Consider the following 50,573-nt stretch of genomic DNA (forward strand, 5'->3'; position numbering starts at 1 on the left):
GGAGGGAAAGAGAGAGAGGCAGGAAAAAAAAAGAACAATTTCAGATGCAGCTCGTGGATGATAACCATAATTTGACTTCCTCCTGTGGCCCGACCATACAGAGCATTGAGCACCACCCATCTACTTGAAGGTGACCTTCATCCATTCTCTGAGTGACCTTCACAGCGACCATCACCCATTCTCAAGATGAACATTTGAAGATGTGGAATTTATGATCCCCTCCATCTTAATCTCCACCTCTTCGCTACTCACTTTAAGATGCTGCATGGCAGAGATGACTGGAAACATCCGGCTACTTTTCACGTTGGGATTTACAGCTTTAAGTCATCTGTAACACAAGAGTGAAAATAGAAATTGGATATTCATTAAAGGTACGTAAAAAGAAATTAGTTGCAACAAACAATTATTTCATGAGAAAGTCTTTTTAAGTCAAGGTAAATTGTCACCATATTACAGAGCTCCCAACCTGAACAAGGATATTCCAGTATTTTAAAAGCTGAAAATCAGTATTTTGGTGAGGAAATCAGTATTTTCAAAGAAATCCCATAGGACAACACATAAATCAGTATTTTGCATGGAACCATCAGTTTTCTTCTCATTTTTCAGTACTAAATACCGAAAATCAGTACTACTTGGCAGCTCTGATATTATCATATATCTAGATCTGGTACATTCATGTATAAAGTTATCTTTGTGAAATCATGAAATATTAGCTCAAATCCGCTAATTCCTATGATCACTATTTAGTAGAAAAGGGTATGTGGGACCGTGTACTAAGTTGCTAGGAAAAATACCTGACAATTGATGGAATTCCATGCTTATTTTGCTAATTTCTCAGCAATTATGCATTTTCTTCCAGAGCCAATATACACTGTATATACAAACACTTCGATGGTAAGTTTAACTTAGTGTTTTTTTTAATACAGAGAGAACCTTAATAAAGGAGTACCAATATAGGGATTGGCAAGACGATTTCTTGGATAGCAGACTGTATCGCCATTATAACTAGTATCGTTTGTCTTCGTGTAGTGTATCGTATTATTGCCTTGTAGGTGTGCTGGTGGAATGCAATATCGATATCACATTCGTAAATTGTTGACGCCCTCTCCGTTCGATTGTAAATATTTCATAGTTTGGCTGCCATTTGGATCAATTTGGCTGTGCTTTTCCCAACTAAACATCGGTAAAGTATAATTTTCATGCATTTTCATCTATATCGTTTAAACTACTCTTATTTTCAATAGTTCTAGGCCTATATTTTTAATTTGTAGTTTATATATCCTTAGAGTGTAACCTCGATGTGTTATATAGCCCCAAACTTTGGACTCTGGATTGACAAAAGTGCTGGTGTTATAACAAATGGGAGCCCACACGGACACTTTACCGTCGGTGAATGGGGATTACAGTAAAATGTCAGAAATTGTTGAATAAATCCCCAGAAACGACGGTTATTCCTGATCCTGTCTAGTTGACCGGTTGCCAAGCCCAACCCAAGTTCCATCTTCATCTTGCACACAGAATCAGCTAGTCTCTCAACATGCTCAACTAAACTCAAGATTTCAATCTCAACTCATCTCACTTCATTTAACACAGACTGTCAACTTGTTATTAGTGAATCTGGCGTACTTAAACAATTACAGAACATTAATCCTAACAAGGCATCTGGACCAGATGACCTTCCTCCGTGGCTCTTTAAAATGGTAGCAAATGAAATAACCCCAATTTTAACTGATATATATCAGACCTCAATAAATGAGGGTTATGTACCTTTACAGTGGAAAAGGGCCAATATTTGTCCTATCTTTAAAAAGGGGGATAAGTCAGATCCAAATAATTATAGAGGAGTATCATTGACTTGTATTGCTTGTAAGATCCTCGAAAACATTGTACACTCTCACATTATGAAGCATTTGGAAATGCATGAAATCTTGGTTGACAACCAACATGGTTTTAGAGCAAAACGTTCTACTACCACCCAGTTAGTACTTACTATCCATGACATAACAAATGCTCTCGAGAAAGGAAAGTCTGTACATGTAGCTTTCCTAGATTTTGCCAAAGCGTTCGATAAGGTACCACACGAACGACTACTGAGAAAACTACAATCATATGGCATTACTGGATCGCTCCTAAAGTGGGAAAGACAATTCCTCACAGGACGCTCCCAAACAGTCTTGGTCAATGGATCTCCCTCCGAGGAGTTGCCAGTGCTCTCAGGAGTGCCCCAGGGCACAGTAACCGGCCCACTAGATTTTCTTATGTACATCAATGATCTACCTGATGGCCTCCTGTCAACGACAAGGCTGTTCGCCGATGATTGTGTCATTTACACTTCTGGCACAAATTCTAATGACTTTCAAATCCTCCAAGACGATCTGTCAAAACTAGAGGAGTGGCAGAATAAATGGGCCATGTCCTTCAATCCAGCCAAATGTGTCATCATGAAAATACCATCCAAGGCAGTACAGATTCCTACAGAAAGAGATTACACCTTCTGTGGCCAAAAACTACAAGAAGTGTCTACATGCTCTTACCTTGGTGTTGAAGTGGATAACAGTATGCGCTGGGACGCCCAGATCAACAAAGTCTGCTCCAAAGCTTCCAGAGTACTCGGTTTCCTGAGAAGGAACTTTTGGTCTGCTCCCAAGGAAATAAAACAACTTTCCTACCAAAAGTTGGTGAGACCAATCCTGGAATACGCCTCCCCTGCATGGGATCCCCATTACAAGTTACCCAGAAGATAGAAGCCATCCAGAGAAAGGCAGCTCGTTTCTGCACGGGGAACTACAGTCAGAATCTAGTCTTGAGGACGCAATGATGATGATTTTTTTTAGATATGTCTTACATTCTTTCATCATTGACGTCTTGACACTCTCTCCATAACGCCTTCAGCGAACGACCAAAACAAAGATGGATTTCCCCCCAAAATCCATCTTTTTAAACCGAACTAACTACAAATTTGTTAATTTTATTAATTCTTACACCTTCCTACGCCTAATGCGTAGGAAGGTTTTAAATACTACTTTAAAAAATGTAAAAAAATGAAGATTTCTTACCTAACTGATGCCGCGTAGACCTCTCGTTCCACATGTAAACAACGGAAATACAATAGCGTCGACCCTTGAACCGCTTATGTATGACGTACTTCCGGAAAGCAATGCCGTCTTAACGAACAATTTAGAGATAAAAAATCTTATTTAACAAATATTAAAATTATTTTGTGATCATAAATAATTTATATATATTGATATGAAATATTTATGATCACAAAATAAATTTTAATATTTGTTAAATAAGATTTTTTATCTCTAAATTGTTCGTTAAGACGGCATTGCTTTCCGGAAGTACGTCATGCATAAGCGGTTCAAGGGTCGACGCTATTGTATTTCCGTTGTTTACATGTGGAACGAGAGGTCTACGCGGCATCAGTTAGGTAAGAAATCTTCATTTTTTTACATTTTTTAAAGTAGTATTTAAAACCTTCCTACGCATTAGGCGTAGGAAGGTGTAAGAATTAATAAAATTAACAAATTTGTAGTTAGTTCGGTTTAAAAAGATGGATTTTGGGGGGAAATCCATCTTTGTTTTGGTCGTTCGCTGAAGGCGTTATGGAGAGAGTGTCAAGACGTCAATGATGAAAGAATGTAAGACATATCTAAAAAAATCATCATCATTGCGTCCTCAAGACTAAGACGAACCAGTAGTGTCACTACCATGTTACGGGCCTTAGAATGGGACTCATTGGAAGACAGACGGAAATACAGTAGACTGAGCCTAATGTTCCAAATAATTCAAAGGTCTTGTCACATAGAACTTTCCCCATAGACACACAGTAGACGGAATCCCTGCACGCTGATTGGCTGATCGCGCGACCCTCTTCCCTTCCTCGCCCAGCGCTGTGTGTGAGAATCTTTACACCACGCGATCTGCTCACTCACGGAGCACAACACTCTGTCGGGTAAAGATGCCAGCGTGTAGATTTCGGGCGCATTTTCGGATGATATCGGCACTTCGGCAGGCAGTTTCCGAAGTCTAAAGATAAACATGTGGTTTTCATCGGGTTACGCAATGCTGAAGGCCGCTTGCATAAATTGTATTTGCGTTGAGTACAGTGCACAGCGTATCTATAATGTACATGTATACTTGTCTGTACTGAATTCTGCGTTGCCCCAGCGATAAGTGAATTTCCTGGTAGACTGCCTTATGATTAGATGCTCGGCGCAGACTTCATACATGTATATTAATGTCATATAAATTAACTTTGTTTTTTTAATAGAATAATTAGATGTTCAAAAAGAGTGTACATGTATATTTGAACCTTGAAAGGCAGTACATTTTAACTGTTGGAGCATATAATTTATATTTTCTGTGTGCAAACGAGAGTTCATGTACTTGTGACATATTGTCTGGAGTGTGGGAGTGCGTCTAGACTAGCATGAGCTGAATCTACCCAGTTGTATGTCTGGACAGGTTGTGTGTCCGGACGATCAATTTTAGAAAGTCATTTGGAGAAATAATACAAGCAAAGTTTCATCAATTTTTACTTCAAGATATTAGGAAATACTATCGAGAACTAGATGATTACAACCATTGAATTCATACTTTTAGTGTAATGCAAAGACAAAAAAGAATGCTTCAAAAATATAGTGTCCGGACGCCTGACCCCCCCCCCATCCTGCAACTACGAGAGTGAGAACGAATGTGACGTGATTGTATTCTGTGTTATAATTTTCATATTCCCTTTGACTCGATTGTTTGTTTATAATTCAATTATTTTTCATTAACTATTTGACATTTTTTTTTGGTGGACAATATCATTATAAGAGTTTGAGTATATTCATTTATCTTTGTATTATGCACTTCTACTCGTGCTAGAGTATTCCATCAATTTTTAGACATGATCTTAGAAATCAATTTTAACAGAAAATCTAAAATTTATTTTACAGGAGATTTCAAAGTGATTGTTTTCAGAAAGGTGTTTTAATATACATGTACGATCTAAAATGGGATTATTTCAAATTCACAATAGTCATATAAAATATATTTTCTATATTAAAAAATCATATCTATTGTCAATATATTGACATTGATGAAACACATGTAATAACAATGATAACTGAAATGTTTTTAACATTGTTAAAGCTAGTATTGTTCTATTGAACAATGCAATATAAATATTGTGCATTTAACATTTTGTTTATTTCGTTCGTGTTCATGAAAATATTGTACTTTTGCACTTTATTGGAAAATGAAATACTCTCCCTCCCCATACCCTCTCCCCCAATTCCCTCAGTCCTAAACGTGATTATCATTTAATACCAATATAGGGTTTTGGTATTGTTTTTTCCTCACTTCGATGTGCTGAAAAAAAAGAAATTCCCCCCCAAAAAAAAAAAAGAAGAAAGGGGTAGACTCCGATGATCCTGGTCTAATCATGGACTCATTATCTGGATACCGATGGTAATGTAATTTTCTTACCCATTTTGAAACATGTTGCACAATGGAATGTTTATATTAGATGACAAGAATATCTGACCTCTATATCAAAGTGCAAAAACTGTTTTATGTCAAAGCTTTCAGGCTTGTCATAGCCACGGCAATGGTGACATTTCATGGAATAATTGTGAATATATTTATGAAGATGTCGTCGATACCTAACAATGTAACACGATATCATTAATACATGGGTATGTGACCGTATGTTATGTATGGTGATTGGGAAATCTACCTGGATCGGGAGGGGTACGTGATTCAATAAATTCCAATAGAAGTTCACATTCAACAGTCTGAAAAGACTTCATGAAGAATATTTCTGATGGAATTGAACAATTAATCGAAAGTTACATTTAATTGGTTTGTCTGTTTCATCCCTAGAGATCTACACGAGTTGATACTATTTTTATTTGAATATCGTCTCGATTAATTGTTCAATTTCAATTGTCTTTATATATTTTATATCTGAATAACACTTAAAAAATAGTCATCTTAATCACAACGACATCGGCCTAATTTGTAAGAGTGCCTATTTATGAAATGATAGTTGGAATATGAACGAGAACACTCGGCCCTTAAGCCGATGGCACGTGATCGAATTGTATTGCTTGAAAATGGTGTTTCCCGAATTCCCGTCATTGGGTGAAATCCTCTTCTGTAACTTTAAAACTGCACTTCTATGGAAATTTAATGAATCAGTCACCTCTCCCCACCCATGATACAAGAAAACCGAAATCCCCTTAATTTTGGTTGAAACCCTTTTCCATTTTTTGTTTGTCAAAATTCCCAAATCGCCCAAATTAAGATGTAAAGATTAATCAACCATCGTCGTAATCAGCAGTGACAACATTCGCTTCGAATACCCCCCCCCCTCCCAACACTGATCTCAATTCTCAACATCCCCTCTTCATAACCCCTTCGTCTAATGCTCGATCGCTCTTTGCGACCATCCCCCCCCCCTCCCCTTTCTCTCTCGTGCATTACACGCTGATGCAGACTGCAGAGTATATAGCAACAGTAACTCCATATGAGTGTGGTATATTAAAAAAGAATTAGGCCTTTCGAACTACTTCCTAACATTAAGAATCGTCTTTAAAAAATCGTGAGGTAAATGTAAGCATTTTGAAAACCTTCCAGATCATGGGTGAACAAACAATAAAAATCACTGGCGGATCCGGGGCGGGGTCACAGCCGGCCCGTGCGCCCCCCCCCCCTCCACCATTGAGAGGCACAATTAAAATTTGTAATGTAAAATGTTGTTGAAACAGAAGCGTGCCCCCCTAGAAAATGAAGACTAAAATCCTCTCAATTATTTTGGGTTGAATTTTTTACTTTTTTTGCTTGTAAAATTTTCCACGGGTAAACGTGCCCCCTCCTTTAAAAAAAATCCTGGATCCGCCCCTGATACAAATGAAAATACTGATAATTCATGTTGAAAATGAAATAATTGGATACGAATTATAAACTTTAACAGACAGCTTTTAATTATGAAAGTTATAATTTATCCGAAAATTAAAAATATTCAATTTATACGGAGAGGTTTGGGACCCCGTCTAATGAATGCAGATGTCCATTAATTATTTGGAAGCCTCAGAACAATTAATCTTAGGATTTCACGGACGGGACCAAGGGGCTATGGTCCTAAAATATCGGTCACATTTGCTCTAAGGCGGCCGTACGGCGAGTCGAAAACAGTCGGTTTAATATTGTTTTTGTACCAGCTACATTTGTGGTTTGTACATGTATAAAAATGAATAATAATGTTGTTTTCGACTCGACGTGCGGCAAAAATATGACCGAGGTACAAGTCTGTCAAAGACGTGAAAAACAATGGTTGACAGAACCAAAACACGCATTCGGAAAATTAAATCACAATATCAAAAGATGTAGAAAGTATGTGGTAAATTTATTGATCAATATGTGAATAAATCTGGCTTTAAGTAACTTTGTTGGACTTCATATCGATCTTTTCCAGTTTTCCATTAAAAGATGTTCTACAAATTTTGATGCACGGGCTTAATTAGTGTAGTATTCACATTTGCTCTACGCCGGTTGTACGGTGAGTTGAAAACAGCCGTTGCCGTTTTATTCATTTTTATTCAAACCATGTATAAACAGATAAAAAAAGTATTTCTAAACTGCTGTTTTCGACTTGCCGTAAGGCCGCGGTAGGGGAAATGTGACTGGGGTATTATAATGACATAAAATAATATAGTTGTTGCAGTTGCAAATTAAATCTTTATTAAAAGAAATCATGATATAGGGGTTGGCTTACACTTTACAGTTTGGCTTTAATTTATTATGATGATCTTCATTTTACTTACCATGATAGTTTTTAGTTATAACAGTGTTTTGCATGTATTCCGTGAAAGTGAATGTCCTTCAAGAATTCCATGTTTTTTATAATTCATACTGAACTGGAAACTCTTAGTAAAGGCAAATTTAATGCATAATAATTTATTGAATATATATACATATATATATATATATATATATATATATATATATATATATATATATATATATATGTTCAAATAATTTAAATAATGCTGTATACTAAAACATTTAAAACAAGTGTTTAAAATCTGAAACAACCATGCTTTATTTATTGATAATTAAATATTAGAGTTTAAATTTTGTTGTTTATAAAGTTCTTAAACACTTGTTTAAAATGTTTAAACTAATATTCAATTCACATATTAAACAACGCTGTTTGAATTATTTACAACAGTGAAACAACATATTAATTACAAATAAATCACAAGAATATTATGACTATACATAATAGTATTTTTACAGTGCATCATTGTTGACAGAAAATGGTTTTACTCTTCTCAGCATCATATCCATATTTTTTAAAGATTTTTTCTCTTCTACAATAGTAAGTAAAAATAAAGTTGAAAGATTATGTCATAAAATAAAATTGTTTCTATATCCGACGGTCTTGTTTTAGTGATCCCCAAATCCTTCACCTTCTTGAGTAGAATGTGATATGAACTTGTAGCTCTCAACCTTTGTCCTTTGGGTCTTGTGAACAACAGTGTTTCAACCAGTGTCAGTCAGTCATCTTCGGATTTATGCTGTAGATTATACAATGAAAATAGACCATAGTTTGAACTTTTGAGTTTGATTTATTGCTAATGACATAATTGGTCATTCAAAGATTTAAAAAAATAGATAAGAAAAAGAACAGAGCAGGAAAATATTTATGATTTTTGTAAAAAAAATACTGAAGGTAACAAAATCAAAACCAATCTCCATCCATATCAATTTGGTACACTTCCACACTTCAGTGATTGTAAATTGCATTATTTTTTCAATTTAATTTCCACTATTTCTAATAGGGTCTGTAATTGTTAAATGTCAATTCCATTGATTTTCCCTGGCCTTACCGAAAAAAAACTAAAATCATTGTCCAGTTTAGAAGTTAGATCAGTATCACATCAGTATCAAAGTTCCAACAAATAAAATGCCCAAACTTATATTCCTAAAACATAAACACTACATTCGCCCTGAACAAAGAGAGAGCTTCCATTTCAGAGGCATACAAAACAACAGCTGCAGCTGCCACTCATATTACATTCACGCCCCAAGGCCGCATGGCCGAGCTCCACACACACACATTCCACGGCCGTTCACGAACACCCGAGCGAAGCCCGATCGCAACGCACCGCTCCCATGCTTTATATACACCAAATGCGGACTAGCACTAACACCACCGCAAAGCAGTCCACAAAATCAACATCGGTGGAGACAGTTTTCACTATGTCGCTCTGTACATACACATGTCGCTCACATATACTTTGCACACATTGATACACAGTAAACAACGAACACAGTCATGCGATTTTCACTTCTCGACGGTAAATATCTTCAAAAATATGACTTACCAAATGACGAGAAGTCCGCAAAATATCATCAGATTTTCCGAGGTAATGTAGCTACACCGTACGAAGAAAATGAGATTTTCAACTCGAAATCTTGAAGGAAATATGTCGTGTTTAGTATGAGGTTGATCGGTGGTTCGCAGAGAATCTTCTCGCACTACATAGGTTTTGTATTATGGGAAAATATGCAAATGAGAGCCAAAACACCCAATGAGATCACAGCTCAAGATTTGTGAATGAAACATGACGTCACGCACTACGCTGGCGATCGAACGATCGTACTGCGCATGCGCGGGTTTCCTGTACAATTCTTCTTTGTGCCCGTTGCCATCAACCCCAAAAACTTCATCCAGCAAACCACCCGGCAGACCAGAGGAAATAGTATCAAGTTCCAGCGTCTGCTAATCAAAAGGGATGCTCATAAATACAGCTTCTTTCCTTGAACTACGAAGGATTGGAATGAGTTAAACATCGACACAACATTGATGAGCTCATTGGACTCTTTTAAATCCAAACTCTCTCAAAAACCCAGCAAGTGACCTGCTTACTTGGTGGTCTCACACATCAATAAAGTTGGCGGAGTACAGCAAGTCTGCATATGCCGACTTAAGGCCAAGTAAAAAAAGATAGTAGTTGATCGTCCGGGTTTTTTGAGAGTGGTGATGAGGGAGGTCCTTGCTATTTGCTATCTTACTATTTTTTTTAAGAACACGGAGGCATTTTCTCGGTCCGATTTTTTACATCAGTGATGAGGGAGGTCCTTACTATTTACTATTTTTTTTGCTATTTTTTATTCAAATGATTGTCAGGCCATGTCAAGCTCGAATTATGTGATTGATGTATGCTCAATAGTAATAATAAATGATTAGAAATATATATACATATTATTATATATGTATAAATATCTACGATTGATTGGAAATCTATGGAAAATGTATTGTGCGATAAAAATCTATTGATGTATTATTACTGATGTAAACTGGTACTGTATTGTTGTCAAACAGAATGTTCATGTCAAGTGAATAATTTAAACATTATAATTTATGTAAGGGTAAAAAAAATGCATGGGGGGGGGCTTTCTTGTCATGGAGTGTTGTTAAATTTTCCAGAGCCAATCTCATTTTTAGCTCTGGCCTGGGCATGGTTTCGCATCGCAGTTTTCGGGTGCTTGTTCGTTTACATAATGTTTAATACTACTGCTCAATTTTTATTCATTTTTAAAATTGATATTGAATATTAAATCCCTCATTGAATATTCGATGCATTGCCTCCTGACATTAGAAAACTCGCCAGAAAATTCAATGCATTTCACAAATTCACATGTCACGCCAGCAGTCAATCACATCATCCTAGCACACATGCAGTTCACCCAACAGAGTCACAAGCACACAATCACCGTAACACACATCTAAGTACAGGTGCTATCACTCACCAAAAAACCCGCTGAAATACAAATTACGTCATTAGAATTGATTTATCTGCGCCATATTTCCAGAGCATGCGACGGATTAGTTCAGATTCAGTAAGCGGGGTCCCCGAAAATGCACTAAAAATGAAGAAATCCGCGATCTTTTCCGAGTTTGCAAACTTTATTTCCTTGCTAATTTATGATGGTATCTTCAAAATTCCAATACAAAAACAAATCAGAATTTTTTTCTTTCTTGCAATTACGGCGATATTGGACTTTGCAATTACGGCGATATCGGACTTTGCAATTGTTTTTGAAGTTGCGAGAGAGATCCCAGAGTAATCTTGTGAATTTTTTCGTTATTCAGCAGCCATAAAAATAGTTAATAACAAGAAAATTGATGCTGCAATTAAAAAGGGAAGATGGCGAGGACGAGAAACAACACAATTTTTTTTTTTTTTTTTTTTTAGAAAATAGTAAATAGCAAAAATTTTCATGCGGCGGCCAAAAGTGATGCGCGCGAGGACGATCAACTACTTTCTTATTTTACTTGGCCTAATCCAAGACAAGAAAAGAGTCTGACCCTCTCTAAAAACTCAAATTCACTGTATTTTATGATTCATTCACGTCACCGACCCTCTTTCTTCTCTCCCTTTCGCAGCACGCGCACTCGCCATGACTCACGCCACTCAGAGTCAGACTCTCGACAATGTCACTTTTATGATTTTTATCAGTTTGTTTCAGTGAATTTATTATTAATCTTGAACATCAAAATATGCTTAGATATCTTACCTCTAAAATGGATATGTTGTAGCGCCATTGTGGATGAATTCAATGCTGTTTTTGGCTGCTTTCAAACGGGAACTCTTGTGCAGTGGCCTACGTCGAATTGACGTAGACAAATAATACACTTTAAAAGTCGTCCCAGGCCGGCGCCCAGGTCCGAGAGTCGAGTCCAAAATTATCTTCGCCTTCACAGTTTCGCTCGTGATCGTTTATAGCGGATAACGCTTTAAAATTCCGTTTCTATTTCATTTTTATTTATTTATTTTTTTTTTGCTCTTGTGAATTTAACTTCAGATTTAGTCATTAAAATTTTAATTGGAAATTTTGCTATTCTTTATGTACATGATGTAGTTTATGTTTTACAAACAATTTTTTTTTATAAACCCCGTCACCTGATGCAGACCTCCGCTCATTTGCAGAAATTTTGAACTTTAAATATTCCTCTATTTTGTTTCCTCTTGGTAAACATTATGATGCTGAAAAAAGGCACATTCTTCTGAAATTTGGGGCTGTTATATATGTAAGAAATCTCTGGGCTCCTTGATTCTTCATTAAACTAAGAATTATTCATTTATTTCTATTTTCTATTAAAACGTGCTCGTGTCAAAGAAGAATATTATTACAAAAACGGTTTTTCATAAGAACTTTTTGATGAAATAGTTATGCTTTAAATTATCCAATGACTTATATCTAATTCTGTATTTCCTATCTCTCATTTTATTGTTGATATTGTTGCTTTCGTCGCACTGTCTTTTTTTGCTGAACTAGAAATCAATTAATAAAAATGCTAAAATATGTTCAATAAAATTATATTCATCTTGTGAATAAGCTAAAGGCGTTAGCAAGTTTCCATTACATTATCTTAATTGCATTTTTAGAAATGGTTTGTTGATTATGTGTGAATCTTGAATCAGTATTTCCCTTGTATCTCGGGCTTTAACCCTTCTCTTTCTCCATATTTCCCATCAACAAATTACAACCACCAAGTTTCCCATCCCATCCTTTATTCCTCCCTCTGCTCCCCCCCCCCTCTCTCCCCGGCCCCTCCCTTTACTCTCTCACACTCTCTGTGTGCATCTCTCCCTCTCCATTTCAAACTATTAACTTAAAGGTCAAGTCCACCTAAGAAAATGTTGATTTGAATAAAGAAATATTAAAATAGCATAATGCCGAAAATTTCATCAAAATTGGAACTAAAATAAGAAAGTTATGACATTTTAAACTTTCGCTTATATTCTTCACAAAGCAGTGATATGCACAATTCAGGGATATGCAAATTAGACAGTCGATGATGTCATTCACTCACTATTTCTTTTGTATTTTATTGTTTGAATTATAAAATTTTTCATTTTTTTACATATTTGACAATAAGGACCAACTTGACTGAACCATATAGTCAGTAGCGTACCTAGCCTTTTCCAGGGGGGGGGGGGGGCAAAATCGTCCGCCAAAAAATTTGACAAGCAAAAAAAGGTCTTCAACCACAAATAAAGGATTCCGTACCAGAAAAAAAATTGACAAGAAAATAAAAGGTTCCCAACAGGAAAAAAATTGACAAGAAAAAAAAGGTCTCCTGTGACTCGTCAGGGGGGGGGGGCAAGGATACGTCCTTTGCATGGGTTGTGACTCGTCAGGGGGCCAGTCTGCCCCCCCCTTAGGTACGCTAGTGCATATAGTATTATTATATAATAAAATACAAAAGAAATAGAGTGGATGACGTCATCAGTCTCCTCCTTTGCATACCAACCAGGATGTGCATATAACTGTTTTTTCTAACCAAGCAAAACTTTAAATATCACAACTTTTTATTTTACATCTGATTTTGATGAAATGTTCAGCACTATGCCATTAGATTTTCTCTTTTTTATTCAAATCATCTTTTTGTTGGGGTGGACTCGTCATATCACTTGAAAAATGCACTAAAGATTTCAGCAAATATACCATTAAATATATATTCTTTATTTTTCACATCTCAAAAAATTTGACAGCAGTGCAAATGTATGTTTAATATATACAGGGAACAGAATGCATGTGAAACATCAAGTGTTAGCGTACAATGAGAATCATATACCTTAAACCAATTATTGCAAGAAGACCATATATCCAAAGACCATTCCTATCAAAACAGTGTAATATATTAAAAGAAAATATATAATCGCTTGCTTTAGTCATATAAAACACCTATAGTAAATGATTAATCAACCATTCTTCCTTATTTAGACTTTGCTGCTATGTCAGGCTAGGCCTGTGACAATGCTCACTATGAAACGAATAAAGGATTTTCTTATACATGTGACAAGACAAGATATGTTTCCTGGCCAGTGGCCAGTATATATATATATATAATTCTGTTGTGATGTCAGCATTACTTCAGACAGAGTACATGAACGGCATGAGTTTTTATTTGATATATTGCATAATGCGAAGGATTTGGGACATTACATTTCTTCTTTTTGCAATATGATACAGCACTGTGCACGCAACTAACTTTGACTTCTTATACTAGTAGTCAACTTTCGAGAAAAACAAAAAACATTTTATCCAACCCTCTACTGGGGACCAATACACAAAGCTTCAGCAATGATCGTACAACATATTTCAAACAATCGATTGCATTAACTACAATGTACAATCAATCGTGAAAATCAAGCGTACGATCAATCGCTGACCTTTTTGTTACGGGACCCAGATTTGCAGCAGAACAAAACATACCACCATAATAATCATGGAGGAATACATTTCCTTTCTTTACCACCATAAACATTTGAATAATATATCACTTATCTTAAAGAGAATATACACCCCTTTTCATTCATATTTTCACTCATAAGCATTTATTTCATCAAACTACCTTTTTAAAAATCATCCATGTTTATCCACATTTTCAGCCTTTTCCACAAGCCTAACACAACCACAAAAGGGAGATATATCTTACAAATGTAATGCAGACACATGCAAACATATCTTTTAAAACGAAGGAAACGGTAATGTCAGAACAAATTCCCTTAAAACATAAAATGCACAAAAATATGAAATGAAATTTCTAAGCTTACGAATGATGCTCCACTTAAAAAACAAATTTAAGATAGTAAGGTATATCATTCATTAAAAATGTTTTAAAAAATTATTAATTTAGATGACAGAATTACACATAAACCCTTACCCAATTACAGATCAGAGGGGTTTCGTTAATAATGAATTGTAAAATCCACAAGACTTTAATATTTACCCATACAGTCAAACTCGCACGGGTCTACATGTATTCTCTGAAGTTTCAAGTGTCATGTCAAAGATATTATGGATCACGGTTATTAATCATCTTATTTTCAAATTTCCTTCTAAATTAAAAAACAAACACAATTCAACATAAATCTTACACTGATGCAAATAACTTACATAAAATCTCCCCCTTTTCACATAGAAGTGCTTAAGCTGCTATAAAATGAAATACACACATAAAAATATCTTGAACACAATTTCAAGCTGCCTGCAAAATAACATACATGTACATGTATTTACACTAAAAGCACTTATCAGCTGTATTTTTTCTTTCTTTCTCGCACAAAAGTGTCACTGTGTCATGCAGTCATCAGCACTTATCAAATCCTAAGTTCTGATAATTTCAGTAAAGTACTTGATTTTTTTTATTGACTAGGAAGCATCGTTTTCTATGGCAATAGTCAGAAAATTAAAACTCTTTGTTGATCCTGAAAAGCTTCATAATACAGTGGCCCAGGAGGGGTGATTTCAGAATGACAAAAAAAAAATCACACAATTCCCAGTTTCATGTGGTTTATAACACAATATCGCATTGGTCAAATCACCAAAGGGCTGTGAAGACAAGCAAAACTCCATAATCTTTAAATTAAATCATGCGTTGAATATCTTGTGCACATTGTGATTGAGCATGGCTTTAAGTCGGACTCAAATATTTGTGAATCCCCCCACAGATTTGAAAATATTTTGCCAATGCCATAATAAATCATATAAATGAAATTTCTCAGAGAAGTGGAGGGGCGGGGGAGAACAAAAACATTGGCCCGTATTCTGAAGTCAGGTTTAGCTTAGACCATGGTCTCACTTTGTGCTAAAATTATGGGAAGCCAAATGTGTCAAAATTCTAATTAAGTTGTATGTTTCTTGTGTTCACTGTGCTCTTTCCTGATTCATCGATGGTGCAGACAATCATCTATTCATACTTCCTAGACAATTATTAATGATTTGAGAGCCAAATGAGCTGAAGTATGACATCTTTACTGTTAGTGATTTATGTAACAATTGGCTATCCATACTTAAGCCACAACTTTAAACCTGAGTTTAAGTTAAACCTGACTTCAGAATCGGGGCCATAGAGTTTTAAAAACATATATAAAATCACAATAGAGAAAACAGCATTGATTATAATCTCACTGTCACATAAAAACGAGATTGTATTTATATTTAGCCGATTGTTCTTTTTGAGCCCAAGATGGTAGGAAGTACATCTCTGAATTTCAAATTTGTTCTTGAATGATTACAACATGAGCTTCACGGACATTTGTGGCATGAAAAAAATGTTTCTATCTGCCTTTAACAACAAAAACAAAATAAAATCAGCACACAAAAAGAAAATGTTGGAATACACTGTGCAATAAGTTTAGCAACAAATATTTCATAAATAGCTGGAATAGTACTAACAAAGAATATCATCTTGAATACTAAGGTTTGACAAATATAGCCTCTTATGTTAACACAAGCAAATTCATCATATTATCAAAGAAAATATATTTATGCACTAGACATCTTAAATTTTGTAAAGCTGACTTTTAAGATGAATAAATAAGACATTACTTCCATGTATCGAATTTGAAGAGTCAATCTCCTCTCGATAATTCAATTCCCAGATTGTTATAAAAATGTCATAAGTTACAGGTATATATTACAGTACATATAATCATACATGTATATACTGGTACCCTTACAACTTGTGTATCTATATATAAGCAGATCCATGCTGCTTTGATATTGTGAATTCAATGAATATGGTCCTTTCAAAATTAATGTCACCAAACTTATTCCAGGGAATAATTTTCCTGGTATCGCATCGCAATTTCCTCCACATTTTTTAAAGACTGCTATGCATAAAGTCTTTTGTATAGCAATTTTTTACGTAGGACTGTACATTACTTAGTTGAGAGCTTTTCTTTTATGACCAAAACTGCCATTCAAATTTGTAAAGCAAAATTATTCCCTGTATTCATTTTTTTCAAGATGATGTTCCTTTCATTAATTTTTGCCAAGTCTATTTACGATTCATAACAGAAAATAAGCATTGATACACTTTTCATGAACCTCAGGCCCTTGCATTGCATACTTTCACAGCACAGGCATAGCACACAAGAAAAATGATTTCACGCAATCCAAGGATTGATCATGCATCTTAAATATAGACATGCGACTAATCTCAGAGATGTGACTGATTCCTTTCATCTGATCAGGCCCAGTGCATTTGGGATGTAAATATCATCCTATAAGTTCCATTCCATTGCAAAACTTCATGCAATTGGCCTAATGTAGAATATTACAATTAAATGCAACTGTAAGAGTCACATGCACCTCGATTTTTAAACTATTACAAGAATGCATTCAGTCCTTGCAATTAATGTCTCAATTTACGAGCGACTTGAAGTTATGGCTTTTTGATTCGCATTACACCAATCATATGCTTCCCAATAACAAATTACAATTGAGACTTCAAATTTGAAAGCTCGATTCTGATTGGCCAATGGGGAACATGTGACTGTAATAAGAATCAACCATGCATGGCATGGCAGTCATAAGCCATTGGGTGATCTGAACAACATCATTTCCCTTGTTGTTATGTGATGGACATGACTTCCGGTAGAAGCTAGACCAAGGGGGTAACTTTCACAAAATGGTGATCAATGACAAAGTCATTCACTGACAATACCAGTGATGTCCTCAGTTATAACTGGCTCAAGAGCGCTGCACTATGGCATTGAACAAAAACTTGTCAGTGATGACAAATTTATGAAAAAGTGCCTAGTTTCCAATGCATCAATGCATTACCTTGTTGTTATAGTAAAATTGTGAGGGGTGCGAGTGAAAACAGGTCCATCAAATGACAGGTTCTTAACATAACGTGGATATTTCATACTTTTGATCATCAATGCTATATTAAGTCAATTTGTTCAATTCACATACCAAGGCAATCAGATCTTATCTGCCTTAACAACAAAAACAGCACACAAAATAATATCATATGAGAACAATGTCACAAAAATAGAAAAATAATCCTTTCTGACTTTTTCTGAGAGAATATTATTCATATCGTTTATCAAGAGACAATAAATATTGTTTTACAAAAATGAAATAAATATGTCTAGCTGATTTCAGTGTTGAAAACGAACCATTCAGATACACAGGGTGGCAAACTTCAAACTTGGATTTCTCAATGTAAAATCATGCAAGGCCAAGCCATATGTGCAAACAAATACTCACATGTCATACACATTCTATGTAGACATACCTTTCCTTTGAAAAACTGAAAATAAAATATGCCTGAAGGCCGCCGCACACCTTATGACTGTTCGCGATCCCATTTTGGAACAAATCACATTTTGCTCATTTTCTGAAAATGTTAATGGAACATATCATTTCATTCGAGGTTAAAATCAATTGAAAGAATACTAATTTAACCATTTTGTGAGATTGTAAGCCTCTATTTTGGAGTTAAGGCCAAATTAGTTTCAAATCGTAGCCAATCGTACGACTGTTAATATGACTAGATATCAAATTTGCTTTTATATTAAGAAGGATGATAGCATTGTCACAGATATGAACATAGGTACATGTATTTATACAATGATTTCGAACATAACAGTAAAATATTCCAAGTCTCAATATTAGCATCACATTTTACTCCGTATAATTCCAAATTGAGTCGCAGACCAATCGCAAGGTGTGCGGTCGCCTTTAGTTCGTCAATCTCAGACTGTATTTCAGAATGCAAGTAGTGATATATAAAATAAATTCACCTATATATATAGTATTTCATTTTCACAATAAAATCAACTTGCTCTTCCAAACTTCTATGTATAACTCCTGTTTACACATCCACATAAAAAACAACAGACTTTAGAGGAGACAGGAGACTAAATGACATTTAGACTAAGTGATGGTTAGACCAAGTAGAAATAAGACCAAATGGATTTAGCCCATGATGGTGTTAAACAATCTCAGAATTAGACCATCTGCTAGTAGACCAAGTAGGTTTAGCCATGATGGTGTTAGATGATTTGACTGAGAATTAGACCATATATGTGTAGACCAAGTAGGTTTAGCCATGAAGGTGCTAGACAATCTGAGAATTAGACCATCTGATAGTAGACCAAGTGGGTTTAGCCATGATGGTGTTAGACCATCTGAGAATTAGACCATCTGCTAGTAGACCAAGTAGGTTTAGCCATGAAGGTGCTAGACAATCTGAGAATAAGACCATCTGCAAGTAGACCAAGTGAATTCAAGCGCCTTCAAAGACACTTAGAATTTATACAGTTTTCATTGTCTTTCGTAAAATAAAGTTATTCCTAATCTCTGAAACATAATCATGAAAATATGTAAAACATGAATAAATTGAAGACTAGAAGTGAAAATAAAAAAATTCAGGTAAATAAAAATAGTTTTGAAACATAAGATGGCAAGAACACCATTGTTTTGATTTTTTCAGAATATTTATAATTCATGCAGCTTTCTTCTATGCTAAAAATAAAGTAAAAACAACCCCCCCAAAAAAACACAACAGCATGCATAATAAATCCTTTGTGCAACGACTTAACAGTGAACTCAATGGAGAATAAAATGTACAACATAAATGTATAATACAACTTGCAAATAACAGATTAAAATGATGATGAGGTTTAAAGGGACAGTCCATCTGAAAATAAAATGCTTCAATAGAAGAGGCAAATCGGATCTCCAGGTCAGTAAAATTCGAAGGAAATGGTGAAAAGAAAGTAGTCATGCCTTTCTTTCTTAAATTGGGATTATTTTAACATCAACAGGCAATGATGTCAAGTATTTTCTAAGCTTCTCTCCAATTTCATCTTGTATCTGAATCGATAGAGTTGTATATTTTTTCTATGTAGAGATCTTTAAAATATGTATAAATGTGCTATTCAGATAGAATATACAACCAAAATTGAGATGAAAAAAATCAACTCTCTAGCTTGAGCAAATGAAACAGAATCTTAATTGAAAATGACACAAGAGTTTGTAGAAGACAAATTTATTGCTTTTAAAGGTCAAGTCCACCTCAGAAAAATGCTGATTTGAATCAATAGAGAAAAATCAGACAAGCACAATGCTGAAGATTTCATCAAAATCGGATGTAAAATAAGAAAGTTAGGACATTTCAAAGTTTCGCTTATTTTTAACAAAATAGTTATATGAACGAGCCAGTTACATCCAAATGAGAGAGTTGATGATGTCACTCACTCACTATTTCTTTTTTTTTATTGTTTGAATTATACATTATTTCAATTTTTACGAATTTGATGATTAGGACCTCCTTGCCTGAAGCACAAAATGTTAAAATAATGGAATTCCACGTGTTCAGGGAGGAATGAAAGTTCATTTCACATGACAATGATGAGAAAATCAAAATATTTCATATTTCAAACAATAAAAAACAAAAGAAATAGTGAGTGAATGACATCATCGACTCTCTCATTTGGATGTAGCTGGCTCGTTCATATAACTGTTTTTGTGAAATGAAGCGAAGCTTTGAAATGTCATAAATTTCTTATTTTACATCCGATTTTGATGAAATTTTCAGTGTTATGCTTGTTGAATTTTTCTCTTTTTATTCAAATCAATTTTTTTTTGGGGGGTGGACTTGCCCTTTAACTTTAACAAGTTATCACTTGATGTTTAAAAATTGTATAATTCGCACAGAACTTCATTTGTCACTCTTCTTCTTTCAAGACCATCTTCAGAACCAAGGGAGCATTCCACAAAATTTTCACTGACAAGTCTCTCTCTGCCAATCAGATGCACCGATTTGAGTAGCTTGTAACAGAGGTCAATTTTGTGAAACACTTCCAAGAGTGGATTTACCGTCCCTTTAAAGCCTACGGAAAAGATGAATGAAAACTCATAATGAAAATAGAAGAAACAGGAAGAATGGAAATTGACAAAGAGAACATCGGGCTCCATCTTACAAAGAGTTACGATTGATCTGATCAATCTCAAAGATATGAAAATCCATCAATGTCATACTTTTTGCTTCATGAAATTTGCTCAATGTCCTTTGAAAACAAAGAGAAGCATACTGAGTTTTTCAAGAAAACAGAGAATGTATGAATATACGTCATTTCTAGAAAATATTTTGAATATGTATTTTAGATGTTGATGCTGCTGGCCTTCCATAGTTGTGATTGATCGCATCAATTGCAACTCTTTCTAAGATGGGGCCCAGGGCTCGGTAACATAAAGCTTAGCGTTTGATCATAAGGCCGATTTATACACTTGATTGCATTCACAATTGTGTATGATCAATCAGAAACTTCAGCCCTACAATCAATCGTTATGCTTCATGATACAGGGCACGGATGGGTATTTCATGAAACTGTTCTTAAGTTAAGAGTGACTGAACAACGATTGGGGATCCCTTCTTATGGTAAATGGTATACACCAAAATGTTCATTGGTGATGGTTTAGCACGAAAGAAATATTCATTGGTGATGGTTCATTGGTGAAAGGTTCAACAGTCATTCTTAAAGTTGCTCTTAACTTACCAGCAGCTTTATGAAACGGCCCCGGGTGTCTTTACGTAATACATTATTGCTATTTCAGGTTTTATGTACAAAATACTATTTCCAAAATACGATTTCCCCGACACTAATACAACCTCTTTCGCACTGCAGAAATGCAGACAAGTTTGCAATGCTTCAGTCAACCTTCTGGGGATCCAACCATCTCACCTTCTTTCTGCCGACATTCAGTTACCGGTAACCATAATTTTCCCCCAATACGAAGTGATATGAAGCCAATTAAAAGCGTGAACCACAAGAAAAAAAAGTAGTCTAAAAATAATGGTAATTATACGATACACCACCCATGCAGTATATGCTAGCTGCCCTGCCACACTAACACTATCTGGAAACAAATTAATAAGTTCAGTGCGAAATGGTCATCCATATGACCATTTCAATCCAACCCCCCTTTCACACCCAAATTTAATATTTGTACACTTTACTTGAATTCGAATAATGCATACAGACTAAGCGGAAGATAACCAGAGTACTCATAAAAAGGTTAGTGTGAACAGGGACAAACAGATATTTTATATTACTGCTTCATTGCTCTGACAGCACAAAATGAATCATTATTACCAATTTCAACCGACAAACAGATGATTCATAAATTACATAATATGAATAACAGAAATATTACAGAACCACTATGCAAAGTAAGATATGACTTAAAAATGAAATCAGCTGGTTTGAGTAGCCCGGCTAAAAAGCTGGACGAGTCGACCATGTTACCAATAAAAACAAATAAGAGTCATGAATACAAAGAGGGAAGATAAAAATAAATATATTATGAGATTGCACAACCAAGCCACTATTATGATACATTAGGCAATCTTCGAAGGGGCGTTCATACGTAGTATAAATACAGCTGGAGTTCACTGCTGGAGGCATTTCATGCTTCAGCAGTTTTCTGTACATGTGAACACACTTTGACTGAACATGAAGCACTTTAGATAACAAGGTGTTGGAGGAGGGGTGAAATCGGTTAATATACAAACGTTCATCTCTGGCAAGGGCATGACCTCCTCTTGATGACATATGACCTTTGACCTTGCAGGTCAATGAACTCTGTGGGTGAAGACGGGTAATGTTCAGTTGGCCGAGCTGCTAATCGTCTCCTCGTCGCTGAGCTCGAGGTCGATGAGTTCGTCGATCTCCACGGCCCACGGGTGACTGACCCTTCCGTACTGAAAGGAAGAAGGCAGAAATGTTAGTAATGATGACAATAATGATTTTTTGGGGGGGCATTGAACATTGGAAAGGGCTCCTTATGGTTGAAGAAAGAAAATTAGACAAAGAGAACGAGACCAAAACAAATGAGAAAGAGAGCAAGATCGAGACAGAGACGGGAAAAGAGAAGAGAACAAGAACGCGACAGAAATAAAAAATAAAGAGTATGAGAAAGAAAACAAGAACAAGACAGAATAAAACAAGAGAATGAAAAAGAGAGAAAGAACGAACGAGAACAAGAATGAGACAGAAACAGAAAAAGAGAACAAGAACGAGACAGACATGGAAGAAGAAAAGACAACAAAAGACAGAGAGATAGATAAAGAGAAATTAAGAGAAAGATCTATAGAATAAAGATAAGAAAGACAGAGTCAGAAAAGGAGAAAAAGAAAAAAATATGAGTGAAACAGAAAGAAAAAGAGAAAGAAAATGAAGATGAGAAAGAGATAAAGCTTCATAAAATGAAAGAGAGATATAAAAAGAAAGACAGATAAAGAGAAGAAAAAAGAATACGAAGACAGAAGAGAGAGAGAATGGCAAGGATCAGAAAGAAAGACAATATTTAAAAGAATGAAAGAAAAAAAGAAAGACAGATAAATAAAAACGTGAGAAAGAAATAGAGGATAAAAATGAGAAGAAAGAAAAGAGAAAAAAACAGAGAGAGGAAAAACAAAATAAAGAAATACGGTGAGAAAGGGCATACCTGAATATCCATAAGTGTATTGTAGAATCTCTTGCAAAGCTCCGCCCCATTATCCATGGTTGGGATGTCCATCATATCCCCCTTGAATAAGATCTTCCCGATCGGACAAACTACGCAAGCTGTACCAGCACCAAAGAACTCAATTATCTGGGAGAAAAAAAGGGAAGAAATTATAAAGGTAATAATTTAATGGAGCATTGTGGCTAAGTGGATTTGTCTCCAGACTTTGAAACGGTAAATTGCCAATTTGTCTACTGCCAACTCTTCCACTCACCACATGGTCTACTTTCATTTAGTCGAATGCCATTCCATCCATCAACATTTCGTCTAACAACCATTTGGTCCATTAACCATTGGTCCAATCATCATTTCATCAAATCACTATTTTGTCTATGATCATTTCATCTCATAACCAGTTGGTCTAATATCCATTCCATTCATTTCGCACAATTTAACACTTAGTCCAATCAGACCAAATGGTATATAGACGAAATGGCTACTGGACCAACTGGTTATTAGACAGAATGCCATTAGACTAAATGAAAGTACATGTAGACCATGTCGTGAGTGGACGAACTGATGTTAGATCAAATGATAGTAGTCAAGTTAGCAATTGAACGAATTGGCATTAGACCAATCAGAAATAAACCCTTTGAAACAAGAGGGTCATGGGTTCAGATCCAAGCCATGGCATAGTTTCCTTCAGCAAGAAATTGATCATCATTGTGCTGCACTCAACCCAGGTGAGGTAAATGGGTACCTGGCACAAATTTCTTCTTTAAAATGAGTGCGATGTAAATAATTTCTGCCGCCAAGCTGAAGCCGAAGTAATAATAATATCCAAGGTCCTTTACAAAGCATAGAGACATTATTATTACTATTTACACATACATGTAAGTATATTATATTGGATGGCTCAAAATGGAATACAAAAAATATTCCTTGAGTGATACATTTTCATTGAGTATTCAATAAAATTATATCATCCAATGTAAATATCAATATGTACACACTCAGGAAAGTTATTGAGAAAACAATGCCACTTATCACATATTTGATGAAATTTTCAATGTTTTGTTTGTCTGCTTTAGTTTATTTGTTGAAATCATATTACTTTCAACCTGGGAAGCATTTCATGAAAGGACTTGTTGGACGTTTTATCCGACAAGTCCTGTTTTATCCGACAGTTACTATAGTAACAGTGCTTCTCAACCAATCAGAATCCAGGAAAGTTGTCAGATCTGACAACTTGTCGGACGAAAATATTGATGAAACGCCCCCCTGGAGTACCCCTTTTATAAGTTTCAAGTGTAAAAAAAAACAATGCATGATGGGTAAACAAAACTTACCCTTTTCTCAGAGAGTGCCTTCTGAAATTCATCCATAGCAACCCTGCGCTCGGTCACCTTGAATTCATTCTGGTGGAAAAAATGAGATAACAAAAGCAAGATGTATTTCATAACAAGTGGAATGCCTCTGGCAGTCTCACTTGCATCACGCGATTCAACATAGCAGCAGTGCTGACTTTGAAAGTGACTATAAAATAATCATTCAGAAAAACACCAATCATATGATGACAAAATATTATGTTCATTGACCCTAAATGACATTCGACCTTGATCGTGTGACCGAAGACATGTGCAAGACTTATAATAGTAATACAGTAATACTTGATTAACCTTTTATCCACATTTCATGAACTAGATCCATAAACTTTCAAAGTTATGACGGGAATTCAACAAATACCCCAACATGGCCAAAGATCATTGACCTGCATCATGTGACCTGAAACTCATGCAGGATGTTCACTGATGCTTGATCACTCTTATGTCTAAGTATCACAAACAAGATCCATATACTTTCGGAGTTATGACATTTAAAAAACTTAACCTTGGTTAAGTTTTGTTTTGATTCTCCCAACATTAATACAAGTTCATTGAACCTAAATGACCATGGTCATAACCTAACCTTTACATAGATTCAATGTTTAAACATTGATAGTCCCGCAGTGTCTTTATACTTCTTTTTCCTGAAGTCCCCCCCCCCCTTATCTCTTTGGTGGATTACATAATCACAAGAAGAAATGTATAGTGGTAAAAAAAAGACATCTAATGGGCTGCACCTGAAGTTTCCCCCCCCCCCTTATCTCTTTGGTGGATTTTGTAATCACACACAAAAAATTACATGATGGTAAAACAAGACAATCTACTGGGCTGAATAGCTAAATGTCACTAAATCATTTTCATTTATTTCTCAAGAATTAATTAAATGCTCATTTACAGATGAAATCAGAATTCAGCTGTAAATCTACATAAAGTCCCTCAACTGCTAAAAATTCTTTTCAGTCTCTGATTAAATTTACATTTAAAAAGACAATTTCAAAGTGAAGCCTTCATAATCAGAATCACAATTATCATTATTATTCTTATTATAAGTATTATTATTATCATTATTACTACTACTTTTATTATTATCATTATTTTAACGTGATTTTATTGAATAGTTGAAAATACATAATTTATTGAATTATTATTATTGTCAATTTCATTATCATCATCATCATCATCATCATCAGTGATTATTATTACTATCGCACTCACCCATTCCCTGGCAAGATCCAGCAAGCTACGCCTGGTGACCCCCGGTAGGATGGTACCATCGAGGGGAGGGGTGATCAGCTCCTTCTCTCCGGCGTCGTTGTACCAGTAGAGGAAGATGTTCATGGTGCCCACCTCGGTGAGGTAGTGTTCGTCGCCGTAGAGCCAGAGGATCTGCTGACAGCCCTTGGCCTCGGCGTCGTGTTGGGGTTTGATGGTTGGAGCATAGTTGCTGTACATAATAATAGTAATATATAAATTCATACAGCGCAGAAACTATTCACTAAAGAATATATTCTACTGCGCTCTTTAGGACTCCTAAAATGCTTGTTATTGATTAAATAGATGTGTTTTGAGTTTAGATTTAATGTTCGTTATAGATGGTGCTTTTATAACTTCCAGGGGCAAGCTATTCCAGAGCTTGGAGGCTACACAAGCAAATGCTTGGTCACCTAGCGTTACTTTTTTTTTAAGGATGGGAGCTGTAAGAGCAGAGGATCCGTTGAACTGCGCAAATTACAACTGTGATTACTGGTTTTATACCCTAATAATTCTTCTTGACCAAGAAGTGCTTTGTATACAATTAGTAAGAATTTGAATGCTATTCTCTGCCGTTTTGTTACCTATTGTAGGTTTCTTAAAATTGAGGTGATGCATATATATATATGTGCAAAACTTCAAAGTAAAAAGTCAGCGAGTGGCGCAGTAAAAACAATCACGCAGCAGAATGGTCATGGAAAATGTCAGGGGGTTGATTCAACCCCTCCCCCGGCAGTTTTAGGGTTAAAGGTTTTCCTTAAATAGAACCATTCATATGATTTCATCACAATGGACATTGAAGAGAAAATAAATTTAATAATTATATAACCTTCACAATCTTCCTCAAGGCAACCTTCATATTTTGTGTTTGCAATCTAATCCTGTTAATGAAACTGCTCCTTTCATTTAACATATTGTATCATTTGCATGAGCAGAGTAATCTAATCCTTTTCCTAAAACCACACTTCATTTCACAGATTGCATCGTAATACTACCAGCATTTACAGCAAACAGCTACTTGGACAGCTGTTTCAAGGCCGCATGGTGAGTGCTGTAGTAATGACAGATTATAAGTGAAAGATGAAGAAGAATAAACTTTATATCCATTATATTCCTCCTTTTGTAAAGTTGTTTAATTTTTTCAATTTCCTTTGTATGGTTCATTAAATACAAAGATTGTATACATGTACATACAGATGTTCAAATTCTCTAACAAACCGAATCCCAAGTAAACCTCAAATAATATAAAGTGCCCTCAAGAAAAAAAAGGAAACCCATATTCATTCACATTTCAAATATGCTTCTTAATCCTCCATGCCTAAGCGTTCATATCACATGAGGTATCAACAGGTATCAAAATAAATAGGAAAATCTGCTATTTTAAAGACGTACATTAAATGAGTATCACATATCATTTGATAACTTCAGCAAAACCAAATGGAAATCAAGGCAATTTTTTTTTTATTCGGGGGCTTCTTTTGACAACTACCTGCCGAAGTCTGCGACACTGGATTGCACGTAGGGCCGAATAATGAATGATGCGCGAGAAGAGCCAAGGTATATCCGTTTGGCGAGTTGAGCAGAGTTCATTATTTAGGTCCTCTATGCACAAGCATGCGTGCATTGTTTGTTATATATAGCCCCTCTCCTGTTAGTGAGTTGCCCCGAATGCTATATTTGATCTAAATTCTAGATATTTCCAGACCTCATACTATCCTGCACTTGCAGAATAGTACTTTTGGTATGATGTCAGAGTGCAGGATAGTGCATTTTGGATGCATTAGTGCAATTCGCTGAATATCATGTGATCCGATTTGAACCAATCAGATTACAGAACATTCTTGGGAGTAGTATAAGCTTTGATATTGCAATCAATAGGGATTTCTAGGGCTCCATTTTTAGTTTTCAGGGCTCTTTGAGCATTTCCGGGGCTAAATCGCTCCGAGCCCCCCCCCCCTGGTGTAATTTTTCCCTACATGAATCTCAATTTCCTTTTTTCTGGGATGCAATGTATATTTACAGGCATGGACCTTACCTTCCCATCTTGGCGTAGCCGACGCCTCCGTGCCACGCCCTGATGTGCATGGTATCGGCATAGAGCGTCACAGGGTTAAATGTACCCGTCTCGAAGTAAGGTCCGACCGGTCCCACAATGCAGTAGAGGAGAGCATGCTTGGGGTAGTTTACACCGAGTGTGGGCTGGAAGTAAAAGAAATTAAAGGAAGAAAAGGGAATGACAGTCATACTGTGTTATGTACATGTATGAAGAGAGGGACATCAATCGATACTTCGGATGGGGGGGGGGGGTGCAAAAAAAAAATGAAAAATTTTGAAATTTTTGCCATACTCTGCATGCCAAATTATGATATAGAATTATGTGCGCAAAGCATGCCAAAAAAATGACAGTTTTGTTAGATTAAAATAATTTTCATGGCAAATTCAATGGTTTTATAATGTTTTCCTATGCTTTTTAAAAACATTTATTTGTATGGCATATCAATTTTCAAAGTTGTCAAGATTAATGAGGGGGTGACACTTTTAAACAAAAAGAGAACGATAAATAAGAGAGGTAGCTAGATATTCACAAAATCAAAATTCAAATTTTCACAATGGATGATTCAACGGCCAAGTCAGAATGTTCATTGATGCTCATAATTCACCTTTGACCAAAGGCAAGCTTTAACTTTAAGCAAGACTTCATGAATTCTTGGAATAAGGCAAGCCACAAGAACTTTATTTTGTATTCACCTCAGTTCCGATAAATGTGGGCCTCATGTAAAGAGAACTGGTCCTACTATCTGGAACCCAGTCCCTGTCAGTTTGAACAAGCCTAGCCATACATCGAATCATTTCCTCACCACTGAATCTCTGTGTAAGACAAAAAGATATGCACAAAATTATATCTTCATAGAGTTGTTTAATAAAACAAATAATGCACAGGTGAGAGTGAAATACTAATAATGCACAGTAGGAGCTGATCCTACTATCTGGAACCCAGTCCCTGTCTGTGTGAGCAAGCCTAGCCATACATCGGATCATTTCTTCACCACTAAATCTCTGCATAAGAAAATATGCATTCATATTTCACTGATGGATGGAGATAATGCAACTAAAGCACAGGTGAGAATGGAGTACAAATAAAGCACAGTAGGGACTGGTCCCAATAACTGGAACCCAATTCCTGTCTGTGTGAATCAGCCTTGCCATGCATTGGTTTATTTCCTCACATCTGAATCTCTGTATAGAAAATAATAGGCATGATAAATAATTTCATGAAGTTGCATTATAAAACAAATAAACAGTGGCGTAGGCGTAGCTAGGATTTTTTTTCCCAGGGGGGCACTGGGGGGTCCTTGCTTTTTCAGGGGGGGGGGCACCGGCCATTTTTCTGGTGTGTGTGTATGTGTCACAAGAGCGGATCCGACTTTCGCCAATAGGGGACGGGGCCCGAAATTATCTTCACCTATATTTTCCCCGATCAGTCACTTCTTAGTTTTATTCTTATAAAACCACATAAACATGAAATAATCTCATAAGCCTTATGAAAAGTTCGAGCACGAAGCGTGAGCGATTTTCTTAACTGTCATGTATTTTTTCCTGAAAATTTAATTTTCTGGCAACCTTATGTGTGATCCTGAACAAGATTCGTATGTAACTAGATGGTTACTGCCAACGCCAATATATTTAGATAATGCGAGCGCGAAGCAAATTTTTTTGACATTCCGACCTAAAAATTGGTCATTCTAATTTTTGTATTAATAAATGGGATAGGTATGTAACTTAACAATTGATGCGAGCGCGAAGCATGAGAGGAAGAAAATTGAGATTTTAGACCTAAAAGCGGGACACTATTCATATTTTGTAAATCATAAATAGGATATAGTCAATTGGGTATCATTAATCATGCGATCGTGAATCTTGAGCAGACAATTATTGATATTCTGATGTGAAACTGGATAATTTAAGTACATTTTAAATAAAGAACATGCAGGCTATCGCACATGTTTTAGATTTAGACCTTAGAATCTGGGCATTCTGAATACATTTGTTTAATTGAAAAAAACATTATGGAATACACAGAGACAATATGAACTTGGCAAATCAAACAATGTAACCACGCAGGGCGAGCTTAAAATGCTGATATGTAGACCATATAACGGACATTTTACAGACCACTTAAATTTGTAAATGAAAAAAAATGATAAAAGCTCGATGTCCGAGCTAAAATATGTTTTGTATATTGACTTCAAAACTTGCTCCATATCAGCCTATTGAGCAAGATATGAATCTCATCGAACAGGCAATTCTGGCGCGAAGCGCAAGCAAAAATTTTATATAGTAACATGAAAGATGTGTTTTTTAATTGCAAGTCTTCCCCTCACATTGTTTCATTCACTCGTCTTCCTCCTCTTATTTTCCTCTTCTTTTTTCTTCTGTCCTCCTTCTTTTCCTTTTCTTCTTTCTCCCTTTTCTTTCTTTTTTTTTGCTCTGCCAATTTTTTCTGGGGGGCACACCAAATCTCAGGGGGGGCATGTGCCCCCCCCCCCCCCCGTAGCTACGCCACTGCAAATAAAGTACAGGTGAGAGGAAATGATCCAATGCATATTAGGAGCTGGTTCCACCATCTAGAATCAAATCCCTGTCTGTGTGAACAAGCCTAGCCATGCATCGGATCATTTCCTCGCCATTCGTCTTTCTGCAGTGGTTCCCTTGCCTCTGCAGATAATCATTCCCAGAACAGCAAATTCACTTTAGTTTTTTTTTTAGCTCCCACCCTACAAAGATTTAGCTGAAGGCTGTGCAATTATTCAAGTTTAATAAAGCGTAGCATAAAGATAATGGATACTATTTTAGTCCCTTTACTAAATGCTTGGCTTACTCGGCAAAAAGAGGAAAAGGGTGATTCTCTATTAAAGGCAATACTAGATTTCACACATGATAAAAACAAACTTTGTAAGAATTTATGAATCTACACAGGTACTAAATGTTGTTATATTCTTTTTTAATTTGGGTAAATCACACCAAGGTCATTTTCTATTCAACTTTTATCCCTTTATTACCTTTATCGAGTGTTACACGAAACTAGTAATTAATAGAAAGTCAATTTTAGGTCCCCAAATCAATCATAAGTTTTGCAATCAATCACAAATTAACTTTTGATCCCTTGTCTGGTTCTTGCATTAACAAGAATGATTTTAATTTGCTTTATTTAAAATTGATCTATCACATGTAATGATTGCAAATTTGTTTGTGCAACACCCCCTTAATCGATTTCAAATATTAAAAGGGGACACAATCTTCAAACTTATCCTTAAAACATTTGGAATTGATTGCTATTAAAGAGAAATGCCAGTAGTTGCAGTAAACACTGATTTCATGAGAAAGTCTGTAAAACCAGGCTTAATTGTCAGTATATCATCGAGGATCTAGATCTGGTAAAGTTACATGAACTGAACTTTGTGAAATCTTGAAATCTACGCTGAAAAATGTTCACACTGAAGATCACCAACACAGATAGGCACACGTGGGACGGTGTATTAATATTGCTGGCATAAAGACCCGACGGAAGTGACTGAATCCGCGCTTATTTTGCTTATTTCTCAGCAATTACACAATTTCTTCCAGAATCCTTTGGCACATATTTTTTATTCATACAAACAGACACTTGGGTGGTCATTATATTAGATTCTGTAAAAAGTCATTTTGAGATCGTTACCAATACTGGAATTTATCTTTAAAAGTTTTCAATTTACAGTCCCAATTCCAAATACCATCTAATAATATGTACCTGTACAATTATGACATACATTACACTGAAAAGTTCATTGCTTGTTTATACACTTCAATAATAATTAGTGGCAAATGTGTATTCATGATGGTATTCCCAAACATCTACCAGTTTTCCAGGTAAAACATCAGGATATCCTGATAAAATTTACTGGTGAATTGCGGAATGGTCTAGGACCAATTTGTCTACTTTCCCTTTGGTCTTGTCCCATCTGGTCTTAACCTATTCATGTAACAATCACTCAGTCTAAAATACCATTTAATCCATTGATCATTAGATCAAATGCAGTGTAGACCAAATGGCAACTAGACCAATTTCAGAGTAGACCAACTGCGTATGTGGTTCTGGACTATCTGAGAAGTGGGGACCTCGTGGTTAAAACTGCCATTTCTCAATGAGAGGGACGTGGGTTCTAATCTCAGCCATGGCATGTTTTCCTTCAACAAGAAATTTACCAACATTGCGCTGCACTCAACTCAGTTAAACCGAACAGCTACTCGGCAGGATCAATTCCTTAAATGCACCGAGCGCAAGAAGGCAGCTTGAGCTAAAGCTGGGATAATTATAGTAATAGTAATGCACCTCGGAACAGACTATTTCTAGATAGATGAAGCTATATAAATGCCTGTTATTATTATTTCAAAGTGCTTGTAGACCACGTGAAAATAACTTAATTTACTTACCGGCAATGCAGCTCTCTCTGCACTGTTGTTCATTCGTTCCATGTTCTCGTACGGTCTGAAGAAACGGATCTTACCATCCTCTCCCTTATAAGCCTTCATCCCTTCAAAAAGCTACAAAAAAAGGAGTCATCAAAAGAATCGTAAAAAATCATATCATTTCATTTAATTATTTACATATATATATATAAGTTCTGGTAATGTTTTCTTTCATCAAAGTGCAATCAGACTTTATAGAAAAGTTCATCCCCAAAGGACCCAATATCTGGATCTTTGGATCTGCCTGTGTGGTGATTGCAGCACTCTTTATTGTCGCTATTAGAAACGTCAACATCATCATTATCATAATTATCACACGTATCACTGTCGGAATTATTATCAATCATCACTCATCATCCTCCTAATCCTCATCATCATCACCAACACCACCATCACCACCACCAACACCACCATCATCATCGTCATCATGCTGTCATCATTATCAATAATAATCCTTACCATCATTACAATCAACATCATCACCGCCATCACCACCATAATAAAATATGGCCGCATCATCATCATAAATCATCATTATCACCATCATCATCATCATTACCATCACCATAAATCATCATCATCATCTTATTAATGTCTAGTAACTTACACAGATTGCATAGTGAAAGACAGAGCATGCCGGGTGGAGCGAGAGGTTCTTGAGCGGGGTGATGCGAGGGGTACTCCAGCCGTCCCTCTCGGTCCAGGGAACAGTCAGCATGTGGTCACTCATGTTGTGACCGAAGAGGAGGTTGTTTGGGTCAGGCTTGGGCTTCAGCACCTTGGCATGCTCCAGCTGGACCTCAGAATACTGGAAATTAAAGAGAGAGATAGAGAGAGAGATAGAGAGAGAGGATTAAAAATAAAGATAGTTCAGGGCCCCATCTTACAAAGAGTTGCGATTGATCCGATCAATCACAACTATGGACGGCCAGCAACATCAAAATCTATTTAATATGCATGTTTGTTCAAAATATATTCTAACAATGAATTACCTTCATGCATTCATTGTTTTCTTGAAAACTCACTGCGCTTCTCTTTGTTTACAAAGGACATTGTCCAAATTTCCTGTAGAAAAAATTATGACACCGATGGATTTCCATAGAGTTACGATTGATTGGATCAACCAAAGAAAGAAAAGGACAATAAGAGTGGATACAATGCATAAATGGTAAATTAGCAATTCGTCTACTCACCACATGGTCTACATGTACCTTCATAATGCCATTTCACCCATCAACATTTCGTCTAACAACCATTTGGTCCAATAACCATTTGGTCAAATCATCTCTTCATCTAATCACCATTTCGTCTATTGCCATTTCGTCTAATAACAAGTTGGTGTAATACCCATTTTCTTTTTATTCATTTTGCACAATTAACACTTAAGTTTAATTAGACAAAATGGTATATGGACTGGCTATTGGACCAACTGTTCATTAGACAGAATGGCATTAGACTAAATGAAAGTAGACCATGTGGTGAGTAAATGAACTGATGATAGACCAAATAGTAGTAGACGAGTTGGCAATTGGGCAAATTGGCATTAGACGAATTGGAAATAAACCGTATAGATAATGGGATGATTGCAAATGAACAAAGCATCAAGATCAACTATTACAGTACATGTACAGTATGAATGCATTCTTGTCTTTTTAAATGTACATGTAGTAGTTTGAACTAAACTTTAATAGTAATAGTAAATAAAGAATAACACAAGTCATCTGGTAGTACATGTCTGAAATTAACTAAAGAAGAAATGCTGTATTGTTACAAATTGTTAATATTTCTTTTTACATGGTGAACAATGAAATAAAACAAACTAATAAATCACCACGGCACAGTAAAATGCACTTGTTGATTTTGGTTAGCCCAATATATTAACAACTGATTTTCCATACAATATTTCACTTTGAGTATTTGCTTGTGCTACTGCTCTTGTAGTTGTACTGTATCTCATTTCCACTTTACTGTATAATAACCTACAATTTCCTGTTTTGCAATTCGATATTCGTGGAGGTATAATCACAGAAAAGGGAGAAAAGGAAAAATAATGCATGGAAATTCATCAACTGTATATCTGTAACATCTACCTCACAATGTTTTGGGATTTTTTTTTTTTTTTTTGGGGGGGGGTTCACAATATTGCATAAAGGCCAGGCCTGATAAATGCAAAGCAGTCAACTATTACTACACTGCATTTTCACCTTGGATTAGTTGAGTGAGAAACTCGTCACTAGCAAGAAACACAAAACATAAGGTGGTTTCAGACCGCCTCGAAGTTCGCCAGTTCCAGGTATTCTCTGATCGGGAAATTTACCCCGATCAGAAAATACCAGGTATTTTGGTAATGTGAAAGCAAACTACGCGTAATCTCCCCGAAAGAAAATACCCGCTAAATAGTAGGTACTTGGCGAAATTACGAGAACTTTCGTGGGGATTTTTCCAAGGTCGCAGGAATTTTGGCAATGTGAAAGCAAATTACGGGAACTTTTATCCCAGCGTGTCGTTGGGCGTGGCGGCGTGGGTGGTGCTGGGCTAGTGATTTTGAATCTCCCGCCTTGCCTGCTTATCAGACCATACTGCGCATGCTCGTAACTTCGGGAACTTATCCCGAAGGATGTGTTTCGGGGCAGTGTGAATGCAGGAATAATTAACGGGTATTTTTTAGCCTTAAAAAGTTCTCGTAATTTAACGGGGATTCTTGTGATCGAGGCGGTTTGAAACCGCCTATTAAGAATAACTGACCAGTTGATTTGTACAATTGATTGCACAGAATGTTCAATGTATTCAAGCATAAAAATCAGCTCTTCGATCAAACGCTATAAATGCTTTTGTGTGCCAGGGTCATGGGGTATTGATGAGTCAAGGTCACATTGATAAAAGGATGTCATCACCCTTGATGCTTGACAGACAGCATGATGGCTGATGTCACCATTCACCTATAAATACATTCCTACATGCTATCCAAAAGAGATTTTTCACATTGCAAATTTAGACTCAAGAGTTGTGTGAGACTTGAAAAGAAATGTAGGCCCCCAGAGAATTATTAGAAAAAAGATTAAACTGTTCAACACCGTTTGTTTTTAAAATGACTATTTTTTTTGTGTTCAGGGACCCCCCACTTTATTAAAGTTATCTAGTGTACATGTAAAATGCATTTGATGTTGAGCTACATGTATCAACATAATTTTTGTGCCATTTTTGTATCGAAATATCAGGGTTGGAGCTCAAGTCGGTAACCTCCTTTAAGCCCTTAACATCAACACAATGCAGTGTACACATACTTGAAATCAGCCGAGATGTTACCATGTATTCAGGGGTGATATTCCCTTGTAATAGGCAACTTGTCAAACCTCGAAGCCGCATCTTTCCTGTAAGAATCCAACAACGACTTTTCATTACCAATCCTCACAATAAAGAAAACAAATGCTGGAAATCTGCTATGGAAAGATGCATAGCGCCTTACACTAGTACATGTATAGTGAAGATTCCGGTAAGTTAGAAGGATTCTTGCAAAATATGTGGCACAGACTTTTGACAAGTTGCCTATAAAAAGTGCAAGGGGGGCCCTGCATGACATGAATGCTAACCAACCTTGAAGCTGTTGTGATTGAATACATCTTACAAAACAATGGGAAATGCTGTTAGTTATGGAAAGATGTATAGTGCATTTATAGTGCCAATAAGCGCAAGGGGCCCTGCCTTACTGTACATCGGCGTTAACCAACCTTGAAGCTGTCGTGATTGGAGTGAATACATCGTACAGAACATACTGGAACAGCCGTCTTTCCCGGTGTCAGGTGTAAGATCTAGAGATAACAGAGAGAGAAAGAGAGAACAAACACAGTTTAAATTTAGAGGTGTTAATCGGGGAGGGAAATGTGGATGGGATATCATATAAAGCACTGTATCTATCTACACAAATACATGAGGGTTTAAAGCAACATGATCACATCATTTGGAATTTCTGGAGATATGGGGATCGTTTCCCCATAATAATATTGTTTCATTTTAATATACATCTTTGCATTTACTTCCCTTCACTTTATTGTTGATTTTTTTCTTTCAATCTATTTTTTATTTATAAAATTACTATTATTCATTGATTTGGATCTATGCTGAAATTCACTTACAGTATGCAAAACAGAGTGACATGCAAATGAGAGAGTCGATGATATCCCCCACTCACTATTTCTTTTGTTTTTATTGTTTGAGTTATACAATATTAAATTTCAATAAGAACCAACTTGATTGAAACAAATGTAATTCAACATGTTCAGGGAAGTAGTAATCCTTGTTTCATTTGTAAATGAGGAGAAAATTAGAATATTTCATATAATAAAATACCGGGTAGTACATGTACATGTATATACAAAAGAAATAGTGAGCGAGCGATGTTATCAGTCCCCTCATTTGCATACAGACCAAGATGTAAATATAACCGTTTTGTAAAATGAAGCGAAAAATGTCATAACTTTCTTATTTTACATACAATTTTAATGAAATTTTCAGTGTGATGCTTGTTGGATTTTTCACTAAATATTCAAATCAACTTTTTGTTGGGGTGGACTTGTCCTTTATTATTAAGCTTAAGCAGTCACTGCCAGCACCAAGCGAATTCAAGGGATTAATCCTGCTGTGTACATACATGTGTTCAAGGCACATGATACAACTCCCCCTTCATAATACGAAGAAGAGCTTGGCTGTCCACACTTTGAACACTCTAAATCAATTATCTGAAACCAAAAACATCTGGCTCAAATCTGCGGATGGCTGCATTTAGCATGTTTGTTCATGAGGTGTGTTTTTGTATTCACACATGCCTGATCAGACAAAATACAAATAATTCAATATAAAGACCCTGTTACATACATTAAAGCATAGCAATTGATTGTAGGGCTATTTTTTATGATTGATTACACACAATAGTTGATACAATCAATCGTACATCAGCCCAAGAATCAATCACTAAACACTATGTGGTGGGGCTCCACGGTATTTAAGTATGACTTTGAGTTGGACTGAGATGTCGATGCATACACGATATGCAAACGCGCAATCTAATATCAATCAACACCCATAGACATAGTGCACGTCCACTTGTCATGATCTGACCAAGGAGCTCTGACCAATGCGGTGATGTCTTTTATAATGCACGCAAATAGGCGTTTAAATACGACTCTAAGTCATACTTAAATCTATGTGAAACAGCTCCTGGAAATTCCCATAGCATCCATACATGTAGAATCATGTACAATTTAACCAATTTTGGCTGGTAAGTTCAAAATGTAGCCATGAAAGTGTTTTTTTTATCAATCTATCTCCTGATAGACATACGGCCTATATTGCCACTTTTTTATGGTGTTGTGTTTGGTTCACTTTCTGTCTGGGCTCATCCCACATGGTCTAATCCTAGTTTAATCTTCAGTGAAAGGACATTTGCTCTGGCAACAATTGCTCCAGGCTTTATTTCATCTAAAGATATAGGGTTAGGAGGGTTGCAATATGGTTTTATGTTGGGTTCAGGCCTGGTGGGTGTTTCATAAAGCTGTTCGTAAGTTAAGAGCGACTTTAAGAGCGACTGGTGATCCTTTCTTGTGGTAAATGGTATATTCATTGGCGAAGGTTTAGCACATAAGAAAGGATCACCAGTCGTTCTTAAAGTCGCTCTTATCTTACGAACAGCTTTATGAAACACCTACCAGGTTGGGTTTAGGGTTAGGTTTAGGATAGGGTATAGTGTTACAACCAGGGTTGAAGTTGGCCATTCGATTTTGCTGTGGAATTTACAGCGGAGCAATTGTTGCCGGAGCACCTTAATCTACGCCCAGGACACCGACTACCAGTACAAGTGTAAAGCTACTTGACTTGTTGTTTCTAGAACTTCACTATTTAACAAAATAAATTTAATTCATAGTTCAGCTGGGCGTTGTGGCGTGCGCCTGTAATCCAAGCTGTGGGGAAGTTACAAAATGATGCAGAGGTTCGAGCCCTGGTCATGTCTTTCTGATGGTAATGTTAAAGGTCGGTCCCAGACGTAAATAATCATATCTGATTGATACACGTCTGACAAAACTCAAATACACATAGTCAGTTGAAACAAAATAACAAATCCATTAGAATAATTGGTTTCAATCAACAAACATGCAGATGGAACCAACCACAATAAACAATTTCATTTTCATGTGGTAGCGGTTTTCCAGGTGAGCAAGGAGGGTATTGTACTTTTACAACAACAGACATTTTAAAGTGCTCAAAAAGATTCATGATTTGCTCACTTTGTAGTTCCACATCACAAATCATCCGGAAACATACATGTAAAAGAACATGATTTCTTTTTTATCTGATGTTAAGATTTCCTGCATTCGGCATTGTTCATGCAAAACTGAATAAACAATAACCTGGGTCCCGTAACACAAAGCTTAGCAACGATCATAGAACATATTTCTATGATTGATTCCATTGACTACAATGTACAATCAATCGTAAAAATCAAGCATACGATCAATCGCTAACCTTTGTGTTTCAGGCCCCCGGTCTCTCTCCTCATCCTGGGCAACAATTGAGATACCCTGGTAGCTACCGTGTATGTGATGTACATGTACACATTTTGAATGCTAAACTGTATCTACACTGTACAAGTACAGGGAATAATGTTACTTTACAAATGTTGAATAGCATTTTTGGTCTGAAGAGAAAAGCTATCAACTATTAATGCAAAATTTGAGGGGTTGGGGTTTGGGGGCATCTGCCGGGGGCGCCTAAACATTAAAAGTGTCAGTTAAGTGTCATTCATGTACAAGTGAACTATGCCAAAAATTTTCCTGTTGTTTTCAGGTGGTTACCTTTCCAGCTGATCTAGCTCAATTTAGGGGCCTCTTTTCAGGGCCCCTACGGCCACACCCACCACTTAAGGACACATCAGACGCCCCATTCGTTGCATTGTGTGGCATGGCGAATCGCGTCTTAACATGAAAATTGTCTACCTTTTTAGCTATGCCGACCCCTACTGGCTCCCGTACTAACAGTCCAATCAGGGTGACCAGATTTCACAAAATGAAATACGGGACAATTGACAAAAGATCAACAAAGAAGCCCACACAAAGTGTTAGACTTGTGAAAAAAATATTAAGAATCAGAAGGGAAGGTGAACGAAAGAATGAAGGAGAAAAATGAAAGAGATGAATTGAAAGGAAAAGAAAATAAAGGAAAACATAAAAAATAGCAGAAAGTTAAAATTAAAAAAGGATGAAAGACAGAATAAAAGAGATAAAAAAGTTTTCCGTAATTCTTTGAAATGAATAAAGAAAGAGAAAGAAAGGAAGGGAAGGTGAATATAATATGTGTGAAAGACAAAATAAAGGAGAGAATTAGAGGGAAAAAAGGTAAGAAAAAGAAAGAGGAAAGAAACTTGTTTAGTTCATTCTCCGAAAGAACGAAACATGTTTAGTTCATTCTTCGAAAGAAAAAAAGAAAACAGGAAGCAAGGGAAAGAAAGAATAAGGGGGAAAATAAGGACAAAAAACAAAGAAAGAAAGAAAGAGAGGGAGTGAAAATGAAGGGAGGAGAGAACGAAAACAGAGAAAATAATGGAAGGAGAAGAAGAACGAAAATAAACATGAGAGGCAGAGGGAAGGAAGCCAAGGTAATTATAAGGAAAGAAGTGAATAAGAACAAGGATATTTGATAAAGAAGGAAAGTAAGAGAAAGAAGGAAAGAAAGAAAAATGAACAGAGAGAGAAAAATGAAAAATGCTTAGGAAAAGAAAGATAGGAAATAAAGTTAGATGGAACAAAAAAGGGCATGCAGGAAGGCTAGGGTGGAAAAGAAAGAAAAGGGGAAAAGTTCAAACTTCAAGTAAACAAAAAAATCAAATCATTTTATAAAAATAATAATTTTATTTGGTGTTTTTTAAAATGTATTTTAAAAATTTCAAAAAGTAAATGTTTTAGAAATGAATAAAATTTTTCAAATTGAAACATTATTGTCAAACTTAAAAATTAGATGAAACATCGCGGCATCGTACACACCAAAACTCCAAACGAAAGCTGAAACAACTAGATCTAGATCCCGATCTAGATTCTAGTTATGAAAATTCAATAACTTGTTCCTCCCATTACATCTCCAAATAATTGATCTGAGAATCCATAGTACAATGATAAGAATATTCCCCCGATTTTATGATTATTTTGGTGGAAAAACTATTTATCACGTGAGATATTGTTTGCACCTTGCTCCGATCCTACATGCCTAGCCTAGCTAGTAGCCTGTCACACACAGGCAGGAGGCCAGTTCGTTTGCAATTTATTGGGATAGCAAGAAAATCATCGCAGAACTTGCAAGAATTTACAGTTATCGATTTAATAGTTGTCCCTGCTTCGTCATCTGTTGCTTATTTAATGGAAATTCGTCACTTGTAAATGTATTTTTATTTCAATATTCTGAAATACGGGACAAATAGGCGTCCCGGGAAGGGTTTGTCGGGACGCCGGGACAAAGGAGCAAAATGCGGGACAATCCCGGAAAATACGGGACGTCTGGTCACCCTGAGTCCAACGTAAAAATATGCTACATGTAGAAGTATACAAAAGACTATGCATAGCAGTCTTTCAGAAATGTGGAGCAATTTGCTATGTGATACCAGGAAAATTATTTGCTCAAGTATGCTATTGCAGAGCTGCCAACCAGAAAAAGAACATTTCAGTATTTCTAAAGCTGAAAATCAGTATTTCGGTGAGGAAATCAGTATTTTTTAAAAATACCTTAGGACCACACATACAACTGAAACTTTAGAAATCAGTATTTTACATGAAACTATCAGTATTCTTCTCACTTTTCAGTACTAAATACTGAAAATCAGTACTACTTGGCAGCTCTGCAATTGATGTGAACAGCAAAATCTTGTTACAAAACACACACATGAATTGATGATCCACAGGATTTATTGTGCCATATTCAAGTGAAATAAAGCAAGCGATGACAAAATGCATCATGGGAGTGATGGGACAGTATTAATTTCATAGACTTGACTCTTTTTTCTTTCTTTCTAAATTGCATTACAGGAGCTACGTGTAATGTAACCTCAACAAATATCTATTGTTTGCTGAAATTAAAAAAACTTCTCAATCTTTATTTAAGAATCTATGTACATGTAGGCCTACATGTACATGTATGTGCGATCTACAGAATACATTAGGCCTATACATGTATGTTGCAGTCACTGCCTTCAAGATTGTGGGTTTGTGGCACTTTATCTATTGAAAAAAAAATACTCCTGATAAGAAAACAAAGAAAAAGGAGAAGAAAGAAAATGTAAGGAATAAAAGTTGACATATGATATAATTTTCAGAATATTACATCGAATTCTATCACAAAATAGATATTTCATCACTTAATTATATAGGAAAAATATGTATTTCATTCTAAAAAGATAAAAACAATGCTGCTCACTTGCATTAATACAAGTACTTGAGCACATTTTTTTTCATAGTGCCCCAAATTAATGTTTTGCCCCTGCCCCCCAACATTTTTGGTTCATTACACGATTGGTCACATTTCTGGGTATTTCTCAAGATCAGGATGTAAAAGTGTATGTACTTTATGACTGTATAAAGGGCCTGTAAACAAATATTACAGTATAATGTATTTGAGTCTACATCACTGCTTTAATAATAAAGAGATAGCAAGTATGCAGAAAAGCAACACATTTTCCATTTAGTTGTGTCTTGTTATCTGAATGTTAAACTGTATTCTGAGTACATGTATGCATGACTCGACAAGTTCATCAGGACATCGCTCACAATGTTGATATCAGGAAGTATACTAGTGTGGATTACATCCTGGAGGTTGGATCTGGGCTGGACCAATCACATCGCAGGATTAGGGGGCGTTGTCTCATTTGCATGGCAACTGACCAATCAGGCAAGGGAATACCCTGGTTTCATTGCATCATGCCATTCCACTGATGCAAGTCACGAGTGACAATGTTTACTTCAGAGTGACTATCAAATACTTGATTCTCCAAAGAACAAATATAGACAGCCGTAGTAAAAAAAATTTTATCAGAAGATAAACATTGATGATAAGTATATAGCAAATACTTCATGACCTTATAGTAGGAATCTCATCAGAATGATTCTTTAATGACATCACAGTTTTTTAAATTGCTTTAGTTCTTATTGGGTCTTTCAACATAAAGATACACTTTACAAAACTTTGCCCTTATACATACATGTACCTGATGTACAGACCTGTGTATATGACTCGACCACACACACAAAATCTGCTTGCCCAATGGGCATTTTTCTTCTTCAAAATTACTGGCCAAGAAATATGCTTGACTAAAGTTGACTTTAAGAATAACTCATTTTCCTACAAAATCATGACAATGCAATAAAATTTCAAATTGCAGTTTCATCAGCCACTGCTAAAAACCATGACATGCTACATGTACAATGTCTGATTTTTTTCTAGTTTTATTTAACTGAATTAATGAGATGAAAGGTCATCTCGGTCATTGACAGCACAATCATGCCCAAAAAAATGGTTTTACAAGTCCATAAAATAAAACTGTAATGTAATAGGACTTTAATTGCACAAACTTGTTAACAACCAATAGATGGTTCAAAGAGAGGTTTACGATTACAAGTTCCTCATATCATTTTTATCACATCAGGGTTCAAATAGGACTCTAGGAGTAATGAATGGGTATGAATTCTTGCAGTGTCACTGTAGTAGTAAAAAAAACTGACTTTATTTTCAAGAACTACTTTTCACAACCTACTGCACAAATCAGCAAAATTTGATAAACTTTTACATTGTAATGAATGGAAATTTTCCAGGGCTTTTTTTTTCTTCACTTTTAATACTGGAGAGGGGGGGGTGTTTCATAAATATTTTTGTCAGACAAGTTGTCAGATCTGACTACTTTCCTTGATATTGATTGGCTGAGAAGTACTGTTCCTTTAGTAACTGTCAGAAAAAACAGGACATCTATGTAAGTATAAAATCGTTGCACGCATCACGAACCGTCATCTCTGCGCACTACGATGCTAAAGTTACTTTTGCAGAGAACGCATTTAAAGAAAAGGTTTTTTTTTAACCAGCAATAAGTGCACCTAAAAGGAGAGCAAATTATTTACCAGTGTCTTCGTTAAAAAGTTCAGGTTCCAAAGTTTCATCCCGTATCTTTATAATTATTTTCTTGAAGTTAATAAAGCCACAGTGGGCAACATAACAGAGGACTGTTCGTGGAATAGATACAATGCGCTAAACTTTCGCATCGAAGTGCGCAGAGGACGGTTCGTGGTGCGTGTGACGAAATGTCTGACAAGTCCTTTCAAGAAATGCTAACCAGGGCTCTTTTGAGCACTTCGGGGGGGGGGGGGAGATAGCCCCAAGCCCCCATGCAAAATGTCTGCTATAAAATCATGCAATCTGATCAGACGATCCATTAGAAATACTGTAAGTCACCCCCCCCCCCATTTAATCTGGAGGCACAGACCCTGATTGAATCTTTGATCAACAATCGGGTCTTCACACATGACTAACTAGCACAACTTCAACTTGCTGTTTTAACTACAGTTTCATGAGCCAAAGGGCCTTTACTACACAAGTAATTGTAGGCCGGGCATTCAGACCACTTCACTCGAGTTAGGAATTTGCACAGGTCAGCAGATCCCCCCCCCCTTCATATTAACTTCTTATATTAACGTGAAGCTAGATTGGGCTAAGCCTACTGTATGTCCAACACAGCAAAACAAAATACAAATGTAGGAAAATCAATAAAGTAACCAGTTAGAACCACTTCATAAATACAGTACCTAGAAAGTATGTACCGGGTAAATGTATTTGATCTACATGTATTTGAATTACGCAAAGCAATTGATATACATGTAGTGAAACTTGCACCATTCTATTTTATACTTTCATACAAACAGAAGTACATGTATCTACACTTCCTTCATTCATTAGAATTCATGCTAAAACACATTGTCTATAAAGGAGAGGCAGCAAGTAAAGCAAGGCTTACATCAGTTGCGCAGGGTATTCTTGAGTACTGCTACTCTGCTAGTGCCAGTATCAAATCCTAATTGCTATGCAGTCTACATCATACTGTGGAAACAGAAACCTCAAACCATGCATACATAAACAGCCAATAGTATCTTATATGCATTAAACGTACTTACCAAAAAATATATATTTCCATTTTGTACAGAGTATGTTGAAAAGTACATGTACATGTAGCTGGCATTTCAGGAAGATGGTTAATTGTTGTTTTCTTTGATTAGGGCTATTCTTCCTACTTTCTGTCATTTTAACATTAAAGGGGAATGAAACCTTTGAAACAAATAGGCTTGTGTAGAAACAGAAAATCAAAGAATAAGAATAAAGAAAGTTTGAGAAAAATCAGACAAATAATGAGAAAGTTATGAGCATTTGAATATTGCAATCACTAATGCTATGGAGATCCTCCCATTGGCAATGCGACAAGGATGTGTGATGTCACTGATGAACAACTTTCCCTTTGGTGGACTATAAAACACCCTCAAAATGTCTCTTTTTGCTTTTTCTTATGATGATACAAACTCTCTATCCATGATGTATTCTTAAAAAATATGTATTACATGCCCTCATGTAGAAAGAACACATGATCTATGGATAGATGTGATAAGAGGCAATTCAAGTGAAATATATACTAAAGTAATGGGGAGAGTTGTTCACAAGTGACATCACACATCTTTGTCGCATTGCCAATTTGCTATCTCCATAGCATTAGTGATCGCAATATTCAAATGCTCATAACTTTCTCATTATTTGTCCAATTTTTCTCAAACTTTTGTTGATCTGTTTCTTTGATTTTTCTGTTCTCACAAAAGCTATCTTGTTCCAAAGGTTTCATTCTCCTTTAATGTAATGACAAGACTCTTTGCTCTCAGAAACATAAAGGAGTTTTATGTAAGTGATGCTGGGTAATTTTCAAAGGTACAATGAACAGAGCATGTGGCATGGACAACAATAACACAATGAATTTACTACTGAAAATTATCAAAAGAATGCACAGAATTTTGCAAGAATTCAAAAGACTTGTTAACTAGTACAGTACAATCTAAAAAAATATAAACAAATAGTGTACAGTGTATAAATACCGTTATCCCAATAGGATTTGAGATGGCATAATTTCATTTCTTTCATTCATTAATTCCACTTTATATGCATGTATGTATGTAAGTCAGGGGGGGTTGGGAGGGGCAGGGGATGGGGTCAAACGACTCAGAGATGATAGAATGCAGGGACATCTTTCACTCATTGCAAGTCTGTATCGGTATACTAATCTCCAAAACTGAATTAAAGGTATTGTTTAACTTTGTGAGCAGCCGATATAAAAAATTCTCAAAACAAGATGAAACATGTGTACAAGTGCATGTATTAGAACTAATAAACCCTGAAAACAACCATTATTGAGAATGAAGAGCTAAAACTGCAAGGAAAACCCACTCATGGTTTCAAATCGTCTCGTGTGTGAAGGATTCATATGCACCTGGTGCACGCGAATCTTTCACACCCTTTTTACTAAAATAACTATGACTTTACATCGTAGCTAAGCATTATATTTATTCTATAACACTTACCGAACCATATGGATCGTTTGTTGAATTCTGTTTGGTGTTGTTTTGAATAAAATAAGAGCATTTTTCGTGATCTTCACGTAGATGCCTCTTGATCAGCGTTGATATCAACTTTTGCCTAAAGAGGGCGCGCGATATTATTTCAAAGTCGGTAGGCACTTAAGAACCAAGTAAAATTATGTCACTCTCGCCGATGAATATTCATTAGATCGTGGTCGTGCGTGTTCAATACACACTGAGTGCATGCATGCAGAGAGTTTTTATTGAACACGCACGTCCACGATCTAATGATCATTCATCGCGAGAGTGACGTAATTTTACGAGTGTCCTTTCAAACTTGGTTCTTAAGTGCCTACCGTACCTTTGTTTACGGTGTTGCAAGCTAGCTGCATTCTAGGCGATCAGCATTATTTTCTTGCTCGTTCAATCCACTTTCATCATCATCTTGTCAAAAGATGGCGTACTTTACCAATAAGTATATACATGAGATGCAACCTGTTGATTTTTGGTACAATTTCCTATTATGCGCTGACGACTTGAATTGAGAATGTTCGATACGAAAAATTGCTTTTCGATTGTTGTTTGCGTACTTTCCACCGCAGTATTAAGGACGGATCGAACGGAGTATCCTGGTTGAGACTTGGAGGTAAGCGATAAAAACAGTTTTATAAATAATTTCCACTTCATTTTGTTTTTTTAAACTAAATTTATTAAAAAGAAATCATTAGTGGAGAAATACTGAAACGTTTGGCGTTTCTAATTCCCTCACATTCGTGTGATGAATGAAAACGTCAAAGTCCACTATGAAACCACATGCGTTGTGCGAGGTTAGTATTACTAACCTCGCATGTTGTGTGAGTGAGGAAAACCCAGATTTTGTACATAGGCGTCTTATAGACACCTAAATATTACACATAAGTGTATGGGATGAAATTAAGATGGTGTTTCCGGTCACTTTATATTTCAATTTTTGAAGCATTAAATAATTATTTTTTAACACAATTTTTTCTGGGCTTCATTTTTGTAACATACATGTATCACAGACACAGGTGACAAGAGTGACCTTCTACATGTAGCTCAGATTTTTTAAAAGTCAAACCAATGTTAACCAATCACTTTAAGCTACATGTACATGTACACTCTGCAACCGAGCTATTGTGCAATTTGAATACAGGTATCATGGAAACATGATATCCCAATGGGTTGTCCATGCAGAAGAATTGCACAAGCTGGTAATGGTGAGGTTCTATGAGTGTAGGCATCCAATGCAGTGAGTGTATATAGTATAGTAAATTATGAAAGTATTGTTTACACACACACCTGTATGTGTACACACATAGAAGTTTGATCTAATTTATAGATAAAAATTATTTAATAAATAATGAAATTTGAAACTTGATTAAAATAATTATTGTAATAATGATAATTATTTTTAATCACGGATTAGATTGTATCATTTAATCGTTTTTTATCTATAAATTGTTCTTCAAAACGGCATTTTGTAATCGAAAGTACATCATAACGAAGCGGTTCAAGGGTCAAGCCTTTGTATTTGCTTTGTTGATAGTATGATAATGCCACGCAGACCAGAACTTTTCTAACTTTGTCTTGAAGCCATTTTTCAAGAAGCCGCCTGGCTACCCCTACCTAGCCTGGGGCGTTTTGGGGAGTGAAAGTTGTATACTGTACGTATGGAGTCACTCCCCACTAACGCCTGGTACTCCTACCTATACTTCCCCACATACATGTACGGGTACATAACCAGAAACTTTCGCCCCCGAGAATACTACTTTCCCTCTAAAAGATCTAGCCCTAAAACATGTACAAGATAGACCTGGAAACTTGACTGCAGACACAACTGTATTTTTCTAGTAGATGCGGTATAAAGGTATAAAGGTAAAGGTATATACATGGGGTCCAACTTCATTTCCAACATTTCTGCGATATTGATTTCATTTTTAAAGAAGAATTCATTAAAAAAACGAGAGATTTGTTATGAAAAGATGGGAAGAGCTTACGGCCGTGTTTACGTCGCCATCTTGATTTCTTTGTCTTCCGCTTGGCAACAGCAAGCAAATAGCGCGATTTGCGTGCTGTCGCCAAGCGGAAGACAAAGAAATCAAGATGGCGACGTAAACACGCCGTAAGCTCTTCCCATCTTTTCATAACAAATCTCTCGTTTTTTTAATGAATTCTTCTTTAAAAAGAAATCAATATCGCAGAAATGTTGGAAATGAAGTTGGACCCCATGGTACGTTTTAGAGCTAGATCTTTTAGAGGGAAAGTAGAATTTTCGGGGGCGAAAGTTTCTGGTTTTGTACCCGTATGTGGGGAAGTACAGGTAGGAGTACCAGGCGTTAGTGGGGAGTGACTCCATACGTACAGAGTATATAATTTTATTATAATAATAACTTTCACTCCCCAAAACGCCCCAGGGCCAGGCCCAGGCTACCCCTACCGCCCGTGTCCACCTCCAAAAATTGCACTGTAAGTCCTTTTTTTTTCTGATAATTCTCTATCATTCACCCCACTAATTTCATAATCCGTCATCATCCAACTCCAGTCAAAGACCAGTCTACACTATTACATGTAGTAGTACTGGTACACTACAGTCTTACAGACACAACTCAAGCAGCAGCCCGGCACATCATCGATCATCAGCGACAGCAATGCATCAGCAAGGCACCGGCAGACTGCCGGTAAATTTCCACGGCATTCAATCCATCATCCTTTTGCAATTGCATCCACTTTTGATTTCACTCGCCATCATCAATTCTCCTAACACTATCACCAAATCATGATCTTCCAAATCATACATACCTGTCTGCCAGATTTTCCGATATATTTGATCATACTGGAAAAGGCCATTTTCAGTGATACAAAGCGATTTCTCCGGTTTTAAAGAATTTGTTGACGTTGTCGACGCAGTATATTCGTTACAGAGAAAGTAAACGTTGCCGATATATTTTCGCACATGTACTGTATTACGTATCTGGAATACGCTGCAGCTAGCTAGCTCTGTGTTGTACGGTGGGTGTGTGTGTGTACTGTGTATCGGATCGTGACGCAATTTACGTTGAGGGGATCGCATATCATTCATGAACGAACATAATATTGTCTGGAAAATATATATACCACCCGGATATACCAGGGACTATATAAGACTAGTCGAACAATCCTCAAAGATATACCTATAAAACCGTTATTTTTTCTGACTTTCTCATCCTTGGATATAGGCTCCAAAACTCACGATAAGCAAAATGGTAGTCCTAGACCTATAAGCCTTCAGCCTTCACCCAACAAAAAGTTCATTTGAATAAAAAGAGAAAAATCCAACAAGCGCAACACTGAAAAATTCATCAAAATCGGATGTAAAATAAAAAAGTTATGATATTTTAAAAATTTGCTTAATTTCACAAAAAAGTTATATGCACATCCTGGCTGGTATGCAAATGAGAAGACTATGATGTCATCCACTCACTATTTCTTTTGTATTTTGTTATGTGAAATATGAAATATTCTAATTTTCTCCTCATTGTCAAGTGATACACTAATTAATTCCTCTCTGAACATGTGGAATTAGCATTGTTTAATACTATATGGTTCAGTCAAGTTGGTCCTTATTGTCAAATCTATAAAAAATGAAATATTGTATAATTCAAACAATAAAAAACAAAAGAAATAGTGAGTGATGGACATCATCAATATTGAGTCACCTACTATGCATATCACTGTTTTGTGAAAAATAAGCGAAACTTTAAAATGTCATAACTTTCTTATTTTACATCCGATTTTGATGAAATTTTCAGCGCTATGCTAGTTTGATTTTTCTCTATTTATTCAAGTCAGCATTTTCCTGGGGTGGACTTGACATTTAAAGTAGGCCTACTGCCCATACTACCCCCTATTTTTGTTACTTTTCACTTTGAAACAATTTTGATATAAGTTATATGGTATGTTGCCTACATTTTGATATTTCATTTGTCTATTTATTTATTTATTTATTCTTCTTCATCTCCCTCCTCCTCCTCTTCGCTTCTTCTTCTTCTATAAATAAGAGACCCATGTTTTACGAACTGGAAAACAAAAGGAACAATTACAGTAGAAAAATAAGAAGGTCATCACTCAAGATCGATTTCCAGCTCAAATTCAATGTGTAAAGGTTTTTTTTTAAGCATCACTTTCCCTGTATGCAATTGCACTGCGAGTACCCCCCCCCCCCCCCTCCCTCTCCCACCCCGGGCCGGCCCCCTAACATTTTGTTCTCCTTCCGTCTTGCTTGCTTGATTGGCAAATCGATTTTCAAATTGATCGCATTGTTTGGGTATGGTATTTATTTTGGTTGACTGAATTCTGCTGGTTCAGTAGTAGTCGCCTTTATCAAGTAAATGAGAGACAATATAAAGAGGGGAAAAAAGAAAGCCACAGAAAAAGATGTAGCTATATATCATCATAAATTATCTCCCCAGATATGCAGGTG

General features: G+C 36.1%; 1 protein-coding gene across 1 annotated transcript; it reads right to left on the bottom strand.

Moving 5' to 3' along the window:
• Positions 1–20,998: 20,998 nt before the first annotated feature.
• LOC121422143 (branched-chain-amino-acid aminotransferase, cytosolic-like) lies at positions 20,999–49,046 on the bottom strand. The gene is made up of 10 exons (XM_041617038.1): positions 48,914–49,046; positions 36,194–36,274; positions 33,073–33,273; positions 32,430–32,540; positions 28,707–28,826; positions 27,994–28,157; positions 25,923–26,151; positions 24,672–24,740; positions 23,323–23,469; positions 20,999–22,576 (listed from the first exon to the last, which is right to left on the bottom strand). The coding sequence occupies exons 1-10, from the start codon at positions 48,959–48,961 to the stop codon at positions 22,481–22,483; spliced, it is 1,266 nt and encodes a 421-aa protein (XP_041472972.1). The 5' UTR covers positions 48,962–49,046; the 3' UTR covers positions 20,999–22,480.
• Between the last annotated feature and the right edge of the window lie 1,527 nt (positions 49,047–50,573).

This window comes from Lytechinus variegatus, chromosome 9 (assembly GCF_018143015.1).
Source record: "Lytechinus variegatus isolate NC3 chromosome 9, Lvar_3.0, whole genome shotgun sequence".
Taxonomy (NCBI): domain Eukaryota; kingdom Metazoa; phylum Echinodermata; class Echinoidea; order Temnopleuroida; family Toxopneustidae; genus Lytechinus; species Lytechinus variegatus.

Excerpts from the sequence above, each read along its gene's own strand:
- LOC121422143 (XM_041617038.1), bottom strand. The coding sequence starts at position 48,961 with ATGGCCTTTTCCAGTATGATCAAATATATCGGAAAATCTGGCAGACAG. Across the intron at positions 36,275-48,913 it reads TCGGAAAATCTGGCAGACAG|ATCTTACACCTGACACCGGG; the intron begins GTATGTATGATT and ends TGTTATCTCTAG. Across the intron at positions 24,741-25,922 it reads TGGATCTTGCCAGGGAATGG|AATGAATTCAAGGTGACCGA; the intron begins GTGAGTGCGATA and ends TTTTTCCACCAG.